The 62747-nt window shown below is 44.3% G+C and overlaps 1 protein-coding gene and 1 long non-coding RNA gene across 5 annotated transcripts; one reads left to right on the forward strand and one right to left on the reverse strand.

Annotated features, from left to right (window-relative positions):
- Positions 1 to 15654: 15654 nt before the first annotated feature.
- LOC101441572 (potassium voltage-gated channel subfamily E member 1) lies at positions 15655 to 60017 on the reverse strand. 4 transcript variants are annotated; one of them, XM_004474470.4, is made up of 2 exons: positions 59895 to 60017; positions 15655 to 19706 (listed from the first exon to the last, which is right to left on the reverse strand). In XM_004474470.4, the coding sequence occupies exon 2, from the start codon at positions 19662 to 19664 to the stop codon at positions 19266 to 19268; it is 399 nt and encodes a 132-aa protein (XP_004474527.1). In that variant the 5' UTR covers positions 19665 to 19706; positions 59895 to 60017; the 3' UTR covers positions 15655 to 19265. The 4 variants fall into 4 exon arrangements, with proteins under 4 accessions (XP_004474527.1, XP_004474528.1, XP_004474526.1 ...); XM_004474471.3 differs by lacking the exon at positions 59895 to 60017 and adding an exon at positions 35875 to 35980; XM_004474469.5 differs by lacking the exon at positions 59895 to 60017 and adding an exon at positions 35533 to 35862.
- On the forward strand, positions 35340 to 36909 carry LOC139438903 (uncharacterized). The gene is made up of 2 exons (XR_011648712.1): positions 35340 to 35742; positions 36662 to 36909. It is a non-coding gene; the product is annotated as an uncharacterized lncRNA (long non-coding RNA).
- Positions 60018 to 62747: the final 2730 nt, after the last annotated feature.

Here is a 62747-nt window from a genome sequence, read left to right on the forward strand (position 1 = left end):
GACTCCTGAAAAAAACAAAAACAAACAACAAGCAAAACAAGCAAAAAAAAAAAACAACCAGGGAAGCTGATGTGGGCATGGGTTCAGCGCCGGCTTCCCACACACAAGGTCCTGGTTCAGTCCCTGGCCCTGGTACCTCAAGAAACAAAACAAAGCCAAAACTGTTAAGAAAATGAAAAGACAAACCACAGACTGGGAGACGATTGGCAAATCACCAAGTTAATCAAAGATTTGTGCCCAGAATATTTTTTCATTTTACAACTCAATAATAAGAGGACTAACAACTCAATGACAAAATAGGGACAAGATTTGAACAGACACTTCATCGAAGGAGATATGTGAATGGCTAATAAGCACATGGAATGAAGCTGAGCGTTATTCATCATTGGGGAAATGCCAATCAAAACCACAACGAGCCATCACTACCCACCTACTAAGCCGGCCGTAATCTAAGAGCACGTGGTGCTGGGTGTTAGTGAGCATGTGGAGAAGCAGGAACTTGCACTGCAGGTGGGAATATTCAGTGGGACGGCTACTTTTGGATAGCAGTCTGGCAGTGTGTCAAAAAAGTTGAACTTAGACGATATGGCCCAGCAATTTTACCCCAAGAAGAATGAAAACTTGTGTCCATGCAGAGACTTAGAAATGAATGCTCACAGCAGCCTTATTCATAAGAGTCCTAAACTGACAATAATACGGATGTCCAGCAACTGGTGAATGGCTAAACAAAATGTGGTATGTGGTATGCCCTTAGCACAAACAATAACCATGGATGACCCTCAAAAACATTATGCTGAGTAAAAGATACCAGGCACAAAAGAATGCATATTGTATATTCCATTTATATGAACTTTCTAGAAAAGGCAGAATTTTAAAGTGAGAAAGCAGTCAGTGGTGGCCTGGGGCTGGGGGGTTGGCGGGGAGGAGCAGGGGTTGCTAAAACAGGGCTCAAGGAAACTTTTGGGGCTGATGGAAGTGTTCTGAAACTAGGTTGTGGTGGTGATGGCTCACAATTGGACAAACTTACTACAAGTCATCAAACTGCACCCTTATAATGGGTGAAGTTTATGGTATGTAAATTATGTTCCAATAACCCTGCTTAAAAATGTAAATTAATCACCTAATTCCAGATGCTAGGGAAAGAATAATGAAATAATCCTAAAGAAAGCAAGAAAAAATGATTAGAAAAGAACAGAATTTAGATATCAGAAATAATTACACCAATAATACATCTTGGAAAGAGAGAGAGGAAGAGAAGAAGGAGGAAGAGGAGGAGTAGGAAGAGAGGAAGGAAGGAAGGAAGGAAGGAAGGAAGGAAGGAAGGAAGGAAGGAAGGAAGGAAGGAAGGAAGGAAGGAAGGAAGGAAGGAAGGAAGGAAGGAACCTAAATCATTAACCTCTAATCGAGAAATAAAGGAGAAGGATCAAATATACAAATAAGAGTTATGAATGGATGTAGAGTAAATCAAAGAAACCAGAAGAATCAATTTCCCTGCTCATTTCTGTGCAAATAAATTTGAAAACCTTGACCAAATGTATGGTTTTCCAGTGAAATATGAATTTCCAAAATTGACCCCAAAAGAGATTTTAACAGCCAGAATATATCAGATACCATAGAAGATGCTGAAAAACTTACTCAAGAGTGATCCACCTAGAAATCTTTGGGTTCAGATTGTTTCACAAGAAAATTCTGCTAAACCTTTATGAATAGAGAACACTAATGCTTTTAAAGCATGGGGAAAGAAGAAAAACTTCCAAATTATTCTGATAAAACTAGCATATCAACGATAACCTAACCTGTAAAGTCACTATAATAAAAGGAAAACACACACCAGTGTCACATTAAGGATGTAGATGTAGATATACAATATTAGCCAATAGCTACAACAGTACTTTAAAAGAATAATATGCCACAAACAATTGTCAGTATCCAAGCCAATTATGGAAGAGTTGGCCAGTATTAGGAAAGTCATGAATGCGATTTACCATATAAGTCTAAAGAAAATACATATTTATCTTCATAGGTGATAGGTAGGCATTTGCTAAATTTAAATTCCATCCTGATTTTTAAAATCTTACTAAAGAGAAAGGTAGATGCCTTCCTAATGTGCTAAATAAAATACAATCTCAAGTCAAATATAAGAATTATGTTTAATAATGAAACATTGGAAGATGCTGGTTATAATCAGGAACAAAACACAGCCATCCACTGTCACCACTATTATTTAATATTGTACTGTAGGAATTATCCAGATTGATCTGACAAGAGCAAAGAAAGAAGAACAAAAATTGGAAGAAGGCGGAAAATTATTATTATTTTTCAGATAGTTTGACTGTATATTTAAAAAATTTAAGGGAATTAATCACGAAACTATTAGCAATGGTAAAATAATTCAGCAAAATGAATGGTTACAAAATAAATATTTAAAAAATCAATATCCAAGAATCTGTGTTAACAGCAAGAGCTTTGTAAATATTGGCAAAGAATACAATAGGAACCAAAAATATAAAGCACCCAAGAGTATAATAAATGCACAAGACATGCACAGAAAATCTAAAAATCAAGAGATAAGACTTGATAAATGGAAATATACTTTCCATTCTTGGATAGAAAGATACACTTTCTATAAAGATGGTAATTCTCCCAGAATTAATCTTTAAATTTGGTATAATTTGAATGAAAACACCAAGAGAACTTTTTATTTGTTTTTTTTTTCAGAACTAGACTGAGTTGCAGATCTTCCGAGTGCTATATTTCATTTCAATTATTTATTCCACTCCCTTTTTCTTTCCAATGATATATTTTGTGCTTTTTGGATCCACCGTTCTCTCAGGATCAATGAATAGAATTACAGCCTTTAGGTTTGAAAAAGCATAGCGAAGTCAGAGACAAATAAAGAGGGGGAAAACATTGCTCCTTCCCCTGCAGCTGCAGAGAAAAGCAGACAATATTCTGTGATGTGAAATCCCCATCAATGCCAATATTCTAACAAAGAAATGGGTAAGTCGCCTAGATTGTATATTTTGCTGCAAAACCTCAAGAAATAACCTTACTTCCCCAAAGGCTATGCTACAATTTGGACTGGTTGTCTTAATTATGTGTGGAACTGGTAGAAATATTTAAATTAATACCTCAGTTTCCTTTAATGTATCAATGTTTTTGAAATTTCTTTGTTTTACCTGAAGGGATCTCAGGCATCTGTCTTTCACATGAAGTAGGCAGTAAATAGAAATGTTAGAGTTCCCCTTTAAACAAAGAGTTTGAGAGTCTTGCCTCATTTAAATGATAACAGGCAAGCTGATTCTAAAATTGATATGGAAAAATGAACATACAAGAAAAGGAAGAAAACCCAGGAGAATGAATGTAGTGAAAGGAAGCATCTCTACACAATGTTAAAACATTGGGAGTATGGCCCACTGGGTGGACTGTGGGAAAGTGTGGGCTATGATGCGGACCATTGACCATGAGGTGCAGCAGTGCTCAGAGATGTATTCACCAAGTGCAATGAATGTCTCATGATGATGGAGGAGGTTGTTGTTATGGGGGGAGGAGTGGGAGGAGGGGGGGGGAATATATGGGGCCTCATATTTTTTGAATGTGATATTAAAAAAATAAAGACAAAAAAAAAAAACACTGGGAGCAGACGTGGTTTAAGCAGTTGAGCACCTGCTTCCCACATGGGAGGTCCCAGTTCAATGGGAGCCAGTGTGGCTCAGTGGTTGAGCCACGAACGTGGTCCCGGTTCAATCCCTGGCCCCGGTACATCAAAACAAACAAACAAACACAGATACAGGCTAAAATGTGTCTTGTCTTAACTTACAAAATTGTGCAGGAGAGAGTGTAAACTACAATGTAAGCTATAATCCATGCTTAGTGGCAATGCTCCAGAATGTGTTCAATTCTAACAGCCGTACCACACTAATGAAGGACGTTAACGTGGGAAAGTGTGGGAGGCAGAGGGAGTGGAGCATAAGGGAATCCCTTATATTTTTTATGTAATTCTTATGTGATCTAAGTATCTTAAAAAAAATTTTTAAATATATATATATAAAAATAAAGGGGACTTTTCAAATCATTGAAGAAAAGATGGGTCATGTCATGAAAGGATGGGACAATTGGAGAGTCATTTGGAGAGAATAACATTGGATCTCTAATACACTGTTATGGAGGTTGAGAGATTCAATAATTGTATACGGAAGGCCAGGATCCAGTAATAATTTTGGGAAGGAAAAAAAAATTATTTACGACTGGCCAGGCTCTGGAGCTTCTCTGTCCAAAAACCTGAGTTCCTAATAAGATTTTTGGATTCCTTTTATACAGTGGATAAAGGGGTGTAGATTCCAATGGTGGTTTGTTTGACTGCTAGATAAGCTTGAGTTAACACCTATTTCCCACATTCCAGGTAGGCTTGAATTACCATATTTAGTTTACATCCTCCCTGAATATGCAAAGTCTATAGAGCCTATATCACTTAATTGGCTCTCTGGGTCTGGAGTGGTTGGCATGGTTACGAAAGGTGGGCTGCAGTTTTTTTATTGTCTGACAAACACAGCCCTGGTTATTCATGAAGAGATGGGCACACAGCACCCACCCAAAGCTCATATCAACACCAACATAAACCCCAGATGGAGGAATTGTTATAAACCGGTTTTAAATGAAGTATAAAAGAGCTAGGACAAAGCATGGAAGACTTTTTAAAAATCCTAGATTGTGGTAGTGTTTGTATGACAGAAAAATAAGAAATCATGAAAGAAAAGACTGATAAATCCAACTGTGTAAGAATTAAATTTTTCTTCATGGCAAAAAAAAAAAAAAAGCCATCAACAGAGCCAAGGACTAAGTGATAAACTGGGGACAAGTATTTGCAACACAGATGATAAAGTGTCAAATATCTTAATATTCAAATATCCTCAGTATTCAAAAGGCTTTTAACATTAAGAATCAGATCAGCAGCTAACAGGAGGATGGTCAGCGGACACGAACAGCTAGTTCACAGAAAAGGAAATACAAGTGTCTCTTAAACAGATAAAAAGATGTAAGTCTTCACTCATAATAATACAAATGCAAGTTAAAATGACGGGATTCCATTTTACTCCTAGTAGATGGGTAGAGGGCATCTGTAAAATGGGATTGTTCACAGCACCGGCTGCAGAGTTCAGTTAATATATATGAAGCAGTCAGGAGGGTGCCTGCTGCGTAGTAACAGCTCAGATAATCATTGGTGAGGGCAGTTTGCATCATCAAAATTCGTATCTTCTGACCAGGTCATTCATCTTCTAGGAATTTGGGGGCCTTGGGTGTGAACGAGTTTCAAGAGCATAGAGACAAGGTCTGATTATTGCCTCATTGTTGTGATAACAAAAGATTGGAAACCTCCCAAATGTCTTTAAGAAAAACCCGTTAAAGAGTATGGAAATCCAAACAATGGACTCCTACACAGCCATTAAAAAGAATGACGCAGATTTCTACGTCTGCTGTGGAACAATCTTTGATATATTTTGCTACTTAGGAAAGACTTTGATAGTTATTTCCTACTTCGGGGGAAAAAAAGGTCTGATGCAGGAGGATATGTATTGTGTACCACCGTTTGTACATCAAAAAGCTGCTACTCTTGTCTATGCATTCACTATTTCTGGAAGACACTATTATAAGACTCTTTATATTGCCTCGGGGGCAGTACCCTTTTTTTTTTTTTGCTTGTTTATGTGTCTATTACCTACTGAAAATGTAATTGTTTAAAGTTTGCAATGAACATATTAACTTTTTTTGCCTGGAATCAGCTGTTAATATGCAAGTATGTCTGAAACTCTTGCTCTCAAACACTTTAAAACTAATGCTCTAGGCTTCTGCCTGTGCCCCTGATTTGCATTTTCTCCTTGTAGAGATGTGCCCCTGTACAAGGAAAATAACCCGCTAGCAACAGACAGTCGAAGCAAAGGCCCTTTTTAAACGTCATGGACACGTTGCCCTAACTAACTTTAACCAAAAATGCCCTTTGAAATTCAGTAATTCAGTCTTCTGCTTAGAGCCGCAGCACGCGGGTGTAGACTGCAGGATGCTAACAGCACTAGACCGCGTACCTTGAAGCCGTCTCAGAGAGCCCCCTGCCGGCAGAGGTTCCGAGACCACCCCCGATGGTACCCAGGGCTGCTCTGCCCCCCTGTGGCGAGAGGCTGCTATAACAACCAGGCCCCGCCGCGGAGCTGCCCCGGAGGACGCCTGCTAAGGTGTGCAGCGGTGGTAGCTGCAAGCCTCTTCCAGCAGTGTAACTGAAAAATTAACAGACGTGCTTTGACTCACTGAATTGTATTTTAGGCAATTGCTAATCTTCTGGTATTTTACACTGAAGGCAAAGAAAATAACCAGTAACTGTGACAATTTACGGAATTGCCTGGTGGCAAGTTAGCCTTGAAAGAGCCGGAAGTAGATATCCAGTAACTATTGTAAATCAGTGAACTGCAACCCAGATGCATCGTTTCTTTAATCTGATGCCATGTTTTGAAAATGCATCACCTTACCCGGCGACTTATATCTCATGAGCTAATTTTTGCAGCCCGGAAGTGGGGTGCCCTTGTACATTGCCCCTTGTTTATTAAAATGAGGCAGCCAGGACTGACAACCCCAAACCCTAAGTTATCTAGCAAAACAGTTTTCATCAGAGCTGGCTCTCCTGACATGCCCAGTAGCCTCAACTGTAAAGAAACTAAACGTGTCATCAGTCTGCGCATGCTCAGTAATTAAACTAAGTTAGCCTCTTTATCACCCTGAGCCTGCCTGCCTTTGTTTGACTGCTATAAAACACTAAGTTTTTCGAGTACAGGGAGGCACATTTATGACTGGTAGATCTTCTGTTCTCCGTGCTTTGTGCTCAGCAATAAATTCTTTCTCTGAAACTCCACTATCACGTAATCAGCTGTTCCGTGCAAAGAGAACCACCGCACTGACGGTATCAGCACAGCAATGGTTAGATATGTGGGTTTTGCACATACGCATACAAAAGCACTCAAAATGTCAAGGGCATAATTCTAGGCCTAATAGTTATTGACTAGGTTTGAAAAAAAATCTAAATTCTGGTATTCTGTACTTAACAGAGCAAACTCCTGCAAAGAGGTTCGTTCTGCCAGAGTTGCCTCAGTTCTGACTTGGGGGCGTCCCCAGGCTGCCTCTCACCTTTGGCTCCTGAGCTCCTGTGCCCCAGAATGTGCATGCACAGGGCCATGCGGGCTCAACCTTGCCAGGACTGGCCATGGAGTAAAACATTTCAGACCGGTTCTAGAACAGGGCTCAGTAAACTTTTTTTTTTTTTGTACAGGGCTAAATAGTAAATATTTTTGGCTTTTGGGAGTAGGTGAAGCTCAGTGGTTGAGCTCCTGCTGCCCATGTCAAGGTCCTGGGTTCGGTACTCAGTAACTCCTAAAAATATCTATATATATTTGGTTTTGCAGACCATACAATCTCGGTCACAACTGTTCAAATCTGTGATTGTAGCATGAAAGCAAGCTGAGAAAATATGTAAATGAATGAGTGTGGATGTGTTCCAATAAAACTTTATTTACAACAACAGGTGGTGGGCCAGATTTGGCCTGTAGGCCATAGTTTCCTGACCCCTGGTGTTGTGGCTTGAACGGTGACTCCTTCAAAAGCTATCCCCACCCAGAACCTGTGACTACGACCTTATTTGGAAAAAGGGTCTTTGCAGATGAAATTAAGTTGAGGAATTTGAGATGGTCTAAGCCTGGATTATGTGGGTGAGTCTTCAGCCAGTGACAAGGGTCCTTTAAGATGGGCTGTGTGAAGACAGAGGCTGAAGGTGGAGCCCCCAGAAGCTGGAAGAGGCCAGGAAGTCCCCTCCCTTAGAGTCTCTGGAGGAGCACCGTCCTGCTTGACATTGATTTTGGAATTTTGCCCTTCAGAACTGTTGTAAGCCACCAAGCTTATGGAAATGTGTTACAGCAGCCATGAGAAACTAATACACCTGCTCTGGAATGAGCTCCAAAAATCCAGGAATCTAGTACCCTCCTGGTGGTGGGATGTTTCGGGATCTGCTGTCCCACGGGGCTCAGGACTGCTTGGCAGAGGGACATGCGGCGTCAATGACAGCTGTTGGCTTGGTTAACAAGGCCATTTTGGGTTCAAACCCATACCTGTTCCAAGCTCAGCATCTCCATCTGGTGCCACAGGTAAATGGACAACCTTTATGAGGTGGAAGGTGTGACACTGAATGCCTCAGTGCTGTATAACACCTAGGCCTCAGTTTGCCAGCTCTGCTATGACAAACATTGCACATTGGATTGGCTTGAACAACAGGAATTTGTCATCCCACAGTTTTGAGGCTAGAAGTCCAAAACAAAGGTCTCAACAGCCCACACTTCCTCCCAGAGTCTGTAGCATTTGGTGGCCTTGGCAATCTTTGGGGTTCCTTGCCTGGCATCTCAGCTATCCCATCGCACGGCCATCTGCTTTCTTGGTCCCCTTTTGTGACTTTCTCTATCTTCTGGCTTCTCATTATAAGGCCTCCCAGAATGCTTCACTCAGTTTGGTCACCCCTGAATCGGATCTTAGAAGATCCTGTTCACAAGGGAGTGCACACCCGACCTGCCAGTAAATCTGCAAAGGGTCCTATTTACAAACGGCTTCACGGCCACAGGAGTGCAGACTAAAATTAAGAACAAGTGTTTTGTTGGGTTACACGATTCAAGCCCAAAAGCCCTTGGTTCGGGAAACCAGCTTGAAACAATGCAGTCATCAGATGGTCTGTCCTCACCTGATTGCATCAAAACAAGCGAAGTCTCCGCACCTGTTTCAGAGCGGCCACGGAGCCTGTGCACGCTGTGCACCAGGGAAATGCCTCCTTGGCCCTATGCTTCCCACCACGTGGACCTCCCTCCTTCCCTTTGACTTGACTGGGGGGTCGTGCCTTTCTCCCCCCCACCCCTTCCCTTTTGTCTTTTAATGCAGGGTCAGCCAATGAGTGGGTGACCTTGGCTTCTCCTTGAATTCGTAAATCCCTGATTGGGAGTTCAGTCCTGCTAGTTCTTGAGGACTTGCTTAATAACCAAAATTTTGAAAATATTTTAAAAAGATTTGTTTTTTTTATTTATCCTCCTCTGCCCCCCCCCCCCCCACCATTGTTGTACTCACTGTCTGCTCTCTGTGTCTGTTCATTCTGTGCTCATCTTCTTTTTAGGAGGCACTGGGAACCCAACCCAGGGCCTCCCATGTGGGAGGGAGGTACCCAGTCACTTGAGCCACCTCTGCTCCCTGCTTGTTGTGTCTCTCATTGTGTGTCCTCAATGTGTCTTTTTGTTGTCATCTTATTGTGTCAGCTTGCCACGCCAGCCCATTGTGCCAGCCCACCGTGTCATTTGCTGTCTTGCTCATCTTTGTTAGGAGGCACCAGGAACCGAACCCAGGACTTCCCATGTGTTAGGTGGGTGCCCAACTCCTTGATCCACATCAGCTTCCCTGAAATTTTTTAATGTCAGAAAAGCTACCCCTTAGGGTAAAACGAGCATCGTCTGCCACTGTTGGGGACTGAATCATGTCCCCACAAAAGGCACATTCAGGTCCCAGACCCTGGTCCTATGTGTGTTGAACCCACTTGAAGGTGTTATTAGTTAATGTTGTCCAACTCAACGAGGCTGGGCCTTCATCCTATATGGCCGAGATCCGTAGAAGCAAAGGCAATTGGGCAAGGAAAGAGAGAAGCCAGTGGAGCAGCCCGAAGCTGGAGGTCCACGAAACCCAGAGAGAAAGGAGAAGACACTGTCATGCGCATGGCCATGTGAAGAGAAAGCCAATGAGCCCCAAGATGGGGGCCAGCAGAGCAGGAAGCCAGCCTTCCAGCTCTGAACCATCAGCCCATGGCTTCCTCTGGATCAGCCAAGCTAATGTTGGTGTGTGTTTAGCAGCTGGGAAACCAAAACACCGCGTGTTCTCCTAGGGCTGCTGTAACTGAAGGTCGCACACTGGATGGCTTCAACTTCAGAAATTCATCCAAAGTTGAGGAGGCTCTTGTCTTTATGGAAGAATCTGCTCCCTGCCCGTCTCCTGGCTTCTGGCGGTGGCAGAATCCCTTGGCGCTCCTTGACTTGGGGCATTGCCTGGCCTTGCCTCTGTCTTCTTGTCTGACTCCTCTCCCTTTATAAGGATTCCAAGCATAGGGGTTGAGGGGCCTACCCTCCTCTGTAAAATCTCATTTTAACTCACCTAACTCCACCTGTAATGACCTGTTTCCACATCAGGCCACATTCTGAGGCCCTGAGGATGAAGACTTCAGTGTATCTTTTGGGGGTGGGGGGCCCCACCACTCAACCCATAACACAGCCCTCAAGGGCAGCCCCTAACTTTGAAGGAAGGGTAAGCTCACGGGGCCCTAAAGAAGCCATTTTACTGACAACCCCGACTTCACGTGGCCTGCAGAAGGCTTCACAGGGCAGTCGGCTACAGGCAGGGGCGAGGGGAGACCTTGCCGTGTTTGTTTGCTGGCTGCCCCCTCCAGTTAGCATCTCTGGGTTTCCCTCAGCATTCCTTCTTTCTTTGCTTAACTAGAGAAGTTGTAGGTTTACAGAAAAATCATGCAGAACGTATGGGGCTCCTTCCCCTCGTTTGCAGCGCCCCAAACACCTGCTTAGCCTCTTCAGCGCTTCAACACCTGTGTAGCCAATTCTTTACCTGAATGTCGCTGTTAAACTAGCACGTGGTGCCTCTGCTTTCCTGACTGGCCCCTGACTCTCCAGTGCTGGCGTGTTGGCGCCGGGATCGGGAGTGTGTGGGAAAGCGCCCCCACGGGAGGTGGCAGTTGGGTTCTAGCAGCAGCTTCCGTTGGGTGGGAACAAATAACGCCGACCCCTATGGAGTGCAGCTTCTGTGCCAGGTGCCCTTCTAAATTCTTAGCCTATCACTTCCGTCCTGGCCCCCACTTCCCCAATGCCATCCCCCTGGAGCCTCAGGACCTGATTTTACAGCAGGGTCTTTCAGAAGGAATTGGGACGACGTCATGTTGACGATGGCAGGCCCGCCATCCAGTGAGTGTCCTTCTGTGAGGCGGGGGGAAGCCCCCAAGATGGGAGGGATGCGCCACAAGCCAAGGCCGCCTGTGCCCTTCGAGGGCACTCGGCACCCCCCTCTGATTTCAGACTTCTGGTCTCCAGAACTGCGAGGGGGTGAAACCACCCGGTCTGGGGAGAGTTGTCAGCTTTGGGAAACCAACGCAATCGCGCGCTATTCCTCACACATGAGCTGTCTGTGGTTAAAGCACAGTTTGGACACAATATGCTCTCCTAATGTGTAACAAACATCTCGCGACAATGCAAGGTGTCGGTGGAGGGTTGACATGTGGGACCCCTGTGTGGCGTTACATGTTTGTAAGTCCACAACTTTTATTTATATACTTAATTGTTTATATATATTCATGTATAAATGATATAAAAATAATAATAGGGTGGGTTGGGGGAAAATACTTTGGTTAGTAGTAGTATTTTGAGGATGCTCTTTAATCATTAATTTAAAATGTTTCGCAACAGTACAAGGTATTAGCGGTGGGGTGAGGTATGAGAGTCCTGGATGATGTTATGCGTGTTTGTTTTGTAAGTTCACAACTGTTACTATCCACCTGTTGTTTATGCATGTTCATGTATGGGCGATGCATGTCAATAAATTTTTTAAAAAGTAGTCAGGACACCTGAATCCTTTTGGATGGAGCTCCCCAAAGCAGATCCCTCTCTCTATTCTTCAGGCCACCTCGGGGCCTCCGCCGTAAGGTCCCTCAGAGCCCCCTTCCTGCCTGACCCACAGGATGGACCCCCTCCCCACGCACCATCCCATCGCCTTCCCCGCTACTTGCGGCTTTTTTTTTTTGCCTGCTGTCTGCTCTCTGTGTCCATTCACTGTGTGTTCTTCTGTGTCTGTATTTATTTATTTTTTCTTAATCCTCCCCCCCCCCCCTTGCAGTTTGCTTGCTGCCTGCTCTCTGTGTCAATCCACTGCGCACTTTTCTGTGTTTTTGCTTGTCTCCCTTTTTGGCTGAGTCTGCTCTCCACAGGCCTGCGAGCCTGCCTTCACAAGGAGGCCCCAGGATGTGAACCCAGGGCCTCCCACATGGTAGACGGGAGCCAGCTGATGGAGCCACAGCTGCTTCCCCCCATTGCCTTTTATCTTTAAGAGGATCTGGTTTCTAGGAATTGTCCAACATGAGGGGGTAAACGCCCAGTGACGGGGGCGGGTGAGCAGGCCAGGCAGGGGGGTGACGGCCCCTGCTTTGTGGGACCCCAAGGCAGACAGCAACCGCTCCCATTTCTCCTTCCAAGGAGGAGGTCTGAGCTGGGGAAACCGAGCATTTTGCTACTCCCTGAACTGCCTCACCTGCTGAGCCTCGCATGGAGAGCAGCTTGGATTCTTAATCGCCTGCAGGATGAGAAGTCTCCATGTGGCCTTTTCTCCCCACTCCCCGGGATCCTGCGGGGAGAAGCTGGAAGCAGGTGACTGCTCCTCTCGGCCGCCCAATGTGCCCCTTCCTCCCAGCTCCTGGGACGGCCTGGGGGTGACCGTGCTTGGACAACCATCCTCCTGCCTCGACTGGGTCGCTGAGTATCGTCTACACCCCGTGGCGGGTGTAGACGGTGCAAGCAAGCGAGGATGAGAGCCCCCAGCCCGCAAACTGGAGAATCCCATCCCTTCCAGCTCTGGGGGCAGGGGCAGGCTTCCACCCCCCACCCAGGCCCCGGGCCCTGGGCTGGGCACAGGGTATCCCCTGCCCAGCGGTTCCCAAATCAAAGGTCGAGATGACGTGCTGTCTTGGCATCTGGTAAAATCGGGGCGGGGGGGGGCCTCAAATAGCCTCAGGACAGGTTCCCCGCCCGCTCGGCCACAGCGGGTGAGGCCCCCTAACCAAGCAACCCTCCTTTAGAGGCGCCAGCCCCTGAGCATGCGCTTTATTTCTGACTGCAGAATTATTCAGACAAGCCAATTGCATCTTCCTGAGGGAACCAGGGGCGCCGCGGCCTCGTGTTACTACAAAGGCTGCCGCTGCCCCTGCTGGGTCTCTCGGCTCCTGTCCTTCTTCCTCGGGCTGTGAGTCTGTGACTCGTGCACTACTGTCCCTTGCATCTGTCCAGTGCTGGGTGCTGGGTGCCCCCTATCCCTAGGGCAGGGTGAAGAGGAGGTGGCCACCCTCGCAGCCGTCTGAGGTCAGCCAGGAGTGGCAGCCTTTCTCCCCGATGGCAGGAGTTGGCACAGGCCTAGAACTGAAAGGAGCTCAGGTCCTGGGAGGAGATGAGTTTCCAAGGCTGGCAAGGATGACAAAGGGTCATGCCCAAAGAGGTGGAGCGGGTTGGGCAGGTCCCAGCACAAAGCAAATATATGCAGAATCGTTGCACATAGAAGAGCAGTGCTGGGAGGAGTCCTAGCAGCTTCCCAGGAATTCTGAGCTGTGGCCTCCTTCTGGGCTGTCATCCTTCCATGGCTACCTGGACTTGCCGGCTGAATAGAAAGGTCGTCTCCCAAGGGTGGTAAAGCCTGCTCGGATAAGCTGCACCCACCTGGCTCACCAGCTCTGGGTTCCAAGTGTATGGAAAAATATCCCTGAAGTGACCACCAGGGGGCAGCCACCCCATATAAAGAGTTCTGTCCAGGGCACCTTGAGACTGGCAGACAAAACCCATATTTTTGCAAATATCTGTGATCCACGGTTACCACGTTACCGACCTCAGTTAGATGGGGCACCAGTGCACTCAAGGAGCCCGCTGCTCTAACTCCCCTGACTCTTTTTTGCATTAAGATTTGTTTTATGTATTCAGTGAGTCTGCTTACTTAAAGAAGGTATCACTCCTTCTCAGTCCAGTCCTTGCTTTTCTGTACATTTCCCCAAGCCCTCTCCAGCCTTGATAATATGACTTAGTCTGATTAGGTATTTACATCTCACTTGTGCCCATGTAGAAGGCATCTACCGATATGGATTCAGGATAAGATGTGCTTCCGTGAATCAGTCTGTACTCAACACAGCCTCCCCTGGATTTTCAAAGATTATGGAATCGATAACAGTTTTCTCTACCTGTCAGCTTGTTTCTAACTCTTCTTGTGGTTGTTACTGAATTATGGTCAGGTCTTGAGAGGAACCTAAAGGAGAATATTTCAAATCACCTTTTCCTAATTTGCAACTTAGCTTCTTTTTTGGCTCAGTTGACTTTTAGGGCTTGGATTAGATGTGGGGCTACTTTATGTCTCACCAAGCAGACGTCTGTAGATGAAGCACAGGTGCTTTTCAAATCCTTTTTGAGAATAAATTGTCCAGTATTCCTAAATAATATCCCATAAAAACTATCTTGGGGGTAGAGGAAGATGTGGTCTATGGGAACTTTCTGTGCAATTTTTTTTCTGTAAAGCTAAAAGCGCTCCAAAAATAAAGTTTATCTAAAATAATAATAATAGGTTGAGTTAGTATATAGGAAAAGTAAAATCAGTGGATTCCCACCCTCCCCTGCCGTCTTTGTTGCCGGCTGAGGTGACCTTTCACCTCTGAGCAGAAGCCCTCATTTTCTTCCCCCAGCTCTTGGCCAGTAGAGTCAGCTGGAGGAGAGGGAGGGCTGAAGCCAGGGGCAGGAGCTCCTGCCACCTTCCTCCTTCTGATCGTGACCTTGGGTGAGTCGCTGAACCTCCCCAGCCTCGGTTTCCTCGCAGATAAGCAACAATCCTCGTCAGTTCATTTCTCTGGAGCTTCGCAAGGCCCGGGGACCAGTGAGGTGCACACACTGTATCCTGCAGAAATTTACACGTGGAAAACGCCGCACCCTTCACCCTGCCAGGCCGGGGGCTCCAAGCGAGGTGGGCCCGGCCGTGTCAGTGCCCACTGATGACCGGGTCCAGCATCAGCCCTGGGTTCTGTAGGAAGTTCAGAAACCAAGGTCTTCTGTGTGTAGACTGGACCCATCCCTCCAGGGCAGACTCCCACGAACTAGTCCCAAGCCTAAGGAGTGACATCAGAGTTCTAACCTGCAATTCCACAGGAAGAAAGAGTTCCCATGGGAGCGCCGGGAGAATGGGGCGCTCTCCTGGTGCAGGTGGAGACAGCCTGGTGGAGCCGAGGGTCCAGCGGCCGTGGGTGGCACTTGGGGGAGCCCCATCGGCGACTCCCTGTGTTTCTGGCACCAAAGCTAAGAGGCAGGTTCCCCCGCCTCTGTCCAGGCTGCTGTCAAGCGAGACAATTCTTCATCTGCAAAGCAGAGATTGAAAGTGGATGGTCTTGGGGCAGAATCCAGCTCATCGTATTTTGTTGGGCTCACACAAGTTTTAGAAATGGAATTAGTTGCCAGCATCTAAAAATCAGGAGGCGTCACATAAATATCCAGATTTCCAGTTTCTCTGTAAAAATCTGAGACGACCCCAAGAGCTGAGCAGCAGCCCCCACTTTAGAAGGGGAGTGCTCTCCGCAGTGAGTCACCACCCCCCTCGGGGGCTCTGCTCCTTCCCCTGCTGTTCTGAAGCATCCTCGGTGCTCCCTCCTCTCTGTTCTGACTCGTGACCGTGTATCAATGGCAGAGTTTAACTGTATGCAGGCGACCTTATTTTCCTTAATCCTAAGCCCTCCATCAGATCCTGCCCAGAACTGCTATCCACTTTCTAAAAGTATTATGGTTCTATTAAGAAAGAAAAACATGCTGCAGATCATATCAGGCTTTACTTTTTAAAAATCTCCTTTTTAAAATCACAAAAGGTATTGCTGAGCTACCCAGTGAACACCAAAACTATTGCATGCAAACTGCTAATTGATGATGTATTTTTTCAAGAGCTCAGAAGAATACCTGGCACACAGTACACACTCTTTTGTTAAATCAACTTTTAAAATATGATAACAAGCATTTGCAAATCTGTGGCTCAATCCATCGCCCCTTCAGCTTCCCCCTTACTCCGCCTTTAAAGCCAACCGGAATGAGAGGAAGGTAAGGGGATTGAGGAGGGGAACGAGCGGGGCGCTTGGTCCCCCAGGATCAGGGAATTCTCAAGCTCACGGGCTCTCCCCCAGCTGTCAGTCACGGGAGGCTTAGTGCGGGACAGTGAACTGGTGGTAAAGAGCGAGTTCGTGTCCTGAATCATCAAGGTCAGCGTGCCGGCTGTGAATCACGCTGTGCACCACACATGCTCTGTGCCCCTCCCTGTCTCCGTTTGCCAGAGCTCTTGTGACCACCACCATGTGCCGGGCTGGCTTAAAGAACAAGCATTTATTGTGTCATGGTCTTGAAAGCCAGAAGTCGAGAATCAAACTGTTGGCAAGGAAAAGATGGATGCAATCTAGGTGTCTAACAACTGACAAATGGATTAACAAACCGTGATATATACACCCGGTGGAATCTTATTCAGTTGTAAGAAGAAATGAAGTCGTGAAGCATTATGACAATGTGGATGAACTTGGAGGACATTATGTTGAGTGAAGCAAGACAGACACAAAAGGACAAATTCTGTGTGATTTCCCTATTATGAACTAAATATAACGAGCAAATTCATGGAGTTAATAACGAGAATATAGGTCACCAGAAAATAGGTTAGAGAATGGAAAGCTGAGGTTTAATCTGCGCAGACTTGGTAAAAAGGTTGTTTGGAAATGTTTGGAAATGAGTAGAGATGGGGAAAGCACATCACAGTGTTTGTAATTAACAGAGCTAATATACGGTATGACAGTGGCTGAAAGGAATGTCTAAGGTCATGTATGTCACTATAAGGTAAGCTAAAAAATGAAGCACGGGACTGTGTAGCACAGGAAACCCTCTCGTGATAGAAGAGTATGGTTAGTAGTGCATATTTTAGAACAATAGTGCATATACAAGAACTTTAACAGAACAAGATCCACATCAGCATGAGATTTGGGCAAAAATACAATGAAAGCAAACTGAACAATAGTGTATAATAAATTAATCTTTCATCAATGGTAAAAAAAAGGAAGTATATTAAGTAAAAGAAACTAGACAAAAAGTACATATTGTTGGCTCCATCTAAAAAAAATGTAAATACAAAATAAGTTATCGAGATGGAAATAGATGAGCAGTTACGTATGGCAGGGGAAGGGTAGAGAGAATGAGAGGTGACCACTAAGGGTAAGGCTTTTGTTTTTGTTTTTTCGAGTGATGAAGATGCTCTAATATTGACCAAAATGAAGAATGCATAACTCTGCAATTATATGAAATGGCTTTGATTGTACACTTTGGGTGGAAGGTACAGTCTATGCATATGTTTCAATAACAATGATAATACTTTGTAAAAAAGACACTGGCGAGGCCATGCTTACTCCCAGAGTGGGCCCTCTGGTGCTGGAGGTTCTCCCGCACATGGCATCTCTCTCCTCTGGCTTCTGACTCCAAACTTCCTCTCTTTATGAGCCCCACCCCACCCACCCAGTCACATGCATCAGGACCCACCCCCGTTCAGTTCAGTTTGGCCACACCATAACTGATAGCCCCATCTTCAAAGGTCCTAGTCACGGACGGTCACACCCACAGGAAAGCCGATGGAGACTTGGCTGCATCGTTTGGGGTCTGTGAGTGGTTCATTCCCAACGCTCTCCTCCATACCCACGCTCCACGGCTGCCTTTCCTTTGAGAGGGGTGTTGTGTGTCTGTCTGAAGTAGGGACTGACACCAGGACTGTGAGATGCCAGCAGCCACGACTGGGCTCCCAGTGGCCCAAGAACCCCCTGAAATGGTAGGCAAAACTTCGTGTCAATGTGCATTTTTTGGGGGGCAGGATGAGGGGTCACAGCTTTCATTCAATATTTCAAGGTGCTCTGTGACCTAAAGAAACACTGACCTAAGGACATCAGTAATTCAGAGGCTCTTGATGTCTAAGTTCTGCCCAGAGATGCTCCCAAGCACACTCAGAGGCATCTGCTTTTATTAAATGAAATTAAGGCTGGAGTTGGGCTTGGCCAAACAGGTCTATTTGAGGATGGCCAACAGTGTGTTGCTTTGAATTTATATTGTTTTATTTAAGTAGTAATACTCTTCAACAGTGACCAAGCAGGTGAACTTACAGGATACAATAGATGGCAGTGAAGAAGAATGGGTACTCAAGAGTGCCTCCTGGAACCGTCTGCCGCCATGCCCATTCCTTTCGCATCTCCCATCCGTCTCACAAGCTAAACTCATGAGAATGGCGTGCCGATAGGGAAAGCTGCTCTGTGTCTGGGGTGGGGTGGGAAGCACATCACCTCAAAAGGCCCTGCCACCTCAGCCCCATGTGTTGCCACTTGCCCACACCCACTTCTTCCTTGGGCCATTGTGATGGTGGGTGCAACCGTCCCTCCAGCTGTGAAACCCGAGCACATGCCCTCTGATAAATATCCTGGAAGGAAAGTGCATCCTTCTCCCTTTCAGCCCTGTAGGAAGGGAGTTTCTTGTAGAGTCACATGTGAGTGGAAAGTATATGTCTTTGTGTGTGTTTTTAGGGGATGCATGAAGGAAGGGAGTGGGAGACATGGGAGACAGGAGGGCAGAAAGAGGACAGAGCTGCAGCAGTGAGGGCAGAGTGGACAAGGGCAGAAGTGGTCCTGTCCTATAGCAAGAGGAGGAATATGCTTGTGAGAAGTGTGGGCACACCACCCCTTTAGTTTCAGCCCTAGAAGCTAGCTGTATTGGTTAGGATATTGATTCTCTTTGAGACCAAAATGGCAGTGGCTTAAACAAGATTGGCATTCATTTCTCTCTCCTACACAGTCCGAGCTGGTGAATAGCCCAGGAGGGTTATGGAGAGCCCCCTCTGTGATATGGTGCAGGAACGTGGAATCTAGTTGCTCTGCAATTTGGGAGTAAGCTATCCTTCGCCAGAGTCAAAGCTGACTCATCACCTCATCCACAACCAGCCGCTGGAAGTGGGGAAAGGGAAGTAGAGAGCATGTTCTTTCCTTTTCGAGGACTACTTGGAAGTTGCATGTATCCTTTCCATGTCTACTGGCTAGTACTGTAGTCATGTGACTGAAGTTTAAATCATGACCTGGCTAGCTGCAAGGGAGTCCAGGAAATGCAGCTCTTACACTGGAAGCCATAATCTCAGAGATTCTGCTAAGATTAACAAGGCAAGGACAGAGAATGGGAAACCATTGACAGTCTATTACAGAAAGAATACGATTTTTAGAAAAATTGTGTTATTAATCTATCCCCTTGTCCCTTCCAATAGCAAAAAAGAAAAAAAATGTATCCATACAATAAAGAATATGAGAAGCTTGTGATTAGAAAAATAAGACTGTCAGGGAGGGTTCATCCAGTTTGAACCAGTTGTGGGGTTCATGTGGAAGGCCTCATCTCGGGGAGGTATGTGTCGGGTTGCTCGACGGCCAGCTCATTTTCAAGGACATAACATGCCCTGTAGCTCTCCAAAATCCGGGCCTGGAAGTACGCCTTGTCCTTCTCCTGCCAGGTGTCTGACTCGATGTACACGTTGAATGGGTCATGTGAGTGCTCCAGTTTTTTGGAGCGGATGTAACTCAGCATGATGCCCAGGGTGAAGAAGCCAAAGAAGCCGAGCACCATGAGGATGTAGAGGGCCGCGAGCTTGCTGTCATCCCCGCCGGCGGATCGGCGGGCCAGGCCAGGTGTGGGGCTGTCCTGCTGAACCGTCTCCTGCCACAGCTGACTCAGCAAGGGTGTCACGGCCGTGACATTGGACAGCATCATCCTAGGCATCAAGGTTCCAGTGCTGGAGTGCAAGCTTCCCAGACAAACTTTCTAAAAGAAAATCAAAAAAAGGACATATTGGTCAAATCCTATATATTTGCACCCATGCATGCACACAATTAAAAAGCCCCAGGTGAGGGGGGTCAGCTAATCTACTCTTCATCCATGATATGTGCATCTACTTTCTGCATGGCACCCTCTCAGGAATGGTCAACGGATACATTGATTCCCCCCTCCTCACTTTTATTATAAGGATGCCTTTTGCATTGAAATTTTTTTTATTGTGGAAACATATGTACAACATAATCTTTCCCATTTTAACCTCTTTCAAGAATACACTTCTGAGGTGTTAATCACATTTACAGTGTTGTGCTACGGTCACCACCCATCCATTACCAAGACTTTCCCATCACCCTCCAACAGAAACTCTGTACCCATTAAGCAATAATGCCCCATTTCACTAGCCCTCCAGCCCCTGGTAGCTTGTAGTCTACTTTCTATCTCGATGGAATTGCCTATTCTAGATATCTTATCTAAGGGGAGTCAATCAGTGCCTGTCCCTTCCTGTCTGGCTTATTTCCCTCCATAAGATGTCCTTGAGGTCTATCTCTGTTGCAGCCTGCATCATTGATTCCCTTTATGTCCATTCACCACCCCCACCTCCTTGGGTGGCCATTGACCTGAGTTTCTCAAGTCGGGTATTGCCCTGGTCATGTACTGTGCAGTTCCCATGAACGGTACCAGGTCACAGATCTTATTGGCTCCTTCCTTTCCCACTCACCACCACGTTGCCTCTTCTCATGCTGCTCATGTACATCTGCCTCCTGTTACTTCCAACTACTATATCGGCCTCCAAGCAAGTAGCCACTTCCTACCTCTGCGCACTCATCCAGAGATGGTCACCCAAAAACAAAGCAAATATCCTCAGCTATGTCCTCCTATGGAACACCCAGAATCACATTTCACACAGGTAGTGCCTGCTGTCGGTGATATGACCGCTCAGATGGAGAAGCTGTCAGGGCCCGCCTGGCGGTGATGAGGACTGGGTGGTCTGCCTCACCCTGGAACGTCCCTCCAGGTCTTATATGACCATGGGGATGCACAAGTCCAGATTCCACATCAGGCTGCAAACCAGAGGCTCTGATGAAGGTCTGATGCAGGTCCTTGAGTATCTGAGAGACATTGGCTTTCTAAAGATAAGCTGGAAAATTCTCTCTGAATGCTGAAATCACTTCCCCTTTTAAGGCATTCAACTGATTGGATAAAACACCACTCACTGCTGACGGCATTCTCCCTGGTTGATTGTAGAAGTAAACAGCCATCTATGCAGTAAACTTACTGATGACTAAAGTCCATAAATGTCCCTGTATTACAATTAGCCCAGTGCTTGATTGACCGAACAACTGGGCACAACTATCTGGCCGAGTTGACACATTAACGTAAACATCACAGTCCACCCTTTGTCAACTTGACAATCATACACATTAGCTTAAACCATACTTAGTCTCTAAGTAAAAACAATAACAGACATGCATATATGTATATTTCCACCAAACAATGTTCATCTCTCCTGTGTACAACTGGAAATGCATTAATTCCCTACAGAATAAGGAGTAAGCCCTTGGGTAATATTCACTCAAACTTGACATCCTTGAATATTATAACATGAGACTAATACAACTTGCCGTATGATAGGGAAAAGGTTAGGGAAGAAAACAAAGATATTCATTTTATGTACATATACAATCATACTCATAACAAAAAGAAAGAAGATTCATGACTATTACAGTCCTCGATTCTGTAACTGGTCATGTCGTCGAAGTGCATATTTGTCACTACCTTCCACTATACATTTCATGTTTCCATTACCTCAGCAAGCACTTTAGCTGGCCGTGGTCCTTTGCCTGTCATGATGACCCACACTTTCATTCCAGAAGATTTGGGGTCATTATTAGTCTTGCTTGGATTGGGATGTTGCAATTTTCCACTGAATTTAATTATAGGGCATGACAGTACTAAGAGATACCCCAGAGGATCTCCTGTATTCCAGCAAACTCTTCTTTACCCACATTATGTAGATGCAGTCCTATTTCCCCTTGATAGTCAGGATCAAATACTCCAGCCAATACAGTAATTCCCTTCTGTGCCTGTTGATTCAGAGATAAAAGGAGCCCAAAGTGGCCAGGTGGCAGTCTTAAATTCCAGTTAAATGGAATCATTGTTGTGTTCCCTGGTGGCAGCGCTCCTCCTTTTGGAACTAAGACCTGTAGACCAGCAGAGCATAAGAATGCAGGGACAAGAAACAAAAACTTTCCTAGGGGTAATAGTGAATGATGCCACTCCCATTTCTATCCATTGATTCCTGGACCCATGAATCCTGGCTGTGGGAGAAACAGCACCATAGAGTGGACACTGATTTATATCATACACAGCCTCCTGGAGAACATTGCCCCAGCCTGCAAGGTATTGCCACCCAGCTGTCACCATAATTGAGTCTTCAAAAGGCCATTCCACCATTTTATCAATCCAGCTGCTTCAGGATGATGTGGACTATGGAAAGACCAGTAAACTCCATGGGCTGTGCCCATTCCCACATATCATTTGCTGTGAAATGGGTTCCTTGATCAGAAGCAAGGCTGTGTGGAATGCCATGGTGGTAGAGAAGACATTTGGTAGTCCATGGATAGGAGTTTTGGAAGAAGCATTGCATGCAGGAAACGCAAACCCATATCTGGAGTATGTATCTCTTCCAGTTAAAACAAACCATTGCCCCTTCCATGATGGAAGATGTCCAGTTTAATCAACCTGCCACCACATAGCAGGCTGATCACCACAGGGAATGGTGACATATTGGGGGCTGAGTGTGGGTCTCTGCTGCTGGCAGATTGAGCACTCAGTAGTGGCTGTAGCCAGGTCAGCCTCGGTGATGGGAGGTCCATGTTGCTGAGCCCATGCATAACCTCCTTCCCTACCTCCATAGCCACTTTGTTCATTAGCCCATTGGGCAATGACAGGAATGGCTGGGGAAAGAGGTTGAGAAGTAGCCACAGAGCAGGTAATCTTAGCCACTTGATTATTAAAATCTTCCTCTGATGAAGTCATCCTCTGGTGAGCATTCAAATGGGACACAATGTTTTAATGTTTTTTTGCCTACTCAAAAAGGTCTATCCACGTACCTTTTCCCCAGACCTCTTTGTCACCAATTTTCCAATCATGTTCCTTCCAAGTCCCTGACCATCAGGCAAACCATTAGAAACAGCCCATGAATCAGTGTGCAAATGCATCTCTGGCCATTTTTTCTTCTAAGCAAAATGAACAACCAGGTGCATTGCTCAAAAGTTCTGCCCACTCAGAGGATTTGCCCTCACCACTGTCCTTTATAGATGTCTCAGAAAAGGCTGCAGTGCTGCAGCTATCTACTTTTGAGTGGTACCTGCATATCATGCAGAATTATCTGTAAACCAGGACCAAGTTTTCTCATCTTCAGTCAACTGATTGGAAAGGACTCCCCAAGAGGACAAAACCGTGGACTGAGAAAGAGAAGGTAACATGGCAGGGGTAGTGACCATGGGTATTGGGCTACTTTCTCATGTAACTTACTTGTGTATTTAGGACCCACTCAAGCCTTATCTCAAATATACCACTTCGACTTTATTATGGAGTGCTGCTGTGCACACCCAACTTTATGGTTTGGTGGGTCAGACAAAATCCAGCTCATGATAGGCAGCTCAGGTGTCATGACCACTGTTAAGCTTTCAGTCTCTACTAAGGGCCAGGAGCCAGCCAAAAGCTCTTTCTCAAAAGGAGAATAGTTATCTGCAGAGGATGTTAGAGCTTTGCTCCAAAATCCTAAGGGTCTGTGTTGTGATTCTCCTATAGTGGCCTGCCAAAGGCTCTTATTTGCCACCGAAACTTCCAGCACCATTGGATCTGCTGGATCATATGGCCCAAGTGGCAGTGCAGCTTGCACAGCACCCTGGACCTGTCACAGAATCTCCTCTTGTTCCTGTCCCCAGTCAAAATTAGGAGCTTTTCTGGTCACTCAGTAAATGGACCAGAGTAGCACTCAAATGAGGAATGTGTTATCTCCAAAATCCGAAGAGACCAACTAAGTATTGTGCCTCCTTTATGGTCATAGGAGGGCCAGATGCAGCAGCTTATCTTTCACTGTAGAAGGGATATTTTGACCTGTTACACATCACTGGACACCTAGAAATTTTGCCGAGGTAGAAGGCGCCTGTATTTTTATTGGCTTTATCTCCTACCCTCTCTCACGCAAATGCCTTACTAATAAGTCTAGAGTCATTGCTACTTCTTGCTCACTAAGTCCTATCAACATGATATCAAAATAATAGACTAGTGTGATATCTTGTGTGATGGAGAGATAATCACGTTCCCTGCAGACAGTATAGTGACAGAGGGCTGGAGATTCGATATACTCCTGAGGTAGGACAGTGAAGGTATATTGCTGCCCTTGCCAGCTGAAAGCAAAATGTTTTTGGTGCTCCTTACTAACTGCAATTGAGAAAAAAACATTTGCCAGATGAATAGCTGCATACCAGGAATTGTGTTGATTTGCTCAAGTAATGATACCACCTCTGGGACGGCAGCTACGATTGGAGTCACCACCTGGTTAAGTTTATGATAATCTACTGTCATCCTCCAAGATCCACCTGTTTTCTGCATAGGTCAAATAGGAGAATTGAATGGGTATGTGGTGGGAATCACTACCTCCACATCCTTCAGATCCTTGATAGTGGCATTAATCTCTTCAATCCCCCCAGGAATCTGGTATTGCTTTTAATTTCTTATTTTGCTAGGCTGGGGCAGGTCTAGTGGCTTCCTCTTGGCCTTTCCTACCATAACAGCCCTCACTCTACTAGTCAGGGATCCAATGTGGGGATTCTGCCAATTACTGAGTATGTCTATTCCAATTATGCATTCTGGATCTGAGGAAATAATCACAGAATGGGTCTAGGAACCCACTGGAGCCTCTGTGAGACAGACCTGAGCTAAAAGTCCATCAACCACCTGACCTCCATAAGCCCCTATCCTGGTGGACCACAGTGATGTTTTGGGTCTCCTGGAATTAATGTCACTTCTTAGCCAGTGTTAACAATCCCTAAATGTCTAATCATTTCCTCTTCCCCAAGGACAATTACTCTGGTAAAAGGCTGTAGGTCTTCTTGGGGAAAGCTGGGAGGAAGATTAACAGTATAAATTTTTGGCAGTTAAACAGGCTCCTTCCCCAAGTAGACCAAGCCTTCTCCTCATTCAAGGGGCTCTGAGTCTATAAACTGTCTCAAGTCTGGGAATAGATTAAGGAGCCATAATTCTCTGCATCTGTACTTTAAGTTAAGCTTTTGTTCACTTGAATTAGAACTCTTCTGCTTATAGAGATCGAGAAGAAATTTAGTAGACTGCCCATCTATTTCACTTCTAGGTATCTCATGATCTATTAGCTAACAGCATAGCTCTATGTGACTCAGACTATTTTGATTGCTGCTTTGAATGTGCCTTTCATTGTGGTAGCCACACCTACCTGTCTTTGGTGATTAACTGCTGATACTTTACTTTTACCTGCCTAGATCGGATCATACCCATAATGTTTAAGGATTTTAATTCCATTACAGCCCTCCCTACAGTAACATCTGGACTACAGAGAAAAGCAACCACAGAGCTCTTCAGGGAAGATGCAGCTAGTCTTTTACAAATTTTATTCCAAATTGTGTCCTCTGGACATTCCTGGGGTGGGCGGGTGGGTCTTATATGGTAAATCCGTTCTAGCATTCCAATTTCTCTAAGCCTTTGAACTCCCTCTTCCACTGTATACCAGGGCAAATCAGGCGTCTCAGCCTCAGACAGGCTAGGCCATCTTTTGGCCCTGTTTGAGACAGCCACCTGAACAAACCAGCCCTTTCTAAGCCCTCAAGGTACAGCTTTGAATCCAGAATTCCTGCTTAGTGGGCCCGTATCAATAAATTCAGCCTGATCCAACATTATATTCCTTCCATGATTATCCCATACCCTTAGTATCCATTCCCACACATATTCCCCTGATTTCTCTTTATATAAGTTGGAAAATTCATGAAGTTCTTTTAGAAAATAGCATACTTCCTCATGGGCCACACTGTATTTGGCCTTTGGGGGCTTGTTGTAATTTTGGTCCAGTAATAGGTCTCAAAGAGAAGAGGGGTGAAAGGGGTGGGTAAGGAGAAGATAGAAATGCCTTTCAATCTACTGACCTCGGGGCATTCCTTTGCATTGTCATCTGATAAAACAGGGTTAATCTCTTCAGGCAGGGGTTGGAAGGCAGATTCCTCAGGGCAGGGTGGTGGCTGGGCAGTACATGCTGGAATTTGGCTGGTACTTGCCTCAGTGCTGGGAGGAGGTCCAAACTCCCTGGGGGAGGCCCAAGGCTGGGCAGTGCAGGCATCAGTTTGGCTGGTACCCAGCTCAGGGCTGCAAGGAGGTCTGGACTCCCTGCGGCAGGCTAGAGCCTGGGTGATACAGGTTGACAAAGTGTGGTCTCCACAGGGCAGGCCATCACAGGTCTACCTGGTAAAGTCTCAGAATTTAGGGTTTCAATATCCCCACCAATATCATTATCATCCCATATGTCTCCATCCCAATCCTCAGGGTTCCATTTCTTTCCAGTCAATGCCTTCACTATAACAGACACCCTGCTAGATTGACATTTAGTTTCCTTTGTAACTCTGCTACTTGTACAATGAGAACCTGAGTCTGGTTTTCAGAAATCTCAAGCCTGTGGCTGCAGGAAACAAGATTTTCTTTCAGAGCACACATAGAAACTTTCACATCACTCATGATGTCTTTAAGTTGCAAAGGTTTTTTAAAGATTTATTTTTATATTTATCCCCCACCACCGCCTCCTGCACTCACTGCCTACTCTCTGTGTCCATTCATTAACTTTCTTCAGGCTGCTTGTTTTCTCTTCAGGAGGCAGGGGGAACTGATCCTGGGACCTCTGATGTGGGAGAGAGGCACCCAATTGCTTGAGCCACCTCAGCTCCCTGGTTTATTTATTGTGTCTCTTTCCCCTGTGTCTCTTTTTTGATGCATCATTTTGTTGTATCAGTTTGCAGCGTGGGCCAACTCTCTGTGATGCACGCCAGCCCTCCATGGCACAGGCCAGCTTCACCTTCACCAGGAGGTCCTGGGAACCAAACCTGGGACCCCGCATATGGTGGATGGGAGCCCAACTGCTTGAGCCACATCTGCTTCCCTTAAGTCGCAAATTTGAAGACTTTAGCTCATCCCTTTCTTTTGTAACTGTATCCAGAGTATCTAGGAGGAGCCAACCAACATTATTGTATGTTTTGACTCCACAAAACTCTGTTAAAGTGTTGAAAACACTCTCACCCACATCCTTGCCTCTTATAAGCATGGAATTAGGGGAATCCAGTGATGATACTTTGCGTATCTCAATTGCCAATTCATACCATGGACTGTTAGTGGCCTCTTCATTATTAGAAAGGGAGTCCTTAGTACACTTTATTTCAATTAGAGAGTTAATTGCAAAACTCCCAGAACTACCTCAGACATGCCATGTTTAAGATTTTGTTCCTCAAGAACCACCCTGGGTACCAAGCTGTATCAGTTAGGTTTCTCTACAGAAACAGAATCAACAGGAGATATCTGTAAATAGTACAAGATTTTATAAAATTCTCTCATGTGACTGTGGGGATGCCCAAGTCCAGATTCCGCAAGCAGGCTGCAAACCAGGCGCTCCAGTGAAGGTCTGGTGAAGGTCTTTGATGAGTTTCTGAGAGACGATGGCTGTCCAAAGATGGAGCTGGGAAATTCTCTCTGAATGCTGAAATAAATTCCCCTTTTAAGGCATTCAATGATTGGATAAAACGTCACTCATTGCTGACGGCAATCTCCCTGGTTGATTGTAGATGTAATCAGTCATCTGTGCAGTAAACTCACTGGTGACTAACGTCCATAAATATCTTTGTATTACAATTAGCTCAGTGCTTGCTTGACCAAACAACTGGGCACAACTACCTGGCCAAGTTGACACATTAGCCTAACTATTACAATGGACCTCAGAGGAGGTGACATGTTTCCCATCACTTTCATCTTGATGTGTCTGTCCCTGAACACTCTCAAGAGGCCTGGAAAGAGTGAAAAGTTGTCTCCAATAGCTCTGGAATTTTGTCAGTAGTTTTGTGTGTTCTGAAAAATGCCATCTAGATGGCCTGGAGATCATTGATAAGCTAAACAGGTTTTATGCATGGTTTTTTTTTTGGGCAAACGCCAGTCTTTACCCCTAGTTCTGCTGCGAAGCAAAATCCTCTTGGCCAGGTCCATGCAGCTCCACTCCCAACTCAACACGAAGGGGCCACCTGGGAGTTTATCAGATGGAAGTGGACTCCTTCGTGTTTCATGACCTTCCAAGTCCTTACATACAGCGTGCCCCAGATGCCCCCTTGAGGCGGCTGTTGTAACTATGGGTGAAGGCGTTAGTGGGAACACAGTCTGGCCAAAATGCTATGGAAAGAGAAATCCCAGCGCACTTTGGGGCACTTAGCTCTTCTCAGCCAGAAGGGAACGCTGCATGTCCTCTTACTTAGGAGACATGGCTCCTCCCTAGAGTGAACCCAGAACTCCTGCCTCATGGAGATACTGAAGTTGAAAACATGCACTGACGCCAGCACCAGCAGACCTCTGGCACCTTCCCCAGGCTGCCTTTCCTCTCCCCATCCCTTAAATGTTGATACAGCTCAGATTCCACCCCTGGCCCTCTCATCTTCCATTCTCTCTCTGCTCTTTGAGGTTCACTCACATGGCTGTGGCCCCCAACCCCATACGTCTGGCCCACATCACCTCTGAGCACCAGAGCCACGTGTCCAATTACCTGCCAAGGAGGCAGCTCCCTCGGCCATCCCCAGGTCCCTCAAACTCAACCCTTCACTCTACCCTTTAAAAGCCTGCTCCTCACCTCAGTGTGTTGAGTGGCAACACTCTCCACCGCAACATTTTTTTTTCTCTTGAGTCCTTTTTATTTTTTTAAGGGAATGGTGGAAGAAATGTACATAGATATTGAGAGCCAACGGTAAAATCTCTTTTGTGAGAACCGAGAAAGCACCAGGCTTCTTTATGGTAATTAATTTCTTCCAGTTGAGAAGTTGCTGATAATGCTGGACAATGCCCAGCTTTGAAAGAACCACCTTGGTGGGTGCTGTCTAATTATACAGTCCAAATGAGAAATATGTCAGCCCCTGTTCAAAGGAGCTTTCAGAGTGGACCCCCCAGGCTTCAGTACAGATACAAGTCCTAAATGACAGGGGCCCTGCCTCGCTCTCCAGGCTCCACACTGTCACTTTGTCCCAGTTCTACGCTCCAGCCTCCCTGGTGACTTATCGACCTCGGTACACATGGTCACCTCTCTACACATCTTCAGCATAGGCCTGTGAGACTACATGGGGTCTACTCATGGTCTGTGCTCAGCTCAGCTCTCACCTCCTTCCTGAAGCCTTCTCTGATGCATGGGGCCGGGCTAGCACCACCCACGCCTTATCCCCACAGGACGCTGTACTCCCTGCAACGTCATACAGCCATGATCTCCCACCCCACTGCCTCCCCAGCCCAGTGCCTGCCATACGGCAGCACAGGAGGTGTCTACAAGCATTCATTGAATAGATGCCACCAGGACCCCTCAAAACCTTTCCACTGCTGGGGCCTGATTCTTTTTTATTTTTTGTTAAACTTTTTATTTTGTACTAGTTTCAAACACAGGACAGTTTCAAAAACAATATGAAACCCATATAGGTAATTCCAACATGAACCTACCCCAAGACACTCAGATCCACCAATTTTAACATTTGGCCACATTGGCTGAATCATCCTTTCTCTCAGTTTTCTAAACATTTGAGAGTAGGTTGCATATAACATGAACACATAATACTTCCATGTTCATTTCCTAAGAACAAGAATGTTCACTTACATAAACATGTTAAGGACAGTTATCAAGAACTTTAACACTGATATAAAGCTTTCAGTCTCTATTCCAATTTTTTCATATGTCTCAATAATGTCCTTTCTCCTCTGTTATTAGATCCAGTCCAGGATCATGTATTGCATTTAATTATCATTGTCTATTTCATTGCTCTTTATTTGCTTATTTTTAATTGTGGAAACATACATACAACATATAAACTTTCCCATCTCCACTCCTCCCAAGCACACCTTTCAGTGGGATTAATCACATCCACAATGTTGTGCTCCCCTCACCACCATCCATTACCAGAACTTTCCCACCATGGAGCCTGATGCTTAATCACCTGTTTGCTCTAATGAATAGATGCCAATTAGGTGGCTCCAGAGCTTGAGCTAAGTCCCTGGTCTGGAAAGACAATCATCTCCCTACCCCAAACCACGATCCCAAAGAGCAGGACCAGAAAGAACTCAGACTTGGGAATTACAGCCCAGCCCCAGGTTTGCATTTTGTCCTGCTACTTCCTGGCCACAACCCCCTGGACAGGTTCCTCAGCCCTGCTAAGTCATGTCTTTTCTCCTTTTCAAGGAGGGAGGAATATCATGTCGTTTGTGGGCTGCTGGGCCACAGATCAGGCCTGCTGGGTGCCCGGTACAGCATCCATACTTAACAGTGTGCATTTAGTGACCCCAAGTATGAGTTTATTTGTTTTTCTATCTCATTAAGAAATTGCAGCACGAGGATTTGGGGCTTTAAGCTTTAGGTTTGGAGCGTCCACTGCTGACCGCAGTAGCTCTCTTCCATTCCTTGTGGAGAAACCAGTCATGAAGGACAAACCAGGATAGTTTGTGGCTTTTCCTGGCCTTTCCTTGGCCTCTGGCTCTGTGCGCAGGGAGCTCTTAAGGGTCGCCATGGTTAGGTGTTGCTGTGAAGGTGTTTTGCTGCTGGGATTAGCATCTCCAATCCCTTGGCTCTACGGGGAAGAGATGACCTCAATAATGTGGATGGGCCTCATCCACTCTGTTGAAGGTCTTAGGAGCAAAAGCTGAGGTTTCCTGGAGAAGAAGAAAGCCTGCCTCAAGACTGCAACACCATCTCTTGTCTGAGATGCCAGCATGCCCTATGGCTTTCGGATGTGAGCCAATTCCTTAAGATAAAGCACTTTTACACATATCCATCTGTGGCAGTTTGATATTATTTATGAATTCCAAAAAGGGATATTGATTATGCTTGCAAAGTGGTCTGTTTCTCTGTGTGGGATACCCTTTGATTGTACTTGATTCAGCTGAGAAGTCTGATTAAATTATGTTAAAATTAGGGCTGTGATTCAATCACGTCTTTAGAGTGTGATTCAGCATTGAGCCCCAGCCCCCTTAGGCTGAATAAACAGACACTCACACAGAGAAGAACACACAGGAAGAGAGTCAGTGCATTAGACATGGCAGGGCCCCAGGAAGAGAGAGGAACCTGATAGTCTACAGCTGACCTTGTGAAGAGACCAGAGCAGTTGAACCTGGAAAGAAATGAGCTCCAGGGAAAGAGAGAAAGCCCGATGCCAGCCAACAACTGAGATCAGAAGAAGCTGGGACCATGAGCCTTAAGAGGGAGTAGGAAGGCTGAACCCTCGCAAGCGTCGCCCGCCATCTTGTGTCAATACGTGGCAACAGACTTTGGGTGAGAAAGTACCTCTTAGGGTACCTTGAGTTGGACTCTTTAAGGCCTGTGACTATAAGCTTCTACCCCAAATAAATACCCTTTATAAAAAAACAACAGATTTCTGGTACTTTGCCTCAGTACACCTCTGGCTGACTAATATACTATCTATCACCTATTGTTCTGTTTCTCTGGAGAACCCAGACTGATGATACAGGAGTTAAGCTGCATGAGCTCCATAGAGGCTCTCAGTCACTGACGCTAATTCAAAACCAGCATTTAACTCTGTTCTAACTACGGGGAAGAAGGGAATTGTTTTGTAACAAATGAGAACAAGAAGCTCAACATCTTTTAAAATAATTCAGAATCACTTACGGTTGGTTAGAATGTTTACAATCCTGCCCCAGAAACAGGATGGGGGCTGATAACAGAATTTTATTTCCAAAAACCCAGAGTGGCCACTGTTGGCAAAAGATCCTGCTACCAATTACCACCAGAGAGTTCTTATAGTTTAATGAATGTGTGAGTCTAGAATTATGGCAGGCAATCTCCAAGTGTTAATTGGTCTAGAATGGGGATCTCCATAGTGAGTTAATTTAAGAATAACTTGGGCAATTAATTCATACTGGGGGATTCACTGAGAAGACCTGTGACTTAAAACCAGGTGGAGTTCCATGAGAGCATTAGGACTTTTCTGTGGCTGTAGGAAGCAACCAGAGCCATCCACTTTGAACTCCGCCTCCCCCTCAGGTGCAAAGCCCCTCAGCCTTGCTCTACAACAAGGTTGCTCAAACTTTAGCAGGCTGCAGGATCACCTCGTTAAACACTGATGCCTGGGCCTCACCCCCAGTGTTTCTGATTCAGTAAGTCTGGAGTGGGGCCTGAAAATCTGCATTTCCAACAAGTTCCAGATACTGATGCTCCAGAAGCTGATGCTACTGATCTGGAGACCACACATGAGGAACCACTGGACTCTCTGGGGGAGCTTTCAAAAGTACAGATGTCTCCATCCCACCTTCAGAGACTCTGATGTTGTTGGTTTGAGTTGCTGCCTGATGTTGGGGATCTTAAAAGCTTCCCAAGTGACCTGGATTTGCACCCAGACTGGCTACGGTGGAGAACCTCAGGAGATTGACCACCGGTCTTTCATGCTACAGGATGTCCAGAAGAATTCCGTAGGAAGAAACATTATTTCATAGCCTAATTTGCAAATATGGTTCTGTTATCTCAAATATTCTCAATCAGTCTCGTGTGACCCTGATGGAATCTGAAGAGAAGCTGCATAAAGAAATTCTCAGCTCTGCACTCTGACCTCAGCTGCCCCTACCCTAACTCATGCTGGCACCGAAAATTGTGATTAGCTAATCGGACCTTAATGCTGAACCTGAAAAGCCAAGTTAATCAACTGCTTTTCAAATAACAAGACTGTGCATTTTTTTTAAAGAAAAAGTGTTTTCTTAATCTACATTTCATTTATGGTATTGCTTTTGTTCAATGTTCTCTGTCCCCCCAAGGACTGCATACTGGGGCACCATGATATTTTATGAGTCTCAAAGCGAGATTGGAGGTGTTCTCTCAATGGTCGGGGTCGGGGGGGGGGGGGGGAAATAAGGTGACTTGTCCAAGGTCATCTCTGCTATCAAAGATACATCTAAAAATTAATCTTTTACTATTGAAGCACATTTATTAGCATAGCAAAGCAGTTCCCATGACCTTGTTGAGAGGAGATGGATTCTTTTCTTAGACTCAAAGGAACGGGGAACCAGTTACCTTTATTAGGTAAAACTCTCTCTCTCCAGATGTGGACTGGCTTCTTACCTAACTAAGCCATCAGAAGGTCCCCCACCATCCCTGGGGAGAGCCACAGTGTTTTGCAGCCCACACAGCGCGGAAGGGGCCGAGGGAGGCAGTACTAGCAAGAACCAGGGACGTCTAACTCCAGACAAAACTAATGCAATGCTCAGCCTGTGCTGAACATTCTGCAACTGCAGAAATGGAGAAAGAGCAGAGTTTCTAGAAGTTTCTGCCTCTGCCTGGGTTTGAGACTCCTTGTAGTACTTATTTTTCCCCTTCCCCTTTTGAGATGGCTTAAACAGAGAGTTGTCAGTCTACTGCATGTCAGTCAGGACACAGGTTCTGGACAACTGAGCTGAGCTAAGCAGCTGTAAATGGAGATCAGTGGGACCCCAATCCCCAGCTGCGCCCAGAAACGGAGGGGGCAGTGCGTGAGGTGACAATGCTCCTGGCACACACTACCCTTTCTGCCTTTCTCCCCCATGTTCCAGCAAAGGCCTGTCAGCGCTGATAACAGGCTGGGAGCTCTTGGGACAAAAGATTTCCCAGCCCTGGCGACTTTTATTCTCTCTTAAGCATTTACCCACTGGGCCAGCTTGCTGTGGCTGCCTGGAAGCCTCCTTCCTAGAGGGGTCGATTCTGGAGGTGAGCAGGGGAGGTGGGGATGTTGGGCTCAGAGCCCTGGGAACCCGGCTCTGTCCTAGATAATCAGCCCTGCTCCCATGGGCACACTTATCCAGGCGGAATGGGAATAGCATTCCTGTCGTGAATAGCATTCCTCCAACACTTCCTCAAAAGAACATGCAGTCTTGAAATCACCATTGGGCCTTATTTGTTTTAGGTGCAAAAACACTGATGGCGAAATCTAATTTTGGTGAAGATGATCTTACTGAGTCAACAATTCTATAAGTCAATTTTCCAGGAAAGCAATCGTCAACTGCTTTCATCTTTATCGCAAACCTATGTCTAAGGTTTGGAATTATATTTACCACCTAGCTGACAAGAAGCCAGGTGAGGTCCCAGGCCCTTCTGGGCAGTGAGCTGGCTTGACCTCTGTCCTCTACCCTTACCCTCTCCTGGGCACCCGGGCACCAACGTGGCCAGGGTGTCTCAAGGAATCAGGGTGGGGCCTGGACAGAGGCACACATCGGGGTCCTCACAAGAGCTGAAAGGGGTTTTCTGTCCCCTCCAGGCTGGAACCGGGTTGCAGCTCTTGAAGTTGGTTATATGCCTATAGAAGCTTCCAAGACCTCCCTGCAGGTGGGAGAGAGGGGGCTTTGGGGTCCGAAGGATGGAAATGAGAACACCCATCGCTTGCTCAGGGAGTCGGAGCCAGTGGGCTGGTGAGAGGGGCTCGATCAGACTCAATATGAGGAAGGAGAGCTTTTTGGATTTGAGGCTGGATGGTATCAGATACCCAAATAGACTTGGAGTGGGCAGGGGAAATCACACCTGAGGCGGGGAGAGGGGAAAACTACAGTGAAGTCAGTAAGTTCAGGTAGCCTCAGTTTCCTCATCTGAAAACTGAGAATGGCCTGCCTCTTACCTGTGCTTCGGCTGTCCCCTCCACCAGGGAAGCACGGGCATCATTTCTGCTGGTCAGACTTCTATAAAAGCCACCTCGTGTGCCACAGCTATGTGTGAGTCTTCTCCCCGTCACAAGGGGCCCCCTCTTCTGACCCCATGCAAATGCTTTGTCTATGCCTCTCCTACGACACCAATCGTGTTCAAACTGGTATTGCAGAAACTTGTAGCCCTCTCTGGGCATTTCCTTCCATCACTTTCTTTGCTCACCCTCCCAACATCCCCACATTTCAGTGTCTGCCAAATTACATGGAATGAACAGTATTAGATTCAACCCAACCACCCTGTGAACAGAAGAGAAGAATAACTGATCAAGTAAAATACACCCTAGAGACAGATTGTTGGATAACCAAATGAAAACCTCTTGCAGCGTAGTGTGTTTAAACGTAAACAATGTATATTATTAGTATAGTTATATATACTCATCTCAACCCACTTTACTCCTGAAAAGATCGAAAGCAAATCAGAAACTGTTATGAGTACAGCAGCAGCATGTCCCCCCCTCCTGGTAACCCTTACCCACTTTCCTTTTTCTTGTTTCCACAGTACTTGATTAACAGCTACTAATACGATAGAGTTTTCTTATTTATTATGCTCACTGTGGACTGTTTGTCTTCCTCACCCAAATGTAAGCTTCTCCAGGCAGGGAGGAGCTCTGTGTGTGCTTCCCCTGTATCCTAAGCTACTAGAACAGTCTGGCTCATGGTAGGCGCTCAATAAATGCTGGAGCGCTTGCACGCATGGATTAATGAATGCTGCGTTCAACCACCAGAAAGCCCGGGATCAGGAAGAACTGTCTCCCCAGCTCCGCCTTCCCAGGCCCAAGATGATCAGCTCGTCCTTTATGTCCAAACCAATTCCCTTCCCAATAACAAGACCTACCTGAATATTCACGGGATGATTTCTCTGGGACTGAGGATACTTCTCGGAAACCCGCCCCTTGGCCTCCGCGCCAGCTCCCTGCAGCGGGCTCACAACCCCTCAGCGCGCACCAAGCTCCCAGGTGAGCACCGCAAAGGCAGTGACTGAACGCGAGCGGGAAAGCGCTCTGCGGCGCGGTGCGGAGACGTTTGCTCTGCATTTGTTTCTTCAGTAAGTGAGGACGGGCGCGGGGGAAGGAGGGCTGAGGCTCCTGAGCCCTCGCTGGGAGGCCCGCTGCGTCCCCAAGGGCTGGGGACCCAGGTGCAGGGACGAGGAGCCGGGAGGCAGGGGACCGTGACTTACCCACGCTGGGGCGCCGGGAGAGCCGTTGCGCGGCGGAGTCCGAGTCGGGCCGGGGCTGCTGGGGTCACCCCCTGCCCAGCCCGGGAGGCGGCACCCTCCGCGGTCCGGGCGGGGCCTCCCGGCACCCCCGGGGCACCCCAGCCCTGCCCGCCCCGCCCCCTCGCCGCTGCGCCCCCCGCCGCCGCCGCCGCGCGCGGGGAAGGGCTTTGGGTCACCCTGGTTAGCTCAGGGCTGCCAGCAGTAGTCCCTATTGGAACAGACAGACAGACAGACCTTCCTGCGGGAGTTTGGGCTTGGCAGGAAAGAAGGCGCCCCGGGCAAGAGAAAGGCGGCCTGGTGGGGACGCTCACCCCCACCCCCGCCCGTGCGCGGGGACAAACCTCCAACCCCCCACCTGGCTCCTTTGGGCGGCACCCCGCGCCCCAGCGTGGCGCGCAGCGGCCCAGTCTTGGCTGAGCCGGGACCCCGGGCGCCAGGCCCGGGGCGGGGACCGCAGCGGGGGACCAGGCCCGCGGGGCCGCTCGCGGGGCCGCTACGAGCCTGGCGCCCAGGGGGAAACCAGGTGACTTGGGGGCACATGGCACAGCAGTGCCCGCCAGCGAGGTCGGCGACAGCGAGAAGGGGCGGCCCCCGAGTTAGAGTCCCCGGAAAGCGCTGGGAAAACGTTCCGCCCGGGCTCGCCCCGCGCAGGGCGGAGCTGAAGAAGGGCGGTGACCCAGGGCGAGGGGACTTTAGGGTCCCTGCCCCCACGTCACTTCTTTCTGGGCCTCGGACTCCGTGTTCTCAGGGAGATGAGGGCGACTGGAGGTTCTCAGAGGGGTCCGGCGTTCTAGACCTCTGCAACCTCAGGAGGACGGACGCAGTGAGATGCCAACGCCCCACTCCAGAAAGCCCTGCGACGCCGCGCCTGTGACCGCGTGCACGCACTGTGTGAGAGCTGGTCTGTGGAAAGGATATGAACCATGGAAAAGCTCTGTGCCCCAAAATGCACTTTGTGAAAAAAATTAAAACATTAAAAAAATGTTTTAAATTGTACTTCGTGGTTCACTTAGAATAACTAGAACCTAAATGTCTCAAAATAGAAAAATGGTTTATTAAATGATGGTACATTTGATACGAGTATTATCAGATTGGCTACTACATGCAGTCTTTAAAATCATGTTTACAAATAATTTGTACCGACACTGGGGTAGCCTTGTATTATAATGTTAAGTGAAAAATGCGCGTCCCTAAATTGTACATTCAGGATTCTCTGTGTTATAGAAAGAAACTGTAAGGAAACCCGCCTCAGTGTTAATATTGTGTTAGTGGTGGGCTTACATGAGATTAATTATCTAATTTATGCTATTCTGTGCTTCCTTTTTTCCCTTTTTTTCTTTTTTTTCAAGACTTATTTTATTATTTATTTCTCTCCCCTTTCCCCCATAGTCTGCTCTCTGTGTCCATTCACTGTGTGTTCTTCTGCGTCCACTTGTATTATTAGGCAGCACTGGGAAACTGTGTCTGTTTTTTGTTGCATCATCTTGTGTCAGCTCTCTGTGTGTGGAGCACCAGTCCTGGGCAGGCTGCGCTTTTTTTTCATGTGGGATGGCTCTCCTTGCGGGGTGCACTTCTTGCACGTGGGGCCCCCCTTCACAGCACGGCACTCCTTGTGCATATCAGCACTGCGCGTGGGCCAGCTCACCACATGGGCCAGGAGGCCCTGGGTATAGAACCCTGGACCCTCCATCTGGTAGGCGGATGCTCTATCAGTTGAGCCAGGTCCGCTTCCCTGCTTCCTTTTTTAAAAAACAATAACCCTATGCATTTAAGAAAACGTTCCCCAACCTTTATTTTTGAATTCCCTGGATTCTCTTTCCTCAAGTCCACACTGAAGGTATGCAGGGTCCTGCCAACCTTTCCACAAAAGTCTCCCCCTGGTGGGGAAAAGGGCAAAGGATTCAAGCAAAATGTTTGTCCCACCAAATTTATGCATAGCCCTTTTAGTGACAGTTCATAGAACAGGGCCTGCCTACCTGGCACCCGATGCCTGTGAGTGGGTGTGCAAAGTGGTGAAGCTCCCAAAGTTGTGTTCTCAACTCTCTTCCTGGTTCTCGTCATCCTGCACATGATGGTTATTTTATTCTAAGGATGCTGTGATCATTTCCTGTTTGTAAATGATAAGACACCATCAGAGATGAGCAAGGGTGCCTGTTGTTACCCTGAGTGAACTGGAAACTGTCCCCTTGTTTCCTTTTCTCTTCCTCTTCCTTCTCCTTTTCCACTTTGTTGTTCTCACCCCCTTCCATTTTAGGAGGATGGTTGATCCTAAACTAATCATAGTGACAGATCTACAGCCTACAGTCCTTGGGTCACTTCCTCACCTCCCTCTCTCTCTCTCTATTTCGTTCCATCACCTCCTCCCCTGCTCCTGATCCCTCTCTTGGGGACTGTCCTTCAGACGTGCCCCCACTCTTCTCAGCAGGTTTAGCTCCCCTTCGGCGAGCTCCCACCTTAATGCAGATGGCATCCAAAGCCACGATTTCAGCCACTTCTCGTTCTTTCCTAGGAAAATCTCATTTAACAACTGGGTTATCCAGCTTATGCTCCTGATACTGGAGAAAGAAAGGCTCAGTCCATCACCAGAAGTGAATGATTTTCAGCCTAAGCCAAGAGGGTACACGTACAGAGCCCAGGATCATGTGGATGGGCATTTACTCTTCTCAGGGCACCATTCAGTTGAGGCCCACATTCCCTACATTGGCTTGGGGACCTTCCCTGCCTTCTGGCCCTCTCCCTTCTTGCTTTTTAACTTCCACTGTCCACATGGGCAACCCTCATGGCCCTGGGGCTCCCAGATCTTCAGTGAGAAACACCCATAAGGCAAGTACCCTTTCTCTGGTAGCACAGAACCTAGCTTTGCTGCAGCAATATGCTAAAGCTAAAATACTTCCTCCCCAAGGAAGATGAGTGTGACGGCGACTGAAGGTCCTAGCCCAACCTGTGGTGGCAGGTGATGGGGTGCAGAACTGTGACACTTTGAATGTTTTTGTGGACCCCAGAAAGGATCCTGTTCTTGGAGCTAATCCATGCCTGTGGTTGTGGGACCTTTTGAGTAGATTGGATTCAGTCAGGAGCCTTTGATTGGATTGCTTCAGTGAGGCGTGACCCAGGCTGGGTCTTGGTCCTCTTGCTGGAGTACTTTATAAATGGAGAACTGAAAGTAGAGACACAGAGAAAAAGCCAGAGACAGAGAAACTCCAAGAGGCTGGAAGACACGAGGCCTGGAGGAAGGGGCAGACAGCCAGATGCTTGATCACCCACAGCTGAGCTTGGGAAGAAAGTGAACCTGGAGGGGAAGGCAGAGACCTCAGCAGAGCTGCCATTGTGCCTTGCCATATGGCAGGAGTCCAGGATCACCAGCAGCCAAACTTCGGTGAGATAACATCTCTGATGATGCCTTGATTTGAACGTTTTCATAGTCTAAGCACTTTAAGCTTTTATCCTAATAAATGTCCATTATAAAAGCCAACCCATTTCTTGTTTATTGCATTGATAGCCTTCAGCAAACTAAAACACCCACCCTGCCAATGGGGCATCACCCCCTGGTACTATCCACAGCTCTGTCGACATACCACATGGAAGGCTTGAGATGCCCATGTCTTCTCTGATGGCCATTTCTTTCTCATTGGTGCCCTCAAGTCTTCTGTCCCTTGCTTGGCCAATACCTGGTCCATTTGTTTCACTTGGTCACAGGAGGTCTGCCTCAATTTAGTCCCAGGATCCTCTTGTCCATGAGTCCTACACAGAAAAAGTATGCTTCCCAAAGATTGAGGCCTTCTGGCATTCTCCCCAAAATCCCTGAGGATTGCTTTAATTCTAAAACCAATTCACCCACAACCTGCTCCGGGCCTTATAGACCTTTCTAGCTCACTAATTCCATTTCCCACTGCTTTGCTCCTTAGAATGTCTAAAGACCATCCTCCAGTTGGGCCCAGGACTGCTTCTGTCCAGCTCTGACCTGCTAGGCAGGGAGTCAGTCTGTTGATTTAAACTTTAGAATCATTTTAAGATAAAAAACAGAACTTTCTATAAACATCTAAATTCTGGCTTCTTTTACAAAAATCTAGGATCTGGAAACTTCCTGTCCACCTTTGGCAGAAAAACAAATGGGCAGGAGTTGATGGCATAAGCCCCCTACACAAGGCCCCTGCCAGCCCACAGTCTCCCCAGCAAGGGTACCAGAAGGTGCCACCAGGCTCTGTAGGAATTGTGTTTGCTGATCACATGCTGGTCCCTTCCTTTCCACTATCTGGAAACCCTTCTCTCGCAGGTCCTTCCCTTTGCACAATGGAGAACTCATTTAATCATGGAATGGTTTGGTCCTTGCCAGTCTGCTGGATGGCTAATTTGTTGGCTGTGTCAGATGTATATGTCCTAGTCATCCTTTTCAAAAAGTGTTCTTAACTTTTTCAGATTCTTTTTGGGAAAGTCTGAGAAAAGCTGTAGGTCTCCTTCCCCCTCTCCCAAAATACATACATGGATGATATTTTATCTACAATTCATGAGATGTATAGACTGCTGTTGTGCTAGATGATCCTTGGCTGCCATATGAGGGACCCTTATTTCCACTAAATAGACACAACCCTCTAGCAATGATCCTACCAATCTTGGCCGTGGACTGAGCTCAAAAGATGACTCTGAAAGTTGGCCAACTGGTGGATGGTGAGAATGTTGATCAAAATAGTCACTTAAGCTGCCTCTGCCCAGGTCTTGGCACGGCACCCTTGAGTCACTCAGAATTACAAAGCAGGTGGTTTAGAGATCTACCAATGAGGCATCACAGCTGCCCTTGCATTTGACAAATAACCACAACCTTCACACTGTTGTGCACAAATCCCATTAAGAAAAGCTTTTCCAAAAGAAATAACACTGTTCTGCTTTTTTTTTCTTTCTGCCTCTCCCTACCCACTCCTTGTCCCAGCAGAATAATGCTTTGCTGATAGGATCATGGAAAAATTAATTACAGTCTGGATGTTATTCTTGAGTAGGAAAGTACACTAAATCCACACACACAACACAATACAAATACTGCCTTTATGATTTTTGTTTTTTTAAACAGAACTCAAGTGGACTAGTTTACAAAAACACATGTATAATCCTTTTAAATGCTGTGGATTTAATATTGCAAAGGTAACAATAAGCTGGACGTTTTACCAAAAGGACAAGGAGACAAAGGAATGGGATTAGCATCTCTCAGTTCTTGGCATGTCTGCCATTGGTTTGGTGTGTCCTCAAAGCTCTGATAGCACAGAAGCTGTATTGCGACTGACGTCCCTGGAATGGAAGGCCATTGGCAGCCCTGACTTTAAAACCAGTGCGAGCCGCCTTTCTGGGAATGCATGAGAAGGTCACTTTTTAGAAATGGGACCATCTACAGCCAATGTCACAGTTTCTGTCACAGTTATTTCAACAAGGACCTTAGACCTGGAAGTCTGGATTCGGGGGGCGGGGGGCACAGGCTGGGGCGATATGCCATTGGTTGGTGTGGGCTCCTCATGGGAACTGAATGAATCAATGAATAATGCAGAGGTGGTGTCAGCACAACTGAGGTAAAACATATTCCAAATGAAATATTGTAGATAAGCAAACGTCCAAACTACCTTCAGGGCAAAATTCGCAAACAGTGAAAAAGTGAGAGGACAATTTTCATCTTCACACTGATTCCTTATTATAAGTAATGTCTGAATCTGAACTCAGACCCCTTTCCCTACAAATTTTCTCCAATAAATAAATCTTTCTCGATTTGTAGCCAATTCAAATACTATTTCCAGAGTTCTTATATAGGGCACTGTAGTAGTTGGGGTTTTCTAGGGAAAGAGAACCATCAGGAAATATCTATAAACAGTGTGAGATTTTATAAAATTGTCTCACACAACCATGAGATGCACAAGTCCAAATTCCACAGGACAGGCTACAAACCACGGGCTCCAATGAAAGTCCTTGAGTTCCCCAGGAGATGCTGGCTGTCTGAAGTAGAGATGGAAATTCTCTCCCTGAATGCTGAAATAATTTCTCCCTTTAAGGCCTTCAACTGATTGGATGAGACGCCACTCACTGCTGACAGCAGACTCCTCAGTTGGTTATAGATGTAACCAAACATCTATGTAATCAACGCACTGATGATTCAAGTCCATGAAATGCCCTTGTATTACAATTGGCCCAGTGCTTGCTTGACAAAAAAAACTGGGCACTGTTACCTGGTCAAATTGACACATTAGCCTAATCATCACAGACACCCAGTCACATGTATGTCCAAATTTGCCCCACCTTGCAGAGTAGAGCTAAAATGCCACCCCCTCCACGTGTCACCCCTGTCCCACCAATATACACCCAGGCTTCCTGGCTGAAGTAAACTTCTCCCCCTTCTGGGAACTCCTGTGCCAGTCCCAACAGCACCAGGCAGTCATCTTTGACCATTACCTTTGCTTCCCAATACTCACAAGACCATTTATCTTTTTTCATTTCTAAAGTCCCCACCAAAAGCCAGACTTGTTCAGGTTTTTGGAGGAATCTGACGAAGAGTTTGCAGACTGATCTCCTGACCTAGGCTGGACTTTCATCCTTGTGTCCTTGTGTGATCATTTCACCAAGCTTCACATTCCACCTCACATTTCAGTACTGGTGACATCAGCTCTTCGATGACACTGTAAACTCCTGAAGGACAGGATTTGTCTTTCAGTTTTGTACTTGTCTATTAAGGAGCCTAGCTCATAGAAGGGACTTCATAAATATTTCTCGAGTAGATTAATGCTTACTTTTCTATCCATGATTTTGCAGACTCCCCTTTCTAGGCCAGTCATAGACCGCACTGTACCAACTCCTGGCGCCTTTGAAGGTCTGACCCTTACTGAATATTTGTTGAGTGGAGCTGAATTTAATGGAATGCAGGAACATAGAAATTTGGACCAGAAAGATAAGTAGGAGGACTAATTGTGTGACAGCATCTAAATTAAAATCCTCAGCCTCAATAGCAGATCTGACTCTTTCTCCTCTGATAATTATTCTTCTGCGTATCATAAGCATAATAAGTAGTAAGGAAATTGTCTTTAATAGATTCCATGATTGTCCAGTGTTCTACTTTAGTAGCCAGCAAAAGTGACTCAAAAGTAAAATGCAGTGAGATCCAGAGCCCCACATGGGGGTCCAACACTGTCCCTGTGGCAGTTTGAGATTATTTTATGAATTTCAAGAAGAGAAAGATTATGTTTTTAAATTAATCTATTCCTGTGAAGGTCCTTTGATTAAATTACTCGATGAGATCTATTTAGGGCTTTTGATTGGATTATGTCCATGAGGCATGACTCAGGTTGAGTCTCCCCCTCTTGCTGGCTCTGACATAAATAGAGACACAGAGAGACAAACTCAGGAACCGTGAGAGACAAGCCCTGTGCCAGCTTTGCCTACAGCTGCACAAAGGGAGACTTTGGCAGAGATCGGCGGCCATCTTGCTTTGCCATGTGGTAGCTGACTTTAGTGAGAAAGCACCTCTTACTGTGCCCTGATTTGGACTTCTCACAGCCTTAGAACTGTAAGCTTTTACTCCAAATAAATACGCTTTATAAAAGCCAACCCATTTATGGTACTTTGAATCGGCAGCTCTTTGGCAAATGAAAACAGCCCCTAACTAGTCATTAGACCTGAGCCAAGACACTTAAAACTCTGTTTCTTGTTTTGCTCATGTGTTACTCGGCATGATAAGAATACCTGCTCTATTGGACTCAGGTGGGTGCAATGAAGGGAAATAACTTCTTTGAATCCCTGTGGAATATGGCAGTGACCTGAGAATAAGAAAGTTAGGGAAGAGAGTTATGGACAAGACAGCTCAATGAGTTCATGTTTGATCACCCCTCAGCTCAAAACACAAAGCCATGCCAGATAAAGTATAAAAGAGAAAACGTGAAGATGTCTTGCTCAAAAAAAGGGAAATCACCTCCCTATAACACAGACAGAAGAAAAAATACCTAAAACCTCTGATCTATGGGACTTTTTCTAAAAGAACAGATGAACATAAAAGTGAAAACCAAGCCAAAAAAAAAAAAAAAAAAATCAATCCACTTACATGAGCCTAAAAACCAAAATTCAAAAGTTCAAAACATGTGAGGAACTCTAATATTAAGAATAGCCAATAATAGTCAACTCATTTTACCATGCTTGCAAACCTTGATACCAAACCACATGAGGTTGGGACAAAAAAGGAAAATTACAAGCCAATATCTCACCTGAAAAAAATGCTAAATAAAATGTGAGCAAACTTAGCCCAGTAGTTATAAGTAAACACTATATCATAGCCAAGGTTTGTTTATCTCAGGAATGCCAGGTTGATTTAACATGATATAACATAAGAAAATTGAGTGGTGTAACTAATATATTAGTAGTGTTAATATTACTATAATGGTATTATTATCAAATTAATATTTAAGGATCGTAGTAAAGGAGAAAAACCAGATGAGCATTTATTTCTTTATTCTGTACGCATCCATATATTGAGCAACAATTATGTGCCAGGCACTGTTTTAGGCTTGGAATATAGCTGTTGACAAAATAGATAAAAATCCCTTCCACGGCAGAGCTTAAATTCAATTGGGGGTGGGCAGGCAACAATAAACAGAAGAAATAAATGAAATTCATAGTATGTTAAAAATTGATAAGCGCTACAGAGCAGAGAAGGAATAGGGACTGCTGGGAGAGGGCCGTGATTTTAAAGAGGGTGGTAACAGAAGGCTTCATTGAAAAAGTGACATTTGAGTAAAGTCCTAAAGGAAGCAAGGGAGCAAGTTATTCAGGCACATAGGAGAAAGCAGAGGAGCAGCAAATGCAGAGACTTTAAGGTAGAGAGGGCCTGGTTCTAAGAAAAAGAAATAGTTCAGTGTGCCTGGAGGGGAGGGAACTAGCAGATTGAGGGAAGGGTAGGGAGGTCTTGGAGAAAGAATGGGGGAGTAATCTTATATGGCCTTTTATAAACCTTCATAAGGTAGGAAAAAATGGAATGGTTTTGACCAAAGGAATGAGATACTGTGACTTACTCTTAATATGTTTACTCTGGGGAAGCGGGAGTGCCTCAAGTGATAGAGCTTCCATCTGCCATATGGTAGGACCTGGGTTACATCCCTGGGGCCTCCTTGAAAAAGAAGAGAAAGTGTACCTGCGTGGCAAGCCAGTGCCTGTGTGAGTGACTCACACAGCAAGATGATGACGCAGCAAAAGAGAGACAAGGGGAGAGTCAAGGTGAAGTGCAGCAGAAACCAGGAGCTGAGGTGGCACAACTGACAGGTGCATTAGTCATCCAAAGGGGTGCTGATGCAAAATACCAGAAACTGGTTGATTTTTATAAAGGGTATTTATTTAGGGTAGGAGCTTACAGATACCAGGCCGTAAAGCATAAGTTACTTCCCTCACCAAAGTCTATTTGGAACAAGATGGCTGACCACATCTGCAAGGGTTCAGGCTTCCTGGGTTCCTATGTTCCTGGGGCTTGCTTTTCTCTGGGTTCAAGGTTCCTTCCTTCCTGGTGCTGGTTTCTCTTTCCTCTGGGTGCTGACTCCCCGGGTCTCCAGCGTCAAACTCTAACTTCAGAAAGCCTCAACTCTGTTCTTTACCATGCCTTTTAGCTGTGAGTCCCCACCTACCAAGGGGTGGGGACGCAATGCCCTAATCATAACTCAGTCATGCCCAGGTACAGATCAGATTATAAGCATAATCCAATATTTCTTTTTGGAATTCATCAATTATATCAAACTGCTACAACAGGGAACCTCTCTCCCCATCAGACATCTCCAGGATCGAATCCCAGTGAATTCTACCAGAGAGAAAATTAGAAGAGAAGACAACACGGACAGCAAAAACAGCAGGGCAGGAGGAGGGGAAGGGGGGAAAGTAAATAAGTAAATAGACCTTAAAAATATATATGTTTACTTTGGTTGAGAACCGACTGAAGATCCTGAATGAGGAAGACAAGTCAGGAGGCAAAAGAGAGATGGTGGTGGGTTTGACCAAGAGAGTAGCAGCAAAAGTGGGGAGGAGTGGTCAGATTCTGTATTATATTCATATTTATTTAAAGCTGAGTTTGAGGTACAATTTGCAGTCAATGAAATTTATCTCTTTGAGGTATACTCATGTAGCCGCCATCATATTAAGTATATGGACTATTCCCTTCACTCCAGAAAGTTCCATTGTGCCCTTGTGTAGTGAATCCCTTTCCCCAACCCCAGTTCCTGCCATCAACTAATATGATTTCTGTTCCTACAGTTTTGTCTTTTCTAGAATGTCTTATAAATGGAATCATACAGGCTTTTATGTCTCGCTTTTTTCAGTTAGCTTTTGAGAGTACTCTATGTAACAAGAGGTTGTTCTTTCTCGTTGCTCAGTAGTAGCACATTATTGATGTACCACTATTTATCTGTTCATTAGTTACTTGACACTTTCATGTACAGGTCTTTTGATGGACCTATGTTCTCATTTCTCTTGGGTAAAAACTTAGGAGAAGTAGGTACCATTTTGCATTCCCACCACTGGTGTATAAGATTCCTAGTTGCTCCCCCAAATTGCTAATATTTGATATGATCAATTTGTAAAATGTTAGCCATTCTGGTAGGCATTGAATGACATCTTATTGTGGGTTTAATTAATTTGAAATTTCCAAATGACTAATGATGTGCATATTTTCATTGGTTTATTGGCCATCCATATCTCTGCATAGAAGTCCTTTATCAGATAGATGTTTTGCATGTATTTTGCAAATATTTTCACCAAGTATGAGGCTTGTCTTCCTCCTTTTTTGAAGACTTTCAAAGGGCAGAAGTCTTTAATTTATACGAAATCTATTAAATTTTATTTTTTGATTAGTGTTTTTAAAATCCTAGCTAAATCTTTGTCTAACCCAAGGTCATTCAGATTTTCTTCTATGTTTTCATTTAGAAATTTTACAGTTTTAGGTTTTAATTTAGTTTATGATACAATTTGAGTTGACTTTTTTACAAAGAGTGAGAAAAAGTTTGAGATTATGATTTTGCACGTGGATATCCACTGTTCCAATATCACTTGTAGAAAAGATTATCCTTTCTCCATAAAATTACTTGGGCTTAGAATATTATAACCAGTTAAACTACCATTCAAGAATAAAGTAAAATAAAGAAATTTTTAAAATTGCAAAATTAAGAGAATTCACATTTATTAAAATAATTATTAATGGTTGTAGTTCAGTCAAATGAAAAGAACCCAGGGAAATACCTAACCAGGAGGTATGGTAAGATGGTGGAGTAGGGAATTTCCAGAATCAGTCCTTCCACCAGAACAATTATTAAACAGGCAGCAACTGTCTGAATCAACTCTTTTGAAACTCCAGAGTCTAGTAGAACCCTGCAGCATCCAGGGCCAGCAGAAGGAAGAGGATGGTAAATTGAGATAAATATTGGTGTAATTCACTATCTGGGCAGTGGCTACTACTGCCATCCCTCAGCTGTGTGGCAGTGATGTGGCCTCTGGGTGGGAGGCTGTTGTCTCTTTGTGTCCTTACTTGTGGGTGTGGGACAGTGAGAGGATGCAGTCCTGCCTTTGGTGACCATGGCAAGGATTCCAGTCCCGGGAGGCAATTTAGCAATGCGAACTTTATGTTCATACCAGTCAGTCCAGGGAAACTCTGATGGTGGTGATGCCAAAGCTTAAAGGAACTTGAACTTGGCCTTGAATGGGAAATATAATATAGCCTGTGCATAAATTCAAAATCATGTAATTCTGTATCCAAGTGTGCCTAGTCTCTAGGAATCCAGTTAAGTGATATAGGCCCTATGGGCTTTGAATGTTCAGAAAGGATCTAAGACTGAATGTGTATTCAAGGTTGCATCCAGACGGAATGTGGGCAAGATGCTAATTCAAACTCACCTGAAATGTGGGCAATATGTTAATTAAAAACCTATCTGGTACTCAGGTAAACACTTAACTAACAAAGAAAGTAGTTTGCTTTCATAAAAGCACCATTTGACTCCCCAACCTGTATAAAAGGAACTTGAAAATCTTGTTGGAGGCTCGGGTTTGAAAGAGAAAGCTCCAAAGTCCCGCTGGCCGGCTGTCAATAAATCGTTTTTCCTTCTCAAACTCATTCCTGAGTCTTGGCCTTTCTATACGCAAATAATTGAACCTCTCTCAGCTTCTACAACAGTAGGAGCACTGAGGCGCTCTACCCTGGCCCCTGGTGCAGCCTGCTGATGCCAGATTGGGATGTAAAGACCTAGTTCCCCAAGATCCAGGGGCGTGCAGCCTAACAGCTGATCACTACTTTCATTAATTACTTCACATTGGTGGGGTGACACACTCTGAAGGTGATCACTGTTCCAACACACCTGAGGCAAAAATGGCAGCGGAGCTTTAACAACCCTTCCTCAAAACTACAGAAAACAGAGGACTGCATTTACTGGACAAGTGCCTCTAAATCAAAAAAACACAGCACTAAATAGAGAAGCTCCTGGCACCCTTGCTGGATCCTCCCTCAGACTCTCCCCATTTATGTTTCCTGGTCTCCTTACAGTTAGGAAAGAATGATTTGGACTACTCCTCTCTGCTTTGCCCCTACCTCCAAGAATTTGCCCTCCAGGCAAATGCAGCTTGAGATAGCAAAAGTAGTATAAGAAACAATTGAGTTGAGAAGCCTGAGGTAAAAGCTTATCTGCTTTAAATCCTTTGGTGGAACACCAGGGAGAGGGACTTCCCTGGGGAGTTTAGGAGGCATCCAAATTCCTGTAAATGTCCTAAGGCCACCAGCAAGCGCTCCACCCAGGACAGAAGACACAGTACCAGAAAGGACATTTTGCATTTACCTGTGTATGACCTTCTAAATAGGAGGACTGAACAATGAAGGAGAGCATCAGCCAATGCAAAACCAATTTGCAAAGACTGTGAAAGGTGTTTTTAGCATTAGTATGTTTAGTTTTATTAGCTCCTGGCATTCAAGAAAATTGGTCATATCACTAGCTAGATACAAACTCAAGAAAGAGCCAGCTCAGAAACTAAACACCAGAGTTAACATTTAAAAATATTAAAATGTAGAGTGTATGACAAAAGATTATAAGACAAACAGAACAGGAAATGATAGTCCATTCAAAGGAAGAGAATAAAAATCCAGAAAATATCAATGAAGAACACCACACTGTAAATATACTAGATAAAGACATTTAAAAAATGATCTTCTATATGCTCAAGGAGATAAAGGAAAAGAAGAGAAAGAACTAAAGGATATAAGGAAAACAAGGAATGAACATGTGAGAATATCAATAAAAATACATTTTAAAAGGAACCAAACAGAATACTGAAGGTGAAGAACACAATAACTGAAATTTTAAAAATTTTAAAGAAATTCCCAGGAGGATTTCAAGAACAGGTTGGAGCCAGCAAAAGAAAGAATCAGTGAACTAGAAAATAAGACAATTGAAATGAGTCAGGCTGAGGATTAGAAAGAAGAAAGAATTAGAAAAAGTGAAAACAGCCTAAGAGGCCAATGGGACACCATCAAACTTACTGATATGCACATTATGGAAGTCCCAGAGGGAGAAGGAAAAGGAAGAATATTCAAAGAAATAATGACATAAAACTTCCCAAACTTGGGAAAAGACATGAATAGTCGCATCCCAGAAGCCTATCAAACAAGATAAATTTGAAGGCAAATATACCCAGATACATGATGGTCAAACTGTCAAATGCAGTGGACAAGGAGAGAGTTTGGAAAGATGCAAGAGAAAAGCAATATGTATGGACAAGGTAATCAAAATTAGATTAAGCACCAGTTTGTTATCAGAAACCATGGAGTCAAGGAGGCAGTTGACTGAAATACTTAAAGTTCTGAGATAAAACAATTCCCAACCAAGAATTTTATATCTAGTGAAACTTTCTTTCAAAAATGAAGGAGAGAGTAAGATATTCCCAGATACAAAATAGCTGAGGGAGTTCATCACGACTAGACCTGCCCTACAAACAATGCTAAAGGGAGTTCTTCAGACTGAAAAGAAAGGACACTAGGCAGTTGGTAAAAGCAGCATAAAGAAGACCCCTCCCCTCCAGTAAAGGCAACCATTCGGGTAATTATAAATATCAATACTATTGTATTGTATTGTAAATACAATACTGTATTTTATTTGTAAGAAGTAACACTTACAAAGAAGTAAGGAAGAAGTAACTCCACTTCTTTCAGATGCTAAAATGCAAATATATAAAAAGTAATGATAATTCTATGGTTTTGGACATACAATGTAGAAATATATAATTTGTAATAAGTACAAAAATAAAAGGTGGGGGTGAAGAAAGGTATAGGAACAATGTATGTGTATGATATTGAAGTTAATTTGGTATCAAATATAAAATGATTGTTATTTATTTAGGATGTTAGGTGTTAAGCCCATGGTAACCACAAATAAAATATATGAAAAATATATACCTAAAGAAATGAATTGGGACTCAAAATAGGCAATACAAAAAGTCAAATAAATATGTAAGTGGGCATTAACAGAAGAATTTAGGGTGAAAAGTGGTATTAGACTTTCAAAATCAAAATAGCAAAATGGCAGAGGAAAGTCCTGCATTATCAGTAGTTGCCTTCAATGTAACAGTATTATACTTGCCATTCAGAAGTCAGATTTGACAGAATGGATAATTAGGCATGATCCAACTACATGCTGTTTATTAAGGTACTAACTTTATTCTTTTAATATATTTTAAAATTTATTTTAATTTTAATTTTTAAAAGATTTATTTATTTATTTATTTCTCTCCCCTTCCCCCCTCCCACCCTGGTTGTCTGTTCTCTGTATCTATTTGCTGCATCTTCTTTGTCCACTTCTGTTGTTGTCAGCGGCACGGGAATCTGGGTTTCTTTTTGTTGTGTCATCTTGTGTCAGCTCTCCATGTGTGCGGCACCATTCCTGGGCAGGCTGCACTTGCTTTCGCGCTGGGCAGCTCTCCTTAGGGGGCGCACTCCTTGCGCGTGGGGCTCCCGTATGCGGGGACACTCCTCTGTGTCACAGCACTCCTTGCGCGCATCAGCATGCGTGTGGGCCAGCTCCACATGGGTCAAGGAAGCCTGGGGTTTGAACCATGGACCTCCCATGTGGTAGACAGACGCCCTAACCACTGGGCCAAGTCCGCTGCACCTTTTTATTTATTTTTAAAAGATACTTAGATTACATAAAATGTTACATAAAAAAAAATAAGGGCTTTCCATATGCCCCAATTCCCACACCTCCATTTTTCCCCACATTTACAACTTCTTTCATTAGTGTGGTACATTCATTGCAATTGACGAACACATTTTGGAACACTGCCACTAAGCATGAGTTAGTTTACATTGTAGTTTACATTCTCTCCCACTCAATTCTGTAGGTTATGGCCATATATATAATGACCCATATCTGTCATTGCAATGTCACTCAGGACAATTTCAAGTCTTGTATTATAACTCTTTGTCCCTCTCCCTGACTTCAGCATCTCCAGTGGCCACTGAAGAGACTAACCTTTAAAGTCAAAGAATAAGTGGGTTGAAAGTGAAAGGCTGGGAGAAGATATAGTCTGCAAGTGGTAACCCAAAGAGAGTTGGGGTAGCTCTACTAGTATCAGATAAAATAGACTTCAAGCCAAAAACTGTTATAAGGGACAAAGAAGGTTATTTTTTATGAGAAAGAGGTCAATTCACCAAGAAGATTTAACAATTTAAATATATGTGCGCCTAACAGCAAAGCCCTAAAATATATGAAGCAAAAATATTGACAGTTTCAAAGGAAGAAAAAGACAGTTCTACATTAATACACCACTTTCAGTAATGGGCAGGACATCTAGACAGAAGATCAAAAAGAAAATACAAGACATGAACAATATTCTAAAATAACAAGACCTAACAGGCATATATTGAACACTTACCCAATAGCAGCAGAATACACATTCTTCTCTAGTGCACATGGATCATTCTCTAGGATAGGACATATGGTAGGTCACAGAGCAAGTCTTAATATATTAAAAAAAAAAAATTGAAATAGTACAATATATCTTCTCTGACCATAATGGGATGGACTAGACATCAATAACAGAAAAAAAAAAGGAAAATTCACAAATATATAGATATTAAACAATGAACTCTTAAACAACCAATGGGCTAAAGATGAAATCACAAGGGAAATTAGGAAATATCATGAAGCTAATGAAAACAAAAACACAACACACCAAAAGTGGATAGCACAAAGGCAGAGAGGGAAATTTATCGCTCTAAATGCTTACATTAAAAAGATCTCAGGGAGCGAATGTAACTAAAGTGAATGAGTTTCTCATGTATGAGGTCCCAGGTTCAATCCCTGGTACCTCCTAAAAACAAAATAAAACAAATGAGAAAACCACTGTCTTTGGGGAGCAGATGTAGCTCAGTGACTGAGTGCCTGCTTCCCATGCATTAGGTCCTAGGTTCAATCCCTGGCACCTCATAAAAAAATAAAATAAAATAAAAAAAGAAGATCTCAGATCAGAGACCTACTCTTAAAACTGGCAGATCTAGTAAAAGGGGAGCAAACTAAAACCAAAGCGAGCAGAAGAAAGGAAATAACAAATATTAGAATGGAGATAAATGAAATAAAGAATAAAAAACAATAGAAGGAATCAATAAAATGAAAAGTTGTTTCTTTGAAGGATCAATGGAATTGACAAACGTTTAGCTAGACTGAAAAAGAAAAAAGAAAAAGCACACATATAACTAATATCAGAAATGAATTAACAATGATCCTGCTCAAGTGTTTTCAAAAAATTGAAAAGAAGGGAATATTTCCTAATTCATGCTATGAGATCAATATCACCCTCATACCAAAGGCAGATAAAGATACCATAGGAAAAGAAAATTATAGACCAATATATCTATTGAAAATAGATACAAAAGTACTCAACAAAATATTAGCAAACTGAATCCTATTGCAAATTAAGAGAATTATACACCATGATCAAGTGGGATTTATCCCAGGTATGTAAGGTGGTTCAACATAAGAAAATCAATGAATGTAATATACCAATTTAACAGAACCAAATGAAAAAAAACACATGATCATCTCAATTGATGCAGAAAAGGCATTTGACAAAATCCAGAATGGCTTCTTGATTTAAAAAATATATATAGAAACCTAGGAATAGAAAAAACTTAATAAAGGGCATATATGAAAAACCCACAACTAGCAACTTACTTAACAGTAAAAGACTGAAAGTTTTCACTCTAAGATCAGGAACAAGACAAGATGTTACTGTCACCATTATTCAACATTGTACTGAAAGGTCTAGCCAGAGCAATTAGGAGGAAGAGAGGAAGGAAGAGAGGAAGGAAGGTAGGGAGGGAGGGAATCCAAAATGGAAAGAAAGAAATAAAACTTTCCCTGCTTGCAGATAATATGATCCTATATATAGAAAATCCTGAAAAATCGACAACAAAATTACTAGATCTAATAAATGAATTCAGAAAAGTGGTAGGGTACAAGATCAACACCTAACATTCAGTTGTATTTCTACACACTAGTAATACAAACTGAAGAAGAAATCATGAAAAACATTCCATCTACAATTTAAAATAAGTCTAACAAGGATGTATGGAACTTATACACAGATAATTACAAAACATTGCTAAAGAAATTTTGAAAAAAGACTTAAATAAATGGAAGGGCCTTTTGTGTTCATGGATTGGAAAGCTAAATATTAATAAGATGACAGTTCTACCCAAAGCAATTTACAGATTCAACACAATCCCAATAAAAATTCTAACAGCTTTCTTTGCATAAATGGAAAATCCAATCATCAGATTTATATGGGTAAGGGACCTTGAATAGCCAAAAAGCATCCTGTAAGAGAAGAATGAAGTTGGAGGACTCATACTTTTTATCTTAAATCTTATTACAAAGCCACAGTGATCAAAACAGCATGGACTGGCACAAAAACAGACATCTAGACCAATTTAATAGAATTGAGAGTTCAGTAAAACACTTTAACATTTATGGCCAACTGATTTTTGACGAGAGGCAAAGATCACTCAATTGGGAAACAATAGTCTGTTCAACAAGTGGTGCTGGGAAAACAGGATGCTCATGTGCTAAAGAATGAAACTGGATCCCTACCTCACATCATATATTAAAAAACACTCAAAATGCAATAAAGACCTAAATGTAAGAATCAGAAATATAAAATCCTAGAAGAAAACATATGGAAGCATCTTCAGGACCTTTGGTTAGGTAACAGTTTATTAGGCTTTACACTCAAAGTAGAAGCAACAAAAGAAAAAAATAGATCAAAGGGACTTCATCCAAAGTCATAACTTTTATGCATCAAAGGACTTTATTATGAAAGTAAAATGACAGCTTAGACAATGGGAGAAAATATTTGGAACCCACATACCCATTAAAGGTTGATTATTTGGAATATACAAAGAAATCCTACAACTGAACAACGAAAAGACAACTGACCCAATTAAACAGCAATTAACAGCACTGAAATATATATCTGAATATGATTAAAAAGGGGAAATGTTAGATTGTATATAAGGTAACAATAAATTTTTTTAAAAACTCTATGGAACTATACTACTCAGTGAAACATGGACTTTAAGTAATAGTACAATTATACAAGTGTGCTATCATCAAATGTTCCACACCAATGCAAGGTGGTGGGGGTGGGGTAGAATAAAGGAATCCTGTAATTTACACATGATTGTTCTGTAAAACCACAACTTACCTAATAAAGAAAAAGAAAAGAAAAAAAACAGCAACAACAAACGATTGAAGCATCAATTTCAATATTCAAAAGCATGATGGTAACTTCAAATGAGGACATAAAAATGGGCAAAAACCATGATTAGACATTTCTCCAAAGAAGATAAACAAATTGACCAAAAAGCACATGAAAAATGCTCATCATTAACTGTTAGAGAAATACAAATCAAAACCACAATGAGGGAAACGGACTTTGGCCCAGTGGTTAGGGCGTCCGTCTACCACATGGGAGGCCCGTGGTTCAGCCCCGGGCCTCCTTGACCCGCGTGGAGCTGGCCCATGCGCAGTGCTGATGCGCGCAGGGAGTGCCGTGCCACGCAGGGGTGTCCCCCGCGTAGGGGAGCCCCACGCGCAAGGAGTGCACCCATAAGGAGAGCCGCCCAGCGCGAAGGAGGGAGCAGCCTGCCGAGGAATGGCGCCACCCACACTTCCTGTGCCGATGACGACAACAGAAGCGGACAAAGAAACAAGACGCAGCAAACAGACACAGAGAACAGACAACCGGGGGAGGGGAGGGGAATTAAATAAATAAAAATAAATCTTTAAAAAAAAAACAAAAACCACAATGAGATACTAGTTCACACTCACTAGAATGGCTACTACTAAGAAACAGAAAAGTACAAATGTTAGAGAGTGGATGCCAAGAAATAGGAACGCTCATTCACTGTTGGTGGTAATGTAAAAGAGTGCAGCTGCTGTGGAAGACAGTTTGGTGATTCCTCAGAAAGTTAAGTATAGAATTACCATATGACCTGGCAATCCAAATTCTAGGTATATGCCCAAAAGAATTGAAAGCAGGGGAAATTTTAGGTTGTATCGGTATTACTAGAATAAACATTTTTTAAAAAAATGTCCATAGGACTGTAAAACACAAAAAGTGACTCCTAGAATAAACCATGGGCTGTGACTAACAGTACAATTATAATAGTGTTTGTTCATCAATTGCAGCAAATTTACCACAGTAATGCAAGGTGTTAATAATAGGGTAGTACATGGGAACTCTATTTTATGCATGATTTTTCTGTAAACCTGCAACTTCTGTAATAAAAAATTCTGTTTTGAGAAAAAAAGAGACCAGGGAGGACATGTGTATAATTCAAGATAAAACAGTAAGCACAGAAATTCATAAAACTTGCTAATAAATTTAATTACTGATTAAATTACTAAAAGCAAAAATTAATTTAGGTGCTTTAAAATAAACAAGACTAATGAAATGGCAAGATGTTCAATGGATAATTCAAGTTTCCTGAGACCCTTGATGTGTTCAGGAAGAAGAGAGAAATACTGAATACTTAAGAGACTTTGTAGGAAAATTATTAGATTCCAAGCTCATTAAGTATGTAAGAAAGGTAGAGGTAATCATGGAAAGAATAGAAATAAAATCTAGAAGTTGCAAGACAACAAAATTAATTCCACTGTTTAAATAAAAGTGAATATAGAACACATTATCTATCTGATGGAAAAAACTTTAAAAGAAAAAGCTATTGAATGGAAAACATCAAAAAGGTGACAAAAATATATCTAAATCTATCAATAATCACAATGTCCTTAAACAGAATAAGCATACATTAAAAGACTAAAATTATCACCTTGAATAACCAAATAAATCTAATATCGCAATTTTCCACACTCCTATGACCTAACACACCATATGATGGTTCAACCAACAAGCACTTTTGGCTCATGGTTTTCAGGCAAGAAGTACAAAATCAAAATATCAGCGAGGCTTGCTTTCTCCCAGAGCCTGCAGCATTCTGGTGCTGGCTGCCTGCAGTTCCTGGGGTTTCTTGGCTTGTCTCTGTCCCTCCTGTCACATGGTAATGGCATCTCCTTTTGGGATCTATTTGTAAGACCTCCAATAATGCAGATGACAGCCCACCCTGATTCAGTTGGCCACACCTAAGGAGACCTGCCAAATCCTAATCACAAATAAGTCCACATCCAGACTTGCTTTAACAGATTCAAAGACATTATTTACGATGAGTTCCCACTGACAGGAACATGGATTAAGATAAAACACACGTCTTTCTTGGGAGACATGTTTCAACCTGCCACATCTAACTATATGCTGTTTACAGGCCATCTATCTGAAATGAAAACAGGGAAGCAGACATGGCTCAACTGATAGAATATCTACCTACTGTATGGAGGGTCCAGGGTTTGATCCCCAGAGTCTCCTGACCTGTGTGGTAAGCTGGCCCACGTGCAGTGCTGCCGCGCACAAGGAATGCTGTGTCACACAGGGGTGCCCCTGCATAGGGGAGCCCCATGCACAAGAAGTGTGCCCCGCAAGGAGAGTCACCCTGTGTGAAAAAAGCACAGCCTGCCCAGGTGTGGCGCCGCACACACAGAGAGCTGATGCAGCAAGATGACACAACATAAAAGAGACACAGTTTCCCAGTGCAGCCGAGAATGCAAGCGGACGCAGAAGAACACACAGTGAATGGACACAGAGAGCAGACAATTGTGGCGGCTTGCTCGGTCGGTAGAGGTGGGGTCTGGCTGCGGACGAGGGGTCGGTCCAGCTCTGGACGAGGGGTCGGTCCCGCTTGGGACGAGGGGTTGGTCCCACTTGGGACGAGGGGTCGGTCCGGCAGCAGACGAGGGATCGGTCTCACAGGGGTTGCGCGGTTCGGCTGACGGGGTTGCCCGGCGAAGCCGGCGACGAAGGGGTCGCCCGGCGAAGCCGGCGACGAAGGGGTCGCCCGGAGAAGCCGGTGATGAAGGGGTCGCCCGGAGAAGCAGGCGACGAACTGGGGACAAGGGAGGCCAGGCCCTTGTCGGGGGCTATCAGGACTGGAGGGCGCACGGCAGAAGAACTACCGCGGAGACAAGGTAAACACGCAAGTCCACTTTACTGAGGGAGAGGCAACAGTTTTATAGGGGCTGGGGAAGGCTGATTGGTCGAAGCCACGCCCTGTTCTGATTGGTTGCCGGCGAAAGGTCAGTGGGCGGTACCGGACGGGGGAGGGGTGGTGGTTAGGGATTGGCTGTCGCTGTTGCTGGGGGAAGGGGCAGGGTTTAGGGATTGGTGGCTGCTGTTGCTGGGGTGGAGGGCAGACTTGAGTTTCCCGCCCACGCCTGGCTGTTGCTGCTGTGGGGGGGGGGGGGGAAGGGCAGACTGGATTTTTCCGCCCACGCCTGGCTGTTGCTGCTGTCGGGGGAGGGGAAAAGGGCAGACTGGAATTTTCTCCGCCCACGCCTGGCTGTTGCTGCTGTCGGGGGAGGGGAAAAGGGCAGACTGGAATTTTCTGCCCTGCGCCTGCGCAGGGAGAAGGAAGAAGAAGGGTGCCGCCCCACAAGGCATCGGGTGGCGCCATCTGGGAGGAGGGGCGGCCGCGGAAGCATGGCTGCCGAGAAGGGGAGACCCGAGGGCACTCTGCGCCCATGCCGAGCTTCCTTCAGGGGTGGCGGTGGGCCCGACCAACCACCCTTTTATGGGGGCAGCAGAATTAGGCCTACCGCGGCCGCTCCCCTCGCCAGGCCAGCAAACCACACTTCAGCCCGAGGGGTGACCGCAGACAATGGTGGGGGGGATGGGGTGAGAAATAAATAAAATAAGTCTTTAAAAAAATAAAATAAAATAAAATAAAATGAAAACAAATCAAAAAGTTGAAATTAATGAAAAAAGTACCAAAGGCTGAACCACTGAAGTCTAATTTAACAACATTAAGAAAAAGTATAATTTAAAAGTTTCTAGGGATTCATAGGATACAAAATATTCCCACAATTTAATAAAAGGAAAGAATTTGTTAGAAAGCTATTAAAATAATGGACTTGCATGTGTGCCTAACTACACAGGCTCAAAATATATAAAGAAAAATGGGAAGATTTACAAGAAACTGAGTTCTCCACAATAAAGGGAACCAGGCGTGGGGAGAGGTTTAACCCATATCTATCAGACACTGATAGAGCCCCACCCCAAAAGAGTAAGAGTAGAGAATATTTGAGTCATAGAATAACAACCATTATTTAATAAATATATAGAGAGAATGCTACCTCATTGAATAGAGAATATACATTCTTTCTCCAGTGCCTGCGGACCTTGAAAAAATTTGGCCACGTCCTAGGTCACAAAAGAAGTCTCAACAAACTTTTAAATATCAGTTTTAAATAGACTGAGTTCAAAGACCACATTGCAATTAAGGTGCTAATGAACAATAAGAATTTAGTGTACACGCACCCTCATATACCTAAAAAAACAAAACAAAACAAAAACAAATATGTGACCACTTAACTCCTTGCTTAAAGAGTAAAAATATTACAGAAATAAGATATTACATGACATAGAAGATGTTCCACTTTTTGGATGCAGCTAAAGTGGTTCTGAGAGACAAATTTACAGCATTAAATGCATTTATTAAAAAGAAAAATGTGGGGCAGCAGACTTGGCCCAGTGGATAGGGCATCTGCCTACCACATGGGAGGTCCACGGTTCAAACCCCAGGTCTCCCTGATCCATGTGGAGCTGACCCATGCGCAGTGCTGATGCATGCAAGGAGTGCCCTGCCACACAGGGGTGTCCCCTGCGTAAGGGAGCCCCACGCACAAGGAGTGCGCCCTGTAAGGAGAGCCACCCAGCGCGAAAAAAAGTGCAGCCTGCCCAAGAATGGTGCCACCCATGGAGAGCTGACACAACAAGATGACGCAACAAAAAGAAACACAGATTCCCGTGCCACTGACAGCAGCAAAAGCGGACAAAGAAGACGACACAACAAATAGACACAGAGAACGGACAACTGGGGTGGGGGGGAGGGGAGAGAAATAAATAAATAAATAAATCTTTTTTAAAAATCAGCTTTTTAAAAAAAAGAAAAAAAAGAAAAATGAGAGGAGAAGAGGGACAGGCAACAGGAGCCTGCCAGATCCCCATCCCTGTTTCCCACTCTTCTTCCTGATCCAACCTGCCCTGGCTTTGGAGATCTGCTCCCACCTGTCACCAGAGCTGCTCTGCTGCCTCCGTCTCCTCCCTCTGCTTGCGGAAGCCCCTCAGTCCCCACAGCGTGCCCTTCCATCTGGGCCAAGGGTGCCATTAATGGACCTTTTACCAGAACAATTCTACTTGTACTAAAGGTTTAGCAACTAGTGGATGGGAGCTGGGGTTCCAGGAAGCAAGAACAGGAAGAGAAAATAAACATACCACCTGCCCTGTAAACACACTTCTGGTACAAAGCAGCTCATGTAAGTTTTCTTTAAATCCCACTGGCCAGTACTTACCACTCAGCCATTCCTAGCTGCTGAGGAGATTGAGAAGGTAGGTTTTTCCTTGGACAGACATGGGCTCAGCTAATGTGGTGGTTCTAGGAAGAAAAGAATAGATTTTGGAACGCAAATTTGCAATCTCTGCCACAGATACTGAATGTTTACTGTGATTCTATAATAAGCACTATTTATCTGAATAGTTATTTGAGTACTTGGCACTTGGTAGCAAGGAATGTGTCAACATTGCTTTGAATAAAACCTTACGAATAAGGGTAAACATTTATTCTCTAAACTTGATAAATAATTCTTAAATTGGTCAAATAATCAAGCAGTACCTTAAATTAGCTCTAAGAAGTAATAAGTTTAAAGGAAATTCACCTGATGTTCACCATGTAAATTTTGTAACTAAAGTTTTGTCATTTGTAATTTGCCTTACCAGTAAGCTAAATAGCTCTAGAATAAACTCACCCTAATAAAACTTAAAAATAAGTCTCAAAAGGATGAAACTAATCTGAAACTAATAACTCCTTTTCAGAAATAAGTCCAATACTTTTAAGGAATAAAAATTCTAGCTTTCACAAGTTACTGAGTATCCAATAAAAAATTGCCAAACATGGGAAGAACCACAAAAATGTGACCCATCACCAGAAGAAAACCCTTAGTCAACAGAAGTGTTTTAGTTAGCTAAAGGTTGCCAATGCAAAATACCAGAAATGGGTTGGCTTTTATAATAGAAATTTATACGGGTAAAATCTTATAGTTCCAAGGCTGTGAAAATGTTCAAATCAGGGCAACAGGTGAAGTTCTTTCCCCAAAAGTCAGCTGCTAGTGATCTTGGACCCCTGCCACATGGCAAGGCACAGTGGCCAGTCTGCCAATCTCATCTTTCCTCTATGCTCTTGTTCTCCCCAAGCTTAACTGTGGATGATCAGGCACATGGCAGCAGTATCTGGAAACGCTTTCTTTTGGAGCTCAGGTGTAAGAGATCTTGGAGTCCTCTCTCATGTGGCAGGGTAAAATGGAAGCTCTCTTTCTCGGTTTGTCTCTGCTTTCGGTCCTCAGTCTATAGAAGACCCCAGTAAAAGGATTAGTACCCACCCTGGGTCCTGCTGTTTAATCAAAGGCCCTTAACTGAAGCAACTTAATCAAAAATAATAAAATCAAAAGATCTCTTAACTGAATCTAACCAAAATTTCCCACATACATTAGGTTTACATGTCCAGGAATGGGTTAGCCTAAGAACTTAATTTTATGTGATCCACACAAGACTCAGGACAAAAACAGACCCAGGAAAATGACAGATGTGAACTTTGAAATAGCTATTAAAAATATATTCAAGGATTTTTAGGAAAACAAGAGCATAAATGTTCCATTTTCCATGAGAAAAATGGAAACTAAAAAATGGAATGTAGGGGAGTGGATGTGGCTCAAGAAACTGGGCACACACCTACCATTTGGAGGTTCCAGGTTTGGTTCCTGGTGCCTCCTAAAGAAGCCGACCAAGAGAACGCGCTGACACGATGGTGGGCTGGTGCGGTGAGTTGACACAATAAGATGAAGCAATGAGATGAGGCAATGATGAAACACAATGAGGAAACACAATGAGAGGCACAACAAGTTGGGAGGGGGTGGCTCAAGCAATTCTGTGCCTTTCTCATACATGGGAGGTCCCAGATTTGGTTCCTGGTGCCTCCCCCAAAAAAGATGAGTAGACGCAGAGAGCACACAGTGAACAGACAGAAAGCAGACGGCAAGTGAAAATAACAAGGAGGGGGAGAAATAAATAAAATAAATCTTAAATTAAATGGAACTTCTAGAAGTGAAAAATACATCTGAAAAAAAATGTAAAATTCACTGCGCATTATATCCTACAGAATAAAAGATCTTTGAACTTGAAGACAGCAATTGAAACTAAAACATATAGATAGAAGAAATCTGTAAAAGAAATGAACAGAGCCTCAGTAACCCATTAGACAAAATCAAGCAATTCAAATATATGTATAATTGAAGTTCTGGGGAAAAAGGAGAGGGGCAGAAATATGTCTGAAGAAATAATGACCAAAAGTGTCCCAAATATGATGAAAACTAAAATGTACAGATCCAAGAAGTTCAACAAGCCACAAGTAGAAGAAACACAAAGAAAATGCCACCAAGGTACATCATAATCAAATTGCTGAAAGACAGGGATGAACCGAAAATCATAAAAGTTGACAGGGGAATAAAAGGCACATTACATACAGAGGAACAAAGATAAGAATGCAAGACATTCCTTCATAAAATGATGTGAGGTAGAAAATAGTGGAGCAGGATCTTTTAAAGTGCTGGAAAAATACAATCATGGAATTTTATATCCAGTTAAAGTATCTTTCAAAAATGAAGTAAAAATAAAGCCTTTTTTCAAGCAAAAAAATAAAAAAGAAAAATAGAAAGTATGTTAAATTAAATTCAAAAAGCAAAATAACTGTGCAATAAATTAAACAAAGATTGAATCGGTCATCAAAAACCTCCCAAAGATGAAAAGCCCAGGACTAGATGGCTTCAAAGGTGATATCTACAAATCATTCTAAGTTAATCTACCAAACTTACTCCATCTCCTCCAAAAAATTGAATAGGAAAGAATGCTGCCAAACTCGTTCTCTGCAATCTGTGTCCATTTGCTGTTGTGTTCTTCTATGTCTGCTTGTTTCTCTTTGGGTGGCACCGGGAACTGATCCTGGGACCTTCCAGAGTGAGAGAGAGGTGCTCAATCTCTTGCACCACCTCAGCTCCCTGGTCCGCTGCATCTCTTATTAACTCTCCTCTGTGTCTCTTTTTGTTGTGTCATCTTGCTGCACCAGCCCTCTGTGAGGGCCAGTACTCCTGTGCAGG

This window comes from Dasypus novemcinctus, chromosome 4, assembly GCF_030445035.2.
Source record: "Dasypus novemcinctus isolate mDasNov1 chromosome 4, mDasNov1.1.hap2, whole genome shotgun sequence".
Lineage (NCBI taxonomy): Eukaryota > Metazoa > Chordata > Mammalia > Cingulata > Dasypodidae > Dasypus > Dasypus novemcinctus.

Coding starts and splice junctions, on each gene's coding strand:
- LOC101441572 (XM_004474470.4), bottom strand. CDS start 19,664: ATGCCTAGGATGATGCTGTCCAATGTCACGGCCGTGACACCCTTGCTG.